We start from the raw sequence: 72089 nt of genomic DNA on the forward strand, positions 1-72089 counted from the left end.
CAACAACAAAAGGATATCAAGGAGATACAAATTGGAAAGGAAGAAGTCAAAATATCACTTTTGCAGATGATATGATAGTATATAAGTGACCCTAAAAATTCCATCAGAGAACTCCTAAACCTGATAAACAGCTTCAGTGAAGTAGCTGGATATAAAATTAACTCAAACAAGTCAATGGCCTTTCTCTACACAAAGGATAAACAGGCTGAGAAAGAAATTAGGGAAACAACACCCTTCACAATAGTCACAAATAATATAAAATACCTTGGTGTGACTCTAACGAAGGAAGTAAAAGATCTGTATGATAAGAACTTCAAGTCTCTGAAGAAAGAAATTAAAGATCTCAGAAGATGAAAAGATCTCCTATACTCATGTATTGGCAGGAGCAATATAGTAAAAATGGCTATCTTGCCAAAAGCAATCTACAGATTCAATGCAAACCCCATCAAAATTCCAACTCAATTCTTCAATGAATTAGAAAGGGCAATCTGCAAATTCATGTGGAATAACAAAAAACCTAGGATAGGAAAACTCTTCTCAAGGATAAAAGAACCTCTGGTGGAATCACCATGCCTGACCTAAAGCTGTACTACAGAGCAATTGTGATTAAAAAAAAACTGCATGGTACTGGTATAGAGACAGACGAGTAGACCAATGGAATAGAATTGAAGACCCAGAAATGAACCCACACACCTATGGTCACTTGATCTTTGATAAGGGAGCTAAAACCATCCAGTGGAAAAAAGCATTTTTCAACAAATGATGCTGACACAACTGGTAGTTAACATGTAGAAGAATGTGAATTGATCCATTCCTATCTCCTTCTACCAAGGTCAAATCTAAGTGGATTGAGGAACTCCATATAAAACCAGAGACAGTGAAACTTATAGAGGATAAAGTGGGGAAAAGCCTCGAAGATATGGGCACACGGGGAAAATTCCTGAATAGAACAGCAATGGCTTGTGCTGTAAGATCAAGAATCGACAAACGGGACATCATAAAATTGCAAAGATTCTGTAAGCCAAAAGACACTGTCAATAAGACAAAAAGGCCACCAACAGATTGGGAAAGGATCTTTACCTATCCTAAATCAGATAGGGGACTGATATACAACATATATAAATAACTCAAGAAGATGGACTCCAGAAAATCAAATAACCCCATTAAAAAATAGGGCTCAGAGCTAAACAAAGAATGCTCACCTGAGGAATACCGAATGGCTGAGAAGCACCTGAAAAAGTGTTCAGCATCCTTAATCATCAGGGAAATGCAAATCAAAACAACCCTGAGGTTCCACCTCACACCAGTCAGAATGGCTAAGACCAAAAATTCAGGTGACAGCAGATGCTGGTGAGGAAGTAGAGAAAGAGGAACACTCCTCCACTGTTGATGGTATTGCAAGCTTGTACATCCAGTCTGGAAATCAGTCTGGCGGTTCCTCAGAAAACTGGACATAGTACTACTGGAGGATCCTGCAATACCTCTCCTGGGCATATATGCAGAAAATGTTCCAGGACATATGCTCCACTATGTTCAAAGCAGCCTTATTTATAATAGCCAGAAGCTGGAAAGAATCCAGATGCCCCTCAACAGAGGAATGGATACAAAAAATGTGGAGCATTTACACAATGGAGTACTAGCCATCACGGCAAAGAGAGGCCCATTGGACTTGCAAACTTTATATGCCCCAGTACAGGGGAACGCCAGGGCCAAAAAGAGGGAGTGGGTAGGTAGGGGATTGGGGGGGTGGGTATGGGGGACCTTTGGGATAGCATTGAAAACGTAAATGAGGAAAATTCCTAATAATTAAAAAAAGAATGAATTTATGAAATTCCTAGGCAAATAAATGGACTTGGAGGGCATCATCCTGAGTGAGGTAACCCAATCACAAAAGAACTCACATGATATGTACCCTCTGATAAGTGGATATTAGTCCAGAAACTTAGAATACCCAAGATATAAGATACAATTTGCTAAACACATGAAACTCCTGAAGAACGAAGACCAAAGTGTGGACACTTTGCCCCTTCTTAGAATTGGGAAAAAAAAACACCCATAGAAGGAGTTACAGAGACAAAGTTTGGAGCTGAGACGAAAGGATGGACGATGTAGAGACTGCCATATCCAGGGATCCACCCCATAATCAGCTTCCAAACGCTGACACCATTGCATACACTAGCAAGATTTTATCGAAAGGACCCAGATGTAGCTGTCTCTTGTGAGACTATGCTGGAGCCTACCAAACAGAAGTGGATTCTCACAGTCAGCTATTGGATGGATCACAGGGCCCCCAATGGAGGAGCTAGAGAAAGTACCCAAGGAGCTGGGGGATCTGCAACCCTATAGGCAGAACAACATTATGAACTAACCAGTACCCCGGAGCTCTTGTCTCTAGCTGCATATGTATCAGAAGATGGCCTAGTTGGCCATCACTGGAAAGAGAGGCCCATTGGACTTGCAAACTTTAGATGCCCCAGTACAGGGGAATGCCAGGGCCAAGAAGTGGGAGTGGGTGGGTGGGGGAGGGAGGGTGTGGGGGCCTGTTTGGATAGCATTGGAAATGTAAATGAAGAAAATACCTAATAAAAAAAAGATTAAAAAAAAGAATATATGTATTACTCTTATCAGTTGATCTCTAATCAATATTGAAGATTCAAAAGAAGAGCTATTAAAGATGCCAAACTTTGCTTAAGTTCACTAAATACATCTTGAATAATCATAATTACAATCCTCATCATAATACTAATTTATTAAGAGTTGAAAATACAAATATTACATTTTATCATATTTAGAAACCAGAGTATCCATGGACATATACACAAACACAGCAGACACACATATATGCACACACTCATACATATAACAAACACATTTGTGTTATATGTGTGAATGTGTGCATATGTGTGTATGTATAAATAATTGATAAGTAGATATAGATATAATAGATCCAGAGATATAAACAATGCAACAATATAGATATGATATTAGTGTAGAAGGAAAATTATTGGGAGGAGAAGAAGGATTATTGAGAGTGGAAAAGGAAGAGGAGAGAAAGGAAAATGAGTAGGTTTAACATTATGTATTTTCATGAAAATATCAGAAAAAATCAACAAATATGATATAATATAGTAATAATCCTCAAATTTTAAATATAGTATATTTTGACTATATTATTTCCTCATCCCACTCTTCCCAAGCCCTCAACATCTCTACCCATCCAGTTTTATATTCTTCTCTGTTAGAAAACTAAACTAAAACATAAAAGTGGACACACACTCACACACACACACACACACACACACTCACACACACACACACACTCACACACACATACACACAGATAGCCAAACAAACAAATATATGGAGTTCATTTTGGGTTAACCAACTACTCCTGAGTATTAGGCTTGTCCTGAAGTGTGGTTGACGAGCCTACTATCACGCCTTTGGAGAAAACACCCTTTTCCCTTTCACAGCCATTATTTGAAAAAAGCTTCTTGGGTAGCGGTGGTTCTTTGCATCTTCTTTCCCCCCTCCAGGCTGAGTTCTTGTCTGGCTTGAACATGTTCAAGTCATGTTAATCTGTCACAGAACCGTGAGTTCTTCAGTCCATTTCTCTGGTGTGTCTAGAGAACACTCAATCCTCAAAGCTGTGTACTACCCCTGATTCTTACAAATTTCCCTTTTTTTCTTCCACATAACTCCCTTAGCTTTGAGAGCATCATTTGATAAAGACATCCCATTTAGAAATAAATATCCCCAAGTCTTTCAATGAGCTACTTTTTTATTGAATTAGGATCATCTCTATGTGATGAAACCCATAACTGACACTCTTACTGAAGCCAAGAACAAAAGACTAGGTAGGTAATGGGACCCAGGAAAATGCTCTTACTATTAACTCTACTAAATGACTGCTAATGGCACATTTCTATATCCAAAGATCAATTCAATGTTCAACTCTCATCACCAAAGCTTCTTGAAATAGATAGTATGTAACACTGAGACACACAACTAGACAATGTGCACTAATGAAATTTTTAATAAAAGTTGTTAAATTCCTAGCTAGACTTAAAAAGCAAAACTTGTATTTTCATATACTGTATAAGAGTTTAGATGATGCATCTTCTGGGAGATACAAAGGTATAGGATTTTGACCCAATTTTATCATCGACTAGTGCAATAACTTTACAATATAACTTAATTTCAGTTATCCTCATTTCCTTCATTAATACAGTAAAAATAAATAGAGAAATATTTACTACAACAAATGTCTAATTAAATGAAAACAGGCATAGTAAGTATAAAGTCTAGTTTGTAGTTCATATGACATACATTACAGTTAATTAAAGCAAATATTATAGCCAGGTATTCTAAATTAACAAAATATTATTTAATTGGCTTTGAGTTACAAAATTTTCAGTTATAAAAATATCTCCAGGAGAAAAGTATTTAGAAAATTTTTAAATTTTTATATTTTAATTAAAATACAGTTGAAACAATTATCTCCTTCCCTTTCCTAAATCTCCTCCCTTAAGTCCCCATGTCATTCCTGGATTCTCAAAATTATAACCTCATTTTATTATTATTGTTGCTTGTATTAGTAACATAAATACAAAAATATTCATAAATATTTTAATACAACAAAATCTGCTGAGTCTAGGGTGTTATTTTTGGTGTTTATATGAACTTGATTTAAAAAGTGACCACTTTATATTGTCTTTAGTTCTTTGTCTAGTGGCTGAACTCCTCAAAATTCCCCCTTTTTATATTAGCAGGTCTACTGATTCTATGTTGCTCAGGTCTTGTTTAAGAAGCCATTTCTAAGAAAGACTGTTTCAAGCAGATCTCCTAGTATTCTGTCTCTTACAAACTTTCCACCCTCCTTTCCTTATGTTCCTTGAGCCATAGATGCAGGGCCTGGGATGTAGATGTATCCCATGGGACTGAGCTCCCCAGGATCCATTGGTCTCTGTCTTTTTTTTTTCCTTTTCCTTATTAGATATTTTCTTTATTTACATTTCAAATGGTATCCCCTTTTCTAGTTTCCCCTCCAAATATCCCATATACCCACCTCCTACTCCGTAACCTACCCATTCCCATTACCAGTCCTGGCATTTTCGGCATATACCCAGAAGATGCTCCATCATGTCATAAGGGCACATACTCCACTGTGTTCATAGCAGCCTTATTTATAATAGCCAGAAGCTGGAAAGTACCCAGGTGTCCCTCAACAGAGGGATGGTTACAGAAAATTTGGTACATTTACACAACGGAGTACTACTCAGCTATTAAAGACAATGAACTTTTGAAATTCTTAGACAAATGGATGGATCTGTAGGATATCATCTTGAGTGAGGTAACCCAACCACAAAAGAACACACATGATATGCACTCACTGATAAGTGGATATTAACCCAGAAGCCCAGAATCCTTCTTAGAAGGGGGAAAAAATACCCATGGAAGGAGTTACAGAGACAAAGTAGAGACTAAAGGAAGAGCCATCCAGAGACTGTCCCACTTGGGGATCCATCCCATAAACAACCACCAAACCCAGACACTATGGCAGATGCCAACAAGAGCCTGCTGATATTGGTCTCTGTCTTGAGTCCAGCTGTGGTTTTCTGTTACGGTCTATATTTGCTGTAAAGAGAAACTTCCTTGATGATGTGTAATATCCACACTTATCTTCGGGAATAAGGACAAGATTTAGATAAAAATTGTGCTGATCTAGCAAACTGGCAGTAGTAAAATCTTTTCTGGGATTCATGATTTCACTAGTCTCGCTGCAGTGGCTGGCTAGGTTTCTAATAACAAGCATGATTGTCCTCCTATTAAGAGAACCTTATCTCAAATTATATAGCTTTTGGTTATCAGCAACATTTGAGTGCCATGTATGCACCTGTATGTATATCTATCTTGTCATGCTGGTTATTGTTATGTTTATGCATATTATAGTGGCTAATGTTTCCCTACATTTACAAATTACATAGTATTTTCAGGTACTGTGGAATACAGACTGTAGCAAGAAGGCTTTCATATTAGAGCCACATTGAGTTATTGAGTCCTGTGACCTATGTTCTCCATGTCTTCAGCAACAGTGGCTGGCTTTCGACCTGAGAGGACAACAGCAATAGTCTATGATTTGAGAAATCAGACTACCATGGCAAACCACTGGAAATGAGGTTTCTTGTGTCTGCTGCTCAGGACTTTCTTGGACTGTCGTTCTTGGGAGAAGCTTTATATTTATAACTTTTTAATTATGTACACAAATAAATTGTTAGTACTGAGTAACTGCACATATTTTTGTCTGAAAACTGATCAGTTTAATAAAAACTAAGAGTCACCTCTTTTCTTTTAATTAGGTATTTATTTCATTTACATTTCCAATGCTATACCAAAAGTCCCCCACCCACTCCGCCACACACTCACTCACACTTCTTGGCCCTGGCATTCCCCTGTACTGAAGCATATAAAGTTTGCAAGACCAATGTGCCTTTCTTTTCACTGATGGCCGACTAGGCCATCTTCTGATACATATGCAGCTAGAGACACGATCTCCAGGGGTACTGGTTAGTTCATATTGTTGTTCCACCTATAGGGTTGCAGATTCCCCCAGCTCCTTGGATACTTTCTCTAGCTCCCCCATTGGGGGCCCTATGATCCATCCAATAGCTGACTGTGAAACTCAACAAGAATGACAACCAAAGTGTGGACACTTTGACCCTTCTTAGATCCTGAGTGAGGTAACACATTCACAAAGGAACTTACATGATATGTACTCACTGATAAGTGGATATTAGCCCCAAACCTAGGATACCCAAGATATAAGATACAATTTGCTAAACACATGAAACTCAAGAAGAATGAAGACTGAAGTGTGGACACTATGCCCCTCCTTAGAAGTGGGAACAAAACACCCATGGAAGGAGTTACAGAGACAAAGTTTGGAGCTGAGATGAAAGGATGGACCATGTAGAGACTGCCATATCCAGGGATCCACCCCATAATCAGCATCCAAACGCTGACACCATTGCATATACTAGCAAGATTTTATCGAAAGGGCTCAGATGTAGCTGTCTCTTGTGAGACTATGCCGGGGCCTAGCAAACACAGAAGTGGATGCTCACATTCAGCTAATGAATGGATCACAGGGCTCCCAATGGAGGAGTTAGAGAAAGAACCCAAGGAGCTAAAGGGATCTGCAACCCTATAGGTGGAACAACATTATGAACTAACCAGTACCCCGGAGCTCTTGACTCTAGCTACATATGTATCAAAAGATGGCCTAGTCGGCCATCACTGGAAAGAGAGGCCCATTGGACACGCAAACTTTATATGCCCCAGTACAGGGGAACGCCAGGGCCAAAAAGGGGGAGTGGGTGGGTAGGGGAGTGTGGGTGGGTGGGTACGGGGGACTTTTGGTATAGCATTGGAAATGTAAATGAGCTGAATACCTAATAAAAAATGAAAAAAAAAGAATTGGGGACAAAACACCCATGGAAGGAGTTACAGAGACAAAGTTTGGAGCTGAGGTGAAAGGATGGACAATCTAGAGACTGCCATATTCGGGGATTCATCCCATAATCAGCTGCCAAACGCTGACACCAATACCTCTCCTGGGCATATATTCAGAAGAGGTCCCAACCAGTAAGAAGGACACATGCTCCACTATGTTCATAGCAGCCTTATTTATAATAGCCAAAAGCTGGAAAGAACCCAGATGCCCCTCAACAGAGGAATGGATACAGAAAAGCTGGTACATTTACACAATGGAGTACTACTCAGCTATTAAAAAGAATGAATTTATGAAATTCCTAAGCAAATGGATGGACCTGGAGGGCATCATCCGGAGTGAGGTAACACAATCACAAAGGAACTCACACACTATGTACTCACTGATAAGTGGATATTAGCCCAAAACTTAGGATACCCAAGATATAAGATACAATTTGCTAAATGCATGAAACTCAAGAAGAATGAAGACCAAAGTGTTGACACTGTGCCCCTTCTTAGAATTGGGAACAAAACACCCATGGAAGGAGTTACAAAGACACAGTTTGGATCTGAGACAAAAGGATGGACCATCTAGAGACTGCCATATCCAGGGATCCATCCCATAATCAGCCTCCAAATGCTGACACCATTGCGTACACTAGCAAGATTTTGCTGAAAGGACCCAGATATAGCTGTCTCTTGTGAGACTATGCCAGGGCCTAGCAAACACAGAAGTGGATGCTCAGAGTCACCTTCTCTTAAAGGGTGTTTTTCTTTCAAAGATATTTCAACAGGTGTCAGATGAGCAATGCTTAAATAATGTAATCTATTTTATGTATCTAAACTCCTGTGGTTCTAATTCATTCTGGTAGCTCACTTGAGTCTTGGGGCTATAGTTTAGACCTAGCCCACACTTTGCTTTGGTCAAATTTATGATCCCATTTTCAAAGTTTTCCACCCATCTGTATCTCGAGGGTGCTATTTGAAACTGTGATTTTGTTGATCTTTAAAGTGCTTCTTCTGTATTCTCTTCTAAAAATTATCCTCTTTAGTTGTAGTTCAAAGCTCCTTGAGAGTCCTGCTGCCATCTGGTCTTTAGCAATCTCTACCCCGTAGTGTTTCATTAAATAGCATTTTGGTGCCAGCAGTGATGCTGTGAATAGGAATTCTGTACTTTACTGATAGATATTTGTTAGAACTAATAGTTGATGCTGAACAGGCACATTGATCCAGGATGCAGACATCTTACTTTTACAAATGTTAAAGATATCTGACATTACCATCACTTAATAGACTTTTATTTGTAACTCCATGAGAAGGCAACTTAAAGGACACCCCTTCCAAATGGGGAAAAGACTTTTATGCTTGTGTGTGGATTGGAATGTTTGAATGATAAATGTGATTTATATGGAAAAAAACTATTATAAAATTTCTATGTTTCCCAAAGCTTAAGGAATAGCTTCTACAATTTTAACTTTTATCCATAGATATTAAGATAATAGAAATAAAAATCAAATGGAGTGGTTTAAGAGATGGAATAGCAATTAAAAATACTGCCTACTCTTGCAAAAGATGCTGATTTGGTCCTCAGCATCTACAAGGCAGGATTCACTATATATAACTGCAACCCTTGAGATCTAACATCTTCTGCTACCCTTCAGGGCATCAGATGGCACAAGGTGACACACATATAGACAAATAGTTATTAAAAAATATACATGGGAATTTGACTATTTTTCTGGAAATAATTTTTATATATTACATTTCTACAGTTTCACATTTAGGAAAATATGAATGAGCTTTTACGCTTTAATAACCAAAGAGTACACATCGAGAGACCCATGGCTTCAACCTCATATGTAGCAGAGGATGGCCTAGTCGGCCATCGATGGGAGAAGAGGCCCTTGTTCCTGTGAAGGCTGGATGCCCCAGTATAGGAGAATGCCAGAGAGAGGAGGCCAGAGTGGATGGGTGGGTAGGGGAACACCCTCCTAGAAGCAGGGGGAGGTGGATGGGATAGTGGGGTTCTGGAGGAAAAACTTGGAAAGGGGGTAACATTTGAAATGTAAATAAAGAAAATCTTCAATAAAAGAAAAGAAAGAATAAGACAAAGTTGAGTGGATCATGTATTTTAAATGAGTGTCCCTGTATCTCATATATTTAAAAAATGTTGCCCCAGATAGTGACACTCTTAGATAGTGAAGTTAAGAGATGCACCCTTGCTAGAGGAAGTAAGTCACTGTAGGCAGGCTTTGAGAGTTTAAAAACTTCTGCCATTTCACTTTCTATCCTTGCTTAGGCTTGCTGTTCAGTATGTGGACTCAGCCTCCTGTTCCAGGTACCATGACATCCTGTTGCCTCTATCCTGCCATCATGGACTTTTACACCAAAAGAGCTCTAAGCCAAGGTAAACTGTTTTGTTTTTTCTATACATTGTCTTGGTCATTGTGTTTGCCACAGAAATAGAAAGGAAGCTAGTACAGATCATCAACAATCTCACTGCAAAATATTTCCTTTAGAGATAAGTTGAAACCCAAAACTGCTTGGTCAGCATTAAACTTAGTATTGTCACAGCCATGACAATATATTTCGTCGGCAATCAAAGTAAGTAAAAGTCTTCCTAGAAAAGTATTCTGAAATACCATGATAGAAAGAAACAATAAGAAAGAATTAAGGTAACTTCGATAATGAGTGACAACAACAAATGATTCTATACATTCTTTTCTTTTACAGTTGTGAAAGTTAAGGATGGCATTGACTATACAACTTCATGACATGAGTAAATGAAAACTAAACCATTCTAGGAAATCAGTGTGAAGACTTCTTAAACAAGTAAAATTAGAACAATCATATAGGCCCAATATAACCCTCCTGGACATATACCCAAATGACTGTATCTTACACAGAGATACTTGCATACCCATGTTTAATAAATACTGATGAATGGAATCAAATTGAATACCCAAATAAAAATCTACACCCTTATGAACACCTAATCAACTCCCAAAAGAAACAAGACAAAAATATTCACTGAAATCTTCAGCAAATGGTCTTGCTCAAACTGGATGGCAGCATGTAAAAAATGCAAATAAATCCATGATTATCACCCTGCAAAAATACAGAACATCAAATACATTAATGACTTCAACATAAGACCACATCTCCTGTATGTGAATGAAATGATTATAGCAAATGAACTTGGAAAAGGCGAGGATAGCAAAGGAACAAAAACCAAAAATTAAAATAAATGAAACTTTTTTAATGCCAAAACATTTCTGTTCAGCAAAAGACAACACCATTAACGCAAAACAGCAACATATGGAATGAGAAAAGATATTGACCAAATATATGACTTATAAAGGATTAGTATTTAAAATATATTAAGAACAACTACAAGAAGAAAAATGTTCTGGACATCAAGAGAACAATCCAATATTTTTATTTTTTCAGATTAGATGAAACACAACTGGCTAAGAAACTTTCTACAATTTTTTGATATGCTGAGCCATTGGGGTAAGATAAATTAAAACTACTAGGTGTTTTCATATTATCTCAGAATAGCCAAGATCAATAAATAAAATGTCAGAATAAGTATACAAGACTGTGTAGTAAAAGAAACACTTATTCATTATTGGTCTGAATGTAAACTTAGACAGCAACTGTGGAAATCAGTATAGGCAGTCCTCAAAAGGCTGAAATGGATCTGGCACACAATCCAACCATACTTCTCTTGCATTTATACCCAAAAGACTTGGCATCTTACTGAAAAATAAGTTCTCATTCATAGTTATTGCTGCTCTATTCATAAAAGCCAAAATTTGAAACTAACCTAAATATCATCAACTAATGAATGAATAATAAGAATAAGGTACATTTACACAGTGAAATATTGTCCAGATAGATACTAAGAAAAACAAAATTATGAGATTTCCAGTTAAGAGGGTAGAGCTAAAAACACTTATCTTAAATGAGGTAACCCAGAAGCAAAAAAGACAAATCTTTTCCCTGGTATGTAGATTTAGTCTGTACACTTTAGATATATGTGTTTAAATCATAAAATTTAGATAGCTAGTAAGTGACTGTAATACCTGAAAACCTGTTTCAGTCTGGTATAATTTCACTTATCTTTAAAGTCTATGTTTTTTAACTTTACTTGTATTTAAAGTCCTGAAGAAAATTAGGTACTTGTGATATATATATAATCAATAATATTTGGATATATATGTGTGTGTGTGTTAACGTCTGTGCTAACTTCTTGAAAGGAATACTACACAAGAATTAATGTACAATTATAAATGGCTACTACATTTATATCATATATGTAGGCACTTAACCTCTGGAGTCACCACATACAAATAGATTCAACAAATGGGATTGTGTAATCCTTCTTACAAAAACAAACAAGCAAACAAACAAACAAACAAAAATACTCCCTTCATCATTGTCTGAATGTTTGTACAGCATCTAAATCATCTATGTCTCTGTGGTCATTTGAATATATTTGGGCCAGGGAATGGCACTATTTGGAGGCGTTGTCTTATTAAAGTAGGTATGGCATTGTTGGAGGAAGTGTATCACTGTGGGCATAGGCTTTAAGACCATCTTCCTAGAAGCCTTGAAGCCATTTTTCTCCTATTAGCTTTTAGATAAAGATGTAGAATTCTCAGCTCCTCCTTTACCATGTCTGCCTGGATGCTGCCATGTTCCTACCTTGATGATAAAGGACTGAACCTCTGAACCTGTAAGCCAGGCCCAATTAAAGGTTGTCCTTATAAGAATTGCCTTGTTCATGGTATCTCTTCACAGCATTAAAACCTAAGATATTCTCCCTTCCCATCATTAGGATAAAACACATGAGAAAAATATGCATCTGAAAAGGGACTTCATATCATGATTTTATGAAGACTAGGATTGGCTTAAACCTTGACTTATTCTACTCTGAATGATCAAAAATTATTTTATTTGAAAAATATAATCACCTAACATGTAAAATTGATAATAATAGAAATTTCAGCCTTTGTAGTAGAATGAAACACAGACTAGCTAAGTTTTTATTTTGTTTCTTATTTGCTTTATCAGTGCCAGTGCTGGAAAGACCTTTAGAGACACCTAAGCTGTATACATCCAACATCTGTTCAAATGAGTACAACCTCATTGTGCTGGTATTTTTTATATCCAGATTCCCAAGCCATCTTTTATTTCAGTTTCATAACTTTTGAATGTGAATATTCACAATACTAACTTCATGGATTTTTGTCTTTCTGAGTTAGCTAAGTTAATTTAGACAGGGCAGCTAAGCCTTGCATCTGGTATATAGTGAGTATCTGAGAGGTAAAAGCTATTACACTCATCTCATTTTCCCCTCAGACCATTGAAACTAGCCATCAGGGTAAGGTAGTAACGAATATTTATTACTACCCAGGAACCTCAGAATCATTTCCCTGTCACTTATTACTGAATAATCATCTGAGGTTCTCTCTTGTGAAGATATTATTACCTGGAATTTTATATAAGAACCATTTGTTCATGAAAAAGAAAAGCCATTGTAATATAGAACTGGAGAGTAAAAGAATAATAAATTATGTGTTAATATCAAGATAGTGGTTCATGGAAAAGGGACCAGAGACCTACAACCAGGGACTCAATAAATATGTGTCACCAACAGTGAAGTCCTTGTTTGTTCACTACAAATTTGTATATGAGAAGAGCAAGGCCAAGCTAAGACATGAAAGCAGCTGCCTCAGATGTAGACGTTCTATCTGAGAAGCAAGGATTTATTAACATAGCAGAAGGAATTTAACATAATAGAAATTTATTTCAAATAATTTACATCTCCTAAAAGCCAATAGGTTGATAAAAACAAATTCAATTTTCTTAATGACTTGGGTTTGGCAAGTGTCCTAGATAGGGTTCTCGTGTGCTGTTGTAGACATCATGAACACAGTGTGTGGACTGTCTTAGTTACTTTTCTATTGCTGTGAAAAGACACTGTGAGCACAGCAATTAGTAAAAGAAAGCATTTAATTTGAAAGCTCACCCTTTCAAATATGAGAACCACAATTATCATGGTAGGGAACACGTCATCAGGCAGGCAAGCAGTCTTTGAGAGATTAAATATTACCCATAATCAGGAGACAGAAGTAAACATATATGTGCACGCACGTGCGCGCGCACACACACACACACACACACACACACACACACACACACAGAGAGAGAGAGAGAGAGAGAGAGAGAGAGAGAGAGAGAGAGAGAGAGAGAGAAATAGACAGAAAGGAAGACAGTGACAGAGAGAGATACACAGAGAGAGGTACAGGGACCTACAGAATCAGAGGCAGAAAAATACACAGAGAAATTACACAAAGACAAAGACTCGGAAAACTGACTTCAGTGACACATTTCCTCCAAAAGGCCACACTTTATAGTCATTTTCAAATAGTTCTGCTAACTAGGGACCAATATTCAAATATATAAGCCTATGGGAGCCAATCTTTTTCAAGACACTGCAGGGTTGGGAGATTAATTTATTTGGCTGACATTTTCAGGTTACCCTTCATTATTGAAGGAAGTTAGAGTGAGATCTGAAACAGAAGTCTGAAGAAAGGGACCAACACAGAGACCCTGAAGAAATACTACTTACTAGTTTGCTATTGATGGCTGGCTCAACCTGATTTCTTATTCACCCTACAACCATGTCTCTACGATGTGTGCTACTACCAGTGGGTTGGTCCTGGCCAGAACCATTACTGATCAAAAAAATACCACACAAACATGCTTATAAGCCAATTTGGTGGCGACATTTTCTCAATTGAGGTTCCATCTTCCCAGATAACTAGTATTCCACTGACAAAAGACTAACCAAGACAGCATGGAAAGTCAGCTCAAGTCTATATCCCAAGTGATTTTGGTTTCTGGAAACATTTATTTATGAACCCATGAAATATGACAACTTAGAAAAAAGGTAGTTTTACAAATCAGAAGGTAAGCAAATAGTTTTCATAATTTTCCTTAATTCTAGTATGATGGTGTAAAGTTAATAAATCTCAAGCAAAAAAGCTACTCCAACATTGAGTAAGATATTCAAAATGAATACTCAAGAAGTAGGTCCAAAATGTCTCTATAATTATACAGATCTGTGAAACTTTTGTCTGGGACTATTTTCCTACAATCTGTAGCCAGAGCTCTGCTATCAACAAAGAAAGGGATAAAGTAGGATACTAGGGGTCTGATAGAGTACTGAAATGTGAGACAGATGTTATGGGATCCATTTGCCACATATCCTAGCAACAAAATTTACATATACATCAATGCAACCAGAGTTGATAGCCACCATTTGCAAGTATCCAGTTCAGAGGACACATGGAGACAGATGACGTCAGAAATGACAAGAAAAACACTGCAGAACCTAAAACATGACAAATTTGGAGTAAAACCACAAGTGAAATCTACATCTTAGCCACTCCTAAGACATTGGTAAATGATAATGTCTTGCTAACTTGACCTATTAGAGAGCAAATTTTGATCAATAATTTGTTTTCTCTCTTATGCCAAAAAAAGAACCACAGCCTAAAAATAAAACCAAGTAGAAAACTTTTAAGGAGACATCATCATTTAACATGTAGAATTATGAACCTATATTTTATAGTTGTAGCCTTGTCAAGTTCCTGAAGGGAGTAAAAACCCAATCAAAACAGTAACTCCAAAATGGGAAATGTGGAAAGAAAGAAGAAAATGAGCTACAAACATACAAGGAGATCAAAACCTTTTCTGAATAACCCCAGGTAATCAGATTAAATGACAGCTTTAAAGATTTTAATATAAATATATTCTAATAACAATAGAAATCAAACTAAAATGAGAAGTAACATGATAACAATGATAGCATAAATAGTACTCAACTAAAGAGTTTAGAACTTCTTTTAATAAAGGATCAACTGAAAATTGTGGAAATAAAATACACAAGATATAGAATACCATGGTCTTGGGGTATCTAGAAGGAAGATATCCAAGCACCACTTCACTGAGTAAATATGTGATGGAGAAAAGAGAAAGATAGTGAATATGTGGTGGAGAAGGAAAAGAAAGCAAAACCACCTGATCAATGCACTGAGAAGAAAGGTAGAACTGGAGACTCAATGGCAGTGAGGAATCAGCATATATGAGGAACCTATACAACCACCTGAGATCATGGTGATATCCAGCTGCTGCCAAGAGCCATGTCTGAGTCCATGGTCCTACTGTGCCTGTACTGATGTCTGTGTCCATGTTATCACAGAAGACCATCTGGATGACAGTGGTCTAGGCTCCTGAATGAGACTATATTGATGGCTGGAAGCCATACTGAGATCATGTTGATGGCTGAAGGTCATATTGACACAAAAGACCAAACTGATATGAGTGGCCACCTGAGGCTATGGTAACATCTGGACCAAGACTACTGCTAAGGGGCATATCTGAATCTGTGGTAATGCTGCCAAAGGGGTCTGTGTTGATTTCCAAGGCTTGCCTTACAACCAAAGACCACATAGATGCCCTTGTTCTGTACTGCCTGTGAGGCCATGTTAATGTCTGAGCACAATGCTAAGCTGGCCTTACCCTCTTGCTGTGCAGCATGGGAGAGCTGGTACTGGTGATGTTGGTACAAGAGAACAGACCCTGGTGGAGTTAGTGTAGGAGAACTGGCCTCATCCTTCACTAGAACTGTCCCTAGTGGAGGAGGCATGGATGAGTTTGCTCCTAGGACTTGAGCACAGGAGAGACATCCCTGACCCTCATCTGCCATGTGGTAGTGATGTGGATGAAGGAGACATGACCACACTTTCTCTTATCACCTGTGGTAGGTAGGTGAGCTGTCCCCAAGGGCAGGAGAGCAGGTGAGCTGGCCCGATCATAAATCTTTAGTGTGATGAGAAAATGATGCCCTGCCTCACAGCCCCAACATCTGTAGAACTCACACTTAGAAGGACAGGCTGCATACAACACTGAGCAGCAACTCAGGGCTATCTCTGGTAGCATCCGCATGGGCATAGGAAAGCTGTAGGTCAGCTTCCACACAGGCCCAGATCTAGGGCTCTAAGTTGACTCACCCCAACGTGCACCCCATCCATGAACTGCTGGAATATGTGAAGGGGTTTGTCCTGCATATTCAAACCTGCAAGTTCTCCATGAAACAAGGCAACAACAGGATATCCAAGAGAAGTCCTAGTGAGGATCCAATATTGATAGTGTAGCAAAAGCCAGTAACCTCAAACGAGAGCAATGATTCAATGCAATGAACACTTGCAAGTAACATGCTATGGGCAAAAAATAAAAAATAAATAAATAAAAATAAAAAAGTATACTGTGTGACATACCTCAGCTTCCATAGAGAGATTTTTCTTTTCTTTTGGAGGTGGAATGGTTTCAAGGGCAGAGGGCATTATGAAGCTATGGGGAGACAAATGGGATTACAATACATGATGCAAAATTCACCAAAAAAAATAATCAAAGTTTAAAAAGAGAGAAAGAAATAGAGGGAGGGAGGGAGGGAGAAAGAGAGAGGAGATAGAGAAGAGAGAGAGAGAGAGAGAGAGAGAGAGAGAGAGAGAGAGAGAGAGAGAGAGAGATGGATGTCGCCTTTACTCATGGTCCCAACAACAGATAACAGATTCTGGAAGCCAAAAATTAGACCCAAGAACTTGAAATTAAGCAATAGAAATTAATGAATTTAAAGAAGAGCTAGTAAAGAGTTAAATGAATATGAGACTGAGAAATGGAAAAGAAAGTATCAATTATAACATGATATGAGTAGTAAAAGTTCTAGAAGAGAAAGGGAGAGTGAATTCTCCAAGAAACATATGCAAGTACACATGCAAGTAGTAGATTAAGATATATCTAGTTAATTTAAAGGAAATACATTTATTAATAAATTCAAAAAACTCTACCAACTTCCAGTTGATTCTTTAAATATTATTTTGTGTGTATGAGTGCTACTCTGCACATGTGTCTGTGCACCACATGTCAGCCTGATATGCTCAGATAGGGTCTAGAAGAAGGTATTCAGTCTCCTGGAACTGAGGTAGGAGATAGTTGTGAGCTAATATGTGGGTACTAGAAATTGAACCCAGATCCTATGAAAAATCATCTTTCTAGTTGTTTCAAGTCAAATAGATTCGCACCAAGAAAAAATAATCGAGTCACCAAAAATCAAAGACCAAAGAGTATTTTTAAAAATATCAAGAGAAAACTGAGTCCCCTTAAGCAAAAGTTCATAAACAAAGTAAATACTGATTCTATTAAACCCTAGATGGCCATAGGTGGTAGATTGACATTTCTATGTATTGAAATCCAGAAATAAAGAAATAATTATGTTATATATCAAATGTGAAATGCATTTGAAGTATTTGTTTACCAATAACACAGGAAGAAAGAGAAAATACTATTTCCACACCTATCTTACAAATTAAATCATAAAATAATTGCTTCAGGCTAATAGGGAGCAAGATCTGATGTCAAATCCCAAAGAAGAAATGCAGGTGAGTATAAATATTAAATGTGGGAAATTAATATTATAAGATATGTATAGGAAGCAAAGGTTATTATACAGCATGTGTGTAATTATAACATTTATTGATACAGTATGGCAATTAAATTGCAAAGAAATACAAGAAGAAAAAGTAAAAAGAAGAAAACATAAACGGTTTGGAAACAAGGAAAAAGAGAAGAATAGAGACAGATGGTGAGAAGAATGGAAAAAGAAGTAAGGAAAAATATAAAAGGAAAAAAAAAAGGGAGCCTGAAGCAATAAATACCTTAAAAATATCTGGCAACACTATGTTAAATAACAAAAAACTATATAATAATTTTTGTAGATGACTAAGTTTTGTTTTTCTACTAAAAATAATTAAATGAAAATGTGTTAATCAATGGAATAGAATTGAAGACCGATAAATAAAATCACACCAGTATGGACTTATCTGATCTTTGACAAAGAAGCCAAAAAAACAGAAAAAAGAAGCCATCTTCATGGCCTAATTGGCCATCATTGGGAAGAGAGACCCCTTGATCTTGAAAACTTTATATGCCCCAGTATAGGAGAACACCAGGGCCAAGAAGTGCGAGTGGGTGGGTAGGGGATTGCAGGGGGCAGTGGGGGTATAAGGGACTTTCAGGATAGCATTTGAAATATAAATGAAGAAATTATCTAATAAAAAATTGGAAAAAGCAAAAAAAAGAAGCCATCTTCAATAAATGGTACAGGTCTAACTGACAGTCTGTATGTAGAAAAATGAAAATTAATCTATTTTTGTCACCTTGCATAAAACTCAATTCCAAGTGGATCAAGGACCTCAACATAAAACCAGATACACTGAATCTAATAAAAGAGAAAGTGGGAAAGAGCCTTGAACTTATTGGCACGGGCAGGCAGAACACCAATGGCTCAGGCTCTAAGATCAAAAATTGACAAATGGAACATCAAGAAAAGCTTCTGTAAGGCAAAGGACATAGTCAATATGAAAAATCAGCAACCTACAGATTGGAAAAAAATTCTTCACAAATTCTACATCCAATAGAGGGCTAATATCCAAAATACATAAAGAATTCAAGAAGCTAACCTCCATAAATCCAAATAATACAACCAAAAATAAGGGGTATAGAACTAAACAGAGAATTCACAACAGAGGAATCTCAAATGGACAAGAAACACTTAAAGAAATGTTCAAAGTCCTTAGTGATCATGGAAATGCAAATCAAAACAACCTTGAGATTCCACCTTACACCAATCAGAATGGCTAAAATCAAAAATTCAGTTTACAGCACAGGTTGGTGAGACTGGAAGAACACTCCTTCATTGCTGGTGAGTTCGCAAACTGGTAGAACCACTATGGAAATCAATCTGGCAGTTTCTCTGAAAATTAGAAACAAATCTACCTGAAGACCCAACTATACTACCCCCTGTAATTCTTTCCATAGTACTCTTAAATAAGTTGTATGACTGTCAGAGAAGCAGGTAGGCTTTTTGCAGATCTTTACCTCTCCTGCTTCTGCTCCAGTCCCAATCCCCACCATCTCATACTCAGCTCAGTAGCTCAGCTCCTGCTGTGGTTTCTCTTTTCTCTCTTTACCCCATTCCAGACCCAAACTTTCTGTCTCACCTCCAATCTTCTGCAAAAGAACAACTATTGCAGCCTACCCTGCCTCCTTCATTTGTGTGCTGTGGATTCTAAAGATCTTCTCCTAATCCCCATCCCAGGAGTCATTGCTTTATTTCAGCCTGAGACTCCAGCAGGTAGTGCCTACTAAGCCAAAGGCCAATCCTTCCAGGGAAGCAGATAGGATGCCTGAATATTTCTCCTTTCCTGCTGTTTCTCTAGATTCAATTCCCCAGGTTCGTCATAGAACTAGAGCAGACCTCCTGGGTGGAGTGAACACTTTTCACTATCTATTCCAACCAGACTAAATAATATGATGCTAGTGAAACAATCTGCTCTCCCCACCTCCTGTGAAACCATTCATTTCCCTAGCCTATCTTCTTTTCTAATAGCATAGGTTATCTTCTTACCCAGAATCACATTTTGCTGGGAACTCCATGATCACTCCTATCAGGGCCACAAAAATTTACTAGTGGCCAACACACAGCCTTAACACTCTCTGAAAATCCAGAGAGGAAACAAAAACCAAGGAAGAAAGTAGCTACTCAACAAATACTAACCTAGAAATTAGATCCTAGACCTATACTCATCACAATCTCCAATACCTGTGTAAAAACACAATCAATAACAATGAATGAAATATGTTTTCATTGGATCCCAGCAATGCTACCACAGCAGACTTTGAATATTAAAACACAGCTGAGGTACATAAACAGACTTAAAATAGACTGGATGTAGAAGATAGAGGTCCTTAGATTAAAAATGAGTGAATCCCATTAAAGAAAAGCAGGAAAACATAAATAAATAGTTGGAATGCACACTGTATTCAAGTCAGTTAAGTATAATATTGAAATTCTGAGTAAATAGAAATCATCTAAATAATATATAGAAAAATCACGTGAGAACACTGAAAGGTATAGCAAAGAAATGGAGACCTGTTTGACATTATAATTATCCATGGTAAAACAATTTAAGGAGACATATGTCTATATTGTATACATTAAATAGAAAAGAAGAAAGAATCCTGAAAAAATAAGTATCAGGAATATACAGGCTAGAATTAGATGAGCTAAGGTGCTTCAACACTAGTCTCCATCCTCTTCAATCCACCCTGGACACAGGTATGAACTGTAATGTCATTGGCCTTTGTTTTACAGTGGTGTCCATCTAAAGAAAACTCCAAAGCACTGAAGAAGATAGAGAAATATGAAATTGTCCGCTCTGTTCTGGTCTCCCTTTTCCTGGTTTCCCCCACCCCCTATTCCCATCCCCTGCTTCTCTAAGGGTGCTCTCCATCTATCCCACCCATTCCCACCTCACTACCCTGGCTTTCCCCTACACTGCCTTCTCCTCCTGTTGATTCCAGATAATGCCATTCTCTGCTACATATGCAGCTGGAGCCATGGTACCCTCCATGTGTACTTTTTGATTGGTGGTTTAGTCCCTGGGAGGTTGGGGGGGGTCTGGTTGGTTGATATTGTTGTTCTTCCTATAGGGTTGCAAATCCCATCAGATCCTTCAGTCCTTTCTCTAACTCTTCCATTAGGGACCTCATACTAAGTCTAACGGTTGGCTGTAAGCATCTGCCTCTGTATTTGTTAGGCTCTGGCAGAACCTCTCAGGAGTCGGTAATCTCCTGTCAGCAAGCACTTATTGGAACCAGCAGTAGTGTCTGTTCTGGTCTTCTCTAAAGGCCTTGACCATGCTACTTTGTAATTTTTTTCTATGTAATTTCTAGCAGCTAAACCCAGTTTCCCAGAAGAATAAGCTTCATAGGTAAGCCCTAAACTTATAGAATCACACTTAAGATTTTTTTTTCAACTTGCCCATATCTTTAATAAGAAATTTTGTACAAAATTGTACTAAAAAATGATCTGCATTCAGCATACTGTATTTTTCTTGACAGAGTTTAAACTGAGTCCTGAGATTAAATGTTGGATAAAATTCAAATATTTACCCACATTGCATTCACCAGTTGAATGAAATCATTGAATATAGGGCATCCAAATAAGCATATCAGCATAATAAGGATGAAAATTCAGCTGCAGCTCTCACTGAATATATGTTATAGACATGGGCAGAGACATGTATTTCTTCTTTATATATTTCATAAACAGGAAAGTAGAATTCTTACAATAGAATTTCACGAACAAGTTAAAATGCATGGACAAATGACACATTTATCATTCTATACAATTAGGTACAAACAATGAATTTAAGAACAGCAAAAGGAATACTGAATATTTAAAATTAGAAACACATAACTCAATTAAAATCACATTAAAAACAATAATAGAAATAAGCATGGGTCTCTTACTACATGAATCACAGTTTCAGTGTCTTTGAAAGCAGGAGGAACATACAAAGATTTAAAATTCTATCTATATTGATATTGTCTTTATTTAAAATGTGAAACAAATGAAGAAAGTATTTTTAAAACGTCTAAAGTGATTGATTGATTGATAGGCATGTGTCTTTAATTAATATCTATATAAGCATATGAAAATAATATTTTATTATTTAAACAGTATAAAGAAAAGATAACTGGTAAGAAGGCTCAGTTGTAATAGGAACAACAATGAGGACCAGAACCTGAATATCAGGAGTTCATGTAGATGCCAGGTAGGCATACCATAATGCCTGTAATGTTAGGGCTTAGAAGCTGGAGACAAGATCCCCAAAGCATGTTGACTGGCTGTAAGTGTGAGCTCTGGGTTAAACCAGAGGCTCTGCCTCAATGAATATAAGGCAGAGTGATATTGAAAGTCTATCAGCATCAGTCTCATGCCTCCAATGCACATAAGCACATCTGTGCCCATACATGCATGCAAAGTGTGCATAGAATATCACATATCACATATTCATGAAAAATGAAAGTAAGTTTAGACCTCTGATGTAAGTAAAATTGGTTGAGATACTTTCTCTCCTGTCTCTAAAATATTCTAAAGTAATGGTGTCACAGAACTTGTGGGAGTAGCCAACCATTACCTGATTTCGCTCAAGGCCCATTCTATAAGATTGAACCCATACCAGATAGTTGTTGAATAACTAAGAAAGTAGTCTTGATAATCCAAAGATTCAGGATAAAACCAAATATAATTTTTATAAATAAATAAATAAATAAATAAATAAATAAATACAAATAAAATGATTCCTAGCAACATTTTACTATATTCATAGATCAGTACCCTGCCAAGTCATCATCAGACAAGTTTCCTCAGACAGTATTTGGGAGCATATACCAAGACACACAGATAAACATATGGAAAGATAGTCTAAATATAATGTCTTCATCAAATCCCTGTCCTCACAGCTCAGGAAATTTCATAGAAGAGGAGGTGGGAAGATTATAAGAGTTAGATGGGATGGAGGACACCAGGAAAACAGCACCCTGAGTCAACTATACAGTGCATAAGCTCACAGATACTTAACAAGCAAGCACATGGCATATATGGGTAGATACAGGGTTCTCTGAATATATATTATATCTAATATCTTAGTATTTTATAAGAATCCTAACTATGGTAAAGAGTGGTTTTCTGATTCTTTTACCTGTTTTGGGGACTCTTTTCCTCCTTTTAGATTATTGTGTCCAAAGTTGATAGGAATTATTGGCTTGCTCTTGTTATATTTTATCTGGTCATGTTTGGTTGTTATCTCTTAGAAGCATGTCTTATTCTAAAGAGAAGCAGAAAGTGAATGGATCACGATAGGGAAGATAGGAAGAAATAAAGAGAGGGGAAGGAAGGGATATATAATCAGGATATACTGTATGGGAAAATAATCAATTTTCAGTAAAATAAATAAGATTGCAATCCTAAGATTAGAGTATATAATGTAACCCCCAAGCACAAATGGTATTTGAATCTACTTATTGCCCCAAAGACACCACTTATGAACAAATTCATAATGGGTGGCACATAAAGAGCAGAATATTAGTAAAGATCTGAATATCTACTGTAATGAGTCTTAACAATAGATATGCCTGTCCATTCAACAGACAAAGTATAAAAGTCACTATCATTCATTTAATAACTATCCTATTTCAACTGTATATATAATCATCCAGATATAATTGTATGGCAGAAAATATGGGAATTGACCCAAACTTTTACTTTAGTTGAGGATGGTCATAAGATTCATAAACTAATTAATCAGAAAGTATTTATTACTAGAAGTTATAATAATGAGTTATTTTTGAAGAGATAAACAATTCTAACTGGGATTTGCTTTATACAGACTAGTGAATTACAGAATTGTTGAAAGTGCTGAGCTCTAAATAAGCTGAACAAAACAACTGAACACATGTCTTAACAGATGCCCACCTTAATTATTTTTATGAGCAGTTATTCTGATGCCCAATTTTTATACTCAGTTTTAGTTTACATATGTACACAAGAGAGAAAGATAAATGAGGTAGAGTTCAATATTAACCATATTTAGCAATACCTTTGGGCATAACACAGTCACCAGTTCAGGCTCAAATTGTTCCTGGGAAAACTGGAAGGAATGATTGCGGCTTTTAAGCATGTCATTTTGTATTCAGTGCTAGGATGAGAGCTGATAAGGTTCATCAGGTTATGACCCTAATTCATGGAAAAAAATCTCTGAAAAGGAGGAACAAAAAAAAAAAATCATCACTACCACCAACATCAGAAACATGAAGCAGACCAGTGGGAAAAGGACACCTCACATTAAGTAAATGGAGAAAATACCTCTACTAGGAATACACTCTGAACTTAAGGACCATTTACAATGTCCCTCCATTGTAGCCAAGTATAACCAAGTGATAGAACTTGGCAAATTACATCCTCATAAATTACAAATCTATGTATCTTATATATTATGAATTTATCAAATTGGATCCTAGCATGGGTAATCACAACAGCTATGGATATCTATGTCCTTTGTTGAACCATATCCCATTTAATAAGAAATAGAACCATTGATTCTAATAGTGTGCTTTCCCAGCAGTGAGATTCTGTAAGAATAAATGAGCATCTTTCTGAGTTCTGTGGACTGTATCTTGGGTATTATGTACTTTGGAGGAGGGGGGCTAATATCCACTTATTAGTGAGTAGATACCATGCATGTCCTTTGGGTCCGAGTTATCTCATCCAGGATGGTATTTTCTAGTTCCATCCATGAGGCCCCCAACAACATACAGTAGAGGACTCTCACATCTGTGTTCATTCAGAGATGATGCACCTAACCCTCAAGAGACTGGAGGTCCTGGGGAGTATAGAGGTCAGATGGGGTTTGGGGTGGGTATATCCACGTGGAGACAGGGGGGTGGGGATGAGGCGTGGGACATGGAACAGTTAGAGGGTAGATGGAGGGGGAGTAAAATGTGGAGTGTAAAAAATTAAATAAATAATAAAAAAAAACAGAAAAAAAAAGAATAAGCAAGTATCATCAAAAGTATGATAATGTAAAAATGGCATGTGATCTTACCAAATCCAAAGCAGATTGCACTGAGTCTTTGGCTCCATTAAAACACCTCTTAATTATGAATCACAAATTCTGTTATATCTTTTGCAAAATATTTTCACGGGAAACATGTAGCAACTAAGCATAATTTTCACGCCTTACTGGAAAAAGCATTCTCATAAACAGGCAAGTACAGCCAAGAGAAGACTCATCCCTGTGTTATAGAAACATGGATTTTGGTTCTAAAGATAGTTATTGAAAGGTAGACATTATATTTATGGAATGGCATTTCAAATGCTGCTTGTTGACTTTCATTATCTTTATAACCAATATTTGGGTTAAATAACAAAGATCTCAGAACTTTGGAGCTCTCCTTTTCCTTTCCTAGCACAGCAATAGTGGCTTGCATCCAAAAGAGTAGATTAGAATACTCTATATTTGCACATAGTATAAAGTGTTATGTTAGATGACTACTTTTGTGTAGCTTCTGTTCTTGACATCATGACATCTGTGCTTTGTGTACCTCTTCTTCACGCACCTTTTAACATTTTTTTTATTTTATTGCATAGCTTTTAAGTTCAAGATATGAAATTAGCATGGAATTCTCAAAGAAAAATACGACACTGGCTTAAAAATATTAAGTTTGCAAGATGACAAATATGGGGCTATTTTCATTTTTCTACGTACAGACAGCCAGTTACTACCAGCACTATTTAATATTTATCATCTTGCACAAAGCTCAAATACAAGTGGACCAAGGACCTCAACATAAAACCATATACACTGAATCTAATAGAAGAGAAAGTAGGAAAGAACCTTAAACTCATTGGCATAGGGGGAAATTTCCTAAACAGAACTCAAATGGCTTAATGATAAGCAGATTTTGATTCATTTAAAACTACTATTATTGTGGCAAGAATCCATAGCACAGTATTTATTCTCATAATCATTAAAAATATACATATAAGTGGTGTTAACTTTACTGTTTTGTTTTAATTTTTTGTGAAACATTTTGCCTAGCAAGTTTTCATCTTAAAAAAACTGAAACTTTTTAGCCTTTAAACTTTTATCTCCTTCCTGCCTCTATTACATTACTTAAGAATAAATTTCCAGCTCATAGGAATCTTAAAAATATAATATGAGAATCTTTATTTCCCCTTTGATATACTAGGGAATAAATTGCAAACTATTTCCTGAAAATAAAAATATTTTCCTGCATAACCACAGCACAGGCCTTTATGCCAGGAAATTAACATGGAAATATCACCACTATCAAATCCTTAGGCCCTGCTTATGTTCTCCAGTTCTCCTAAAGATGTCTGTAACAGGACCGCTGTATCTTAGAATAGGAAACAAAACACCCATGGAAGGAGTTACAAAGACAAAATTTGGAAGGATGGACCATCTAGTGACTGCCATATGCAGGGATCCATCCCATAATCAGCTTCTAAATGCTGACACCATTACATACACTAGAAAGATTTCGCTGAAAGGACCCAGTTATAGCTCTCTCTTGTGAGACTATGCCGGGGCCTAGCAAACACAGAAGTGGATGATCACAGTCAGCTATTGGATGGGTCACACGGCCCCTTATGGAGGAGCTAGAGAAATTACCCAAGGAGCTATAGGGAACTGCAACCCTATAGGTGGAACAACAATATGAACTAACCAGTACCCGAGAGCTCTTGTCTTTAGCTGCATACGTATCAAAAGATGGCCTAGTCGGCCATCACTGCAAAGAGAGGCCCATTGGACTTGCAAACTTTATATGCCCCAGTACAGGGGAACGCCAGGGCCAAAAAGGGGGAGAGGGTGAGTAGGGGATTGGGGGGTGGGTATGGGGGACCTTTGGGATAGCATTGAAAATGTAAATGAGGAAAATACCTAATTAAAAAAAAAAACAAAAAAAATTAAAAACAAACCAACAAACAAACAAAAAAAAAACAAAAAAGGATATTGATTCTCCACTTTTAACAAGGTTTTTGAAGAAAGTACAGACACTCAAATCCCAGCACTTTAGGTTATGACTCAGTGTGTCTGGATTGTAGTTTGAGATTTTTCACAAGCAGCCACGGGTGTAAAAATGATGATCACACTATCCAGTTACAAGTGGAAAGCAGCTGCCATGATTAAAGAGAAAAAGCGTTGATCCAGTTAAAAGCGTTCCACTTACTAGTTTTAGGACCTTGGACAAATCACGTCACCACTCTCATCTTTAAGGCTTTCATCTGTAAAATGGGGATAATAATTCCTGGCTCATAATATTACTGAGCTGCTACCAGAAAGTGGTGTAGATATATGCACTGCAGAAATATCAAGCAATGTTGTAGTAGAAAAATTAATGAGCAAATTTCTATTCTACAGAAGGAGTCAAATAATATTCTATCCCTAAATAATGGCTGTAAAATGGCTTTCTGTAGCAGGCTTTAAGAGATTCAATGTTTTGGAGTATGCCATTCCACGATCTTGGATGATACACTTGTACAGTTCTTAGAGTACGAACATACAGCTTTAGAAACTAGCAGACAAATTATCAGAAACAATATTCAAATTCTGTCAGTTTAAAATAAATCAAGTATTGTCAGTAAAATTAAAATTGATCAGTGGTATCCAATAGTGGGGGTGATGGGGGGAAAATTACATAACACTTTGAACGGTACAAAACATCTTGACTCTCAGAAAATCTGGCCAAAATCAGCTCTCTGATTATTGTAAGCAAACAGATTGTGCAAGCATTGCTAGAGAGTCGAGTGAAGGTTGATGGAGGTCATTGACTTTTGAGACTAAACATTAGTTTAGAATCAGAGACCACAGGCCAAATTCCAAACCTAACTTGAAAACTGAAACACATTTCTTATCTCTGAATTCCAGATTGCAAATAGAGAAAGGGTACTAATGATAGTCTGAGCTTCCTCCGGTTAAATGATTAACACAACAAAAATTTGATAACTGTTAGGTAAGACTTCTCACAAGTGAAGTATCCAGCTAAGTTGTCTTCTGTCTCTTCATAGGCAAGTTAACACTTAAGATGGTGACTTAGATTAGTGAAAACGTACCCTGAAATAAGCCACTAGGCACATTTATACTGCAAAATTAAATAAATTAATGAAATCACTCTAGCTTATATGGGTTAGACTTTGTGTCAGCACCTGAAATGCAGAGTACTGCTAGTATGCCAAAAGCATTTTGGTGAGCATGTAAGGATTTTGCACAGCATAAAAATTGACCTTCTAAACCCACAAATGGTTCTTTTCATCAGATTGTCCCCAAAACGTTGCCATTCTTACTTAATAGACCTTATTGCCCCTCTCTGTAAGTATACTATCCATTATTCAACCATTTGCAAAAGGGAAATAGTTAAAAACACAGTTGTTCCTGAGCTGGACATGGACAGGAACATTTCCTGTCATTTTTTTTCCATAAGCATCCATTATTCCAGTGCCATTGTATGAATGATGCTTTCGTATTCTACCTCACCACTAATTTAAAAACTGCATTTTAGGGAACAACCTCCCACAAGCAGCAAAGCAGGGGGTCTTTTTATTCTCCAGAGAAAAGTATATTATCATAACATATAGCATAGCCTGAGAACAAACATCTTTTTAGAAGTCAGTTTCTTTAGATATGAGAAAAAAAATACAGTTGAATTTTTGTGTGTGCATTTTTCAAATTCATTTAAGAAAATGAAAAAATTTCCCAGTATAGCTAATGACCTTAAATGCTTGCTTTGCAGGCTTCTTTTTAGGCTACCCTGGTACAACATAAAAAAGAAGTGTTTTTATTTTTTCTTTTTATATTTTTTATAAAATTTTATGATTTTTATTTGTATTTCCTCAGCTTCTTAAAGTTCAATTAAAAAAAAAAACCTTCCAATACAAATAGAAAAGTCTTTCCTCCTATCATACTAATTTGATTAAAATAATGTCAAATAATGGCCAAATTCTCATTTGATTGTTCATATTAAAAATTATGGCCTGGAATGTGAACTATCAATTCTATAGACTGGGCCATCAAAACATTCAAGAACTCTTTTAATTCTACAGTGATGTTTTTGGTACTCAGTCCATATACTTTTCAATGGTCTTTAACATATTCCCACTTGTCAGGCTTCCAGAAGAGTTTGGAATCTTCCAGATGAGTTTTCTTTTAAGTACATCAACAAACAGGTTGTTAAAGTATTTTTCTAAGTATTCACATGAAAGTAGAAAACACTACTACTGTTCATTCCTTTGCCATTTAAAAAGACCATGAAGTTCCCAATCTCCTCTTTCTGTCTATGAGGAAATGACAGTAAGAGAGATGTCTTCAAGAGAAACATACAGAATAGAAAAAGTTCCATGCTATCACTGTAGATAAACTAAACTAAGGTGAAACAAAGCATGTTATTAGTGGCCTTTGTTTTTTCACAATAGTCAGTTGATTTCTTAAGCACTGCAAAATAATTTAGAGAAAAGAAAAAAAAACAATATCAAATGATTTGGATGGAGTCTGCTCAATGTATTGCTTAGCAAGGAGCATTTTTCATGATGATTGAAAACTTTTGTGGCACAATGTAAAAGAATTGTAAAGAATGAAGCCCATGGTTTGATTGATGTGAGCTGCACAAAACTTTCTAGCATGTTGCTCCTACATTTGCATACACTGTTTTGGCATTTTGGAGTAATTATCACTGTGAAACTTTCACAAGTATACCTTATTTCCACAGGTAATTAAGGTGACCTAGTTATGCCTGCATAACGATTAGTCTGTGAATAGTGCAGACCCTAGGGAGACTAGCAGGTCAGTAAAAGCAATCAGTGTAACTGATGGGAAGAGAAAGAATGCTATACATGATGTTTCCTTTACACCACTCTATGGCTATTTTAAAAATGCATCGTTTCATCAATATTATTCTGAGAACATAAAAATCATTCCTTCTGCACTATTCATAGTGTCTTTTAGGTTTCCTTTTAAACTTTAGGTGTTATGCTCCTAATCCTTGGCAACAAAAATATAATTGAGATTAGTTTTTATTTCCTAAAATAAGCATTTGACAAAAGAAACAAAGATTTTTGCTTATTTTCAAAGGCATGGGTGAAGAATTTTCCCATTGTAGATCATTAACAGGGCCTTGGCCAATTTTCTTTTGTCTGTGGACAACTATCCCTTAGCAAGGCCTTACTAACACTTTGGCACACTAGAATGTCACCAGTCCCTCATGCCACCCTCTTCCCCAAGACAGATATGAGAACAAAGCCTCTTCTCTTCTGCCAACATAAAGTCAATACTCTGGCAGCTGAGAGCTCTCACTGAAAGAACTGGAGATGCTGGTGGCGAGCACCAACCCACAATTTACAGCTTCTATCGTCCTTACACACAACCTTGGAATCTGTTGCAGAAAATCAATGCATCAGATGCACCACACCAGAAACATAATCTGGCTCAATAAAGAAGGTCACAAGCACATTTATTTCAAACATGCATTCGGGTAATTAGAGGACATAGATTCAGATGGGAAAAAAAACCTGAACTAAAAGCAAAATGATATATAGCATAAATGAAAGAATCTGAAGTTTATTTAAAGCCTGGTACTGCTCTATCTCGTATCACTAGGACGAGGAAGAGCTGGATAATGCAGTTCACATTTTACTTACAAATGAGTTTTCATTTCATCTTCTGGGAAACACTAACAAATCAAACTCAGCTTCTTAAAGTGATATTGTCTCTGTTCTTAGACATTAAAATCCATATAGCTAAAACCACAGCATATAAAATGAAAATATGTACTATTAAGTATGCAAAGCATCCGCTTTCTCTCTTGACTCATTGCTTGATTGAAGCATGAGTTATCAAATAACAGGGATGATACTTTGATAAAAGCACTGCTTGTTTGAGAGTGACTGCCATGTGCATTTTTTCTGGAGTCCCTAATAAGTGACACACTTATGTCATTACATTTGAGGTGAAGCAGAACCTCCTGTCATATTCAATTCACATGGGCAGTCCCCAGTGGCAAGCATCTGATTAACTAGCAAAGCCATTGTTGTTAACATCTGTACTATTGCAAAGAATGCATGTATTCAGTCTATTTGTCAGTCAAATGTGTTAAAATCACTATAGGTCACTGATATCCAAAAGTTACTGCTACACAAATAAATTAATTATAAAATAGTTACATGTAAATGAAGCAGTGTATTTATAATCTACATTGCCTAATCAGATCATTTTCAACTTACCATCAATAAACCCATTTTGATAATATACACATGAACACAGTAAATTTAATGATGGTTTCGTGTCTTCTTTTGTAGAAGAAAAATTTTAATAATAAAGGTGAATAAGTATTTCAAGAAAATCTCCAATAGTAAAAGAAGCTCAATGTAGAAATAAAATTGCAACAAGCTATATGTACTCATGAGAATAAAGTTTTAAAGATTCAATATTATCAGACCTTAGGGGCTCATGCATTTATTTATTCACTTTACATTCTGATTGCAGGGCCTCATCTGCTCTTCCCCCAGTACACTCCACATGCCCTCCTCTCAGGTCCTCTTCTCTTCTCCTCAGAGAGGGGGAGTTCCCTACATTGGTACTACTCTGCCCTGGCACACCAAGTCACAGCAGAACTAAGTGCATCCTTTCTCACTGAGGCCAGACAAGGCAGTCAGCTGGGAAAAGGGATCCAAAGGCAGGCAACAGAGTCTGAGACAGCCCCTACTTCAGTTGTCAGGGAACCCACATGAAAACTAAGCTGCACATCTGCTACATCTGTGTGGGGGTTCTAGGTCCAGCCCATGCATGATCTTTGTTTGGGGGTCAGTCTCTGTGAGTCTTCATGGGCCTCACAGAGCTAGGTGGCTCTTTAGGTCTTCTTGTGCTGTCTTTGACCTCTCCAGCTTCCTCAATCTTTGCCCCTACTCTTACACAAAACTCCCAAGCTCTATTTCTATTTTAACTAGCCTAAAATTTCTCAAATAAGTCTTCCAGAAAAATGTATTATCATAAGTTCTATTGTTCTAAATGGAAAATATTCCCAATCTTGTAACCACAGACCTGTGAGTCTCTATGACTTATTGAGGATCTGACGTGGTATGCATGTTAATTATTTGGACATATTTTAATCAAATAATCTTCTAAGACACATGTTTATAAATCCCTAAAGTGATTAACTTATCTGATTTGGCAAATCTTTGTCAATTTTTTAGCTGATAACCATGTAAAATGAAGATATTGTCAAAAGTAGCAAGATACCTCTGGGTGAATAAATGACATCAAATGAAAATCCAAAATGAACTAAAATTGAATGTATATTTTATGCTATAAAATATAATTTTCAATTAATTTTAGTAGTTAATTATTTTTATTTAATTTGTTAATTTAATAATACTAGTAATTAGTAATTAGTAAATTGATTTATTCAACTTTTAAGTTCATGTATAGGAAAATATACTTCAAACTTTACTCACCCATCACTCAGTGTTAGTATCACTTCTATAGGGCTTGCTGCCCTATTCTAATCCACCCGTCACTGGCAGTACCTTCCACTATCTTCTGAAACAGAATGTTGTTATAAAATTTAACTAAAACATTTATAATACTTTATTTGTTTTATGTACTTTTATTATATAGGGTTTTCATGCATAAACCAGAATAAACACATTTATAAAAATAATCTGCTTAAGAGTAAACATGGCTTGAAGTATAACTTGAAGTCTTGTGAAGGTGTGGGAATAACACTTTAGAGGAAATTAAATAAAAACATTTGAAGACACTAAGGGAAAAATAACTAGGTCATGCGGTGCTATTGAAATGATACTTACAGTAGTTTTAATGTCTTAATCCAAAATGTGCTATCAAAACAATGGGTATAACTACCTAGATTGACATTAAGAAACAAAATTCACCACCTGTATATATCATCCTGGTGGTGTAAAGACAGAAAAAAAGTTATAACAATAAATGACATTATTTAATATTTCCAAAAACTTATATACAGTAGTATCTTTTAAATGAGTGAATAAAAAATGAATTATGTTGTAATATTTAAGTATTTGTTCTAAAGTGAGAAAACAGTACTAGCAAACAGTACTAGCAGCAAATGGATGCCATCCTAGTCAATGACTGTTACACTTTATTGTGAACTTAAAGTTTCTGATTAAATGTACAGGATGCCATTCATAACCATTCAGTCTCTCAAAAGGACAGACTAATTACCAACTGTTAATATTAAGAATAAATACATTTGGGACAGAAAAATAGGACTTTAATTTACAGCAATAATTCTGGGATGGAGTTCTTCCAGCAGAAAACTGTCAAAGCTGCTTAGAGCGTGATGACAACCATGAAAGTAAAATAAATACAGTTATAACTTCCCAGCGGATGTTGAGATGTTTTGCCAAGAAAAGTAATATATTTAGTATATTTTCCAAGTCATAATATATGATATTTACTTTATGTTTGTTTGAGAGTTTACAGTTGTGCTATATTTTCAGCTAGGAAATTGTTACATTTTTGGACAATTGAACAATACCAACACTCAACATAATATGCTTTCTTTGTTGAATATTAATAATAAAGCATATTTATTCAAACTACAGATAGCAAGACCAAATACAATCCATAGCACACAAACATGAATGTGTTTTAGTTTTCTTTTGGGATGAATAATCTTAACTAATACAACCTCCACTACACATCCACTCACCCATCCCCAACAATGCTGTGCTTCACATAGCTGAGACATTGGACTCCCAATTGTCCAGACATCTGCTTCTGCAAAGACATGCCTACAGATTAGTAAAATATGAGGGTTTGCCTCCATTGACACAAAACTAATGTGCCTCCTTCTCTACATTCCCTGCCGTTCAGAGCCCTTAATGGGTTCCCAGCACAAATGTCATTTTCTAAGATATGATGTCCCTCTTTCTGTCAGGACAGGGTTCTGCTTCTCTTCCTTTATCTGTGGAAATGCAGAGTCACAGTATGACTATAAGACAAGGTTCCTATCTATGAAGGACAGAAAGCTTTCTGTAACTTGATCCCATGTAGCTACAGTAAAGGGAAGCACCTTCTACTGATTTGGAATCTCACTTTAGGGAGTCTTGACTTTATGTTTCATCAATACCATATGTCAGCATTTACAGTTTTCATGTGGTGAAATCATATTTAATTGTGAATTTTAAAAAAAAAAAATTAAGAGATATTGTGGTTTTAGCTTAGTTTTGTTTTTAAACAATTACCTGCTTAAAACGGCAAGGATATTGTATTAGTATCTTTTAGGCTCAATCCCTGAAAGATAGTAATTTAAGAAAGGGATAGTTTACTTCATATAGTGTGACATTGGGAGCAGAGCATTCTCGCCCATTCGGGCAGCAGAGTAAAGATGCTTGTTCACATTGACAGATAAAGAAGAGGTGAATGGGCAGTAGCAGTATTCACTGTTCTGTCCCTGTTTATTCATCCTGGGTTCTCTACCCACTGCATGGTACCGCCCAGTGGCAGGGTGGGCTCTTCCTCCTTTCTAAATTCCTTAAAAGCTATACAAAAAAGCTGTGTCTAAATTAATCCTCACATTTATTCACATTTGTTTCTGCACATCTTATTTTGCAATCCCACACTTTTCTATACTGTCCAGAGAAGCACGCACCCCTCCAAATTGCTTCATGTGGTTCAGGTGCTGGTTCCCCGTCACCAGCCTGTGAAGAACAGAAGGAGGCAAAATTTGAGATGGAGTAAAGCCAGGAAAATGGCACAATTTCAAATAGATATTATAAAACAAAATATTTTATTAATAAAAGCCCCGAAAGACACAAGTTAGTAATTGTTTAAAGACCATTTCACGTAAGATAATTCTCTGGAATAAGTGGAGGAAAAAGAAATCAATCCTACTCTGTCCATCAGTTTTGATTGAGAAAATTTAAAAGCTATAATAACATTTTCTACCTGTAGAAAAGCAGTCAGTATATGCCTTATATTTTTATTAAATAAAATAATAATAATTAAACTGGCAGAGAGAAGATAAGTACTTAAAATTCATTGTGAAATCTTATACATTTTTACTTTAAAGAAAAGTTCAATTGGACTTGAAATATCTAGTATTTAGTAGCTTGCTTTTAGTTATTTTGCTTTACTAATAGTAATATTTGCTTAACAAGCACTTAAAGTTAGACTGGAAATTAAGTAATCTTGATAAGTCAAATGGTTCCCCAAAATGGAATTCGATGAGTAATAGATTAACTATTGACCTGTGTATGATACCGTACAATCAAAAGATCATGAAAGAATTCTCAGAGACATAGGCATGACCTGTGTGACAGTTTCCACTTCACACATTTCTGGTAAGGACTGAGAGGCCAAATGAGAAATGTGCCCAGGACACCTAATCCCTCATTAACCATTAGCCATTAGGTTTTTTTCATAACCTTAGAATTAATTTTCATGTATATCATTTCATCTGTTTTTTTTTCTTAATACACTGTTAAATACTGTGGTCAGATATTATCTCTTCTTGGTGGTTTAAGTAGCCTCAAGTGAAATCAGATTTTCAATTCTAGTGACATTTAATGGTGTTTTCTGAACTTTATAGTTCCTTAAAGATTTTGAAATGCATTAATAAGTGAGGCTGTTAGATAGTCTTCTACCAAGCACCTTGAGCATAGGCATAAAGAGTAATATAGCGATCATGTAGACAGTCAAAGAATAAGCATGGGACATCTCTCTTCCATTTATTTAAAATGGTATCATTTTGAGAAAGGATTGCAATATGTGCTTTGGAAATTCGTCAACAGACCACAATGGAAGGAGTCACCAGATGCTTAGAACAAAGCAACACCATAGCAGAGTCGCCTACTCAGCACTGCAGGAATCCTTTGGAGAATTAGGCCAGAATATTATAATATTCTAAAACAATATTAGAAAGTGCAGCACATGGTCTCTTTGTCAGATATTACAATCACTTGACAGGTAGAATGCCCTTTGCATAACAGGTAGTTAGTACATACTCAATAAATCAGTGCGTATTCTATCCTTAGTGTGTTGTTTACTATAAACCATTGATTTGATCTGTTTACAGGTATGAATGAATTATTGTGTAAATCAATGAACTAGTAAATGACCTTCTGTAGATATCCAAATAAGCATTCTAAATGTTAGAGAGAAAATACCATAAACCAAGTCATTGTTGCCTGGAAGGACTTCTATTTGCAGATGTACATTATTGGGAAAAGTTGTTTAGCTAGCTTTATTTAACGGTAATATTGCTTGTAGACATTTTATAATCAATTTCTATTTTTTTTATTTTTATTAGATATTTTCTTTATTTACATTTCAAATGTTACCCCTTTCCTAGTTTACCCCCACCCCAAGTCCCCTCTCCCCTCCCACCTCCCCCTGCTCCCCAACCCACCCACTCCCATTCCTGGTCCTGGCATTCTCCTATTTTGGGGCATAGAGCTTTCACAGGACCAAGGGCCCCTCCTCCCATTGATGACTGACTAGGACATCCTCTGCTACATATACAGCTAGAGCCACAAGTTCCACCATGTGTTTTCTTTGTTTGGTGGTACAGATCCGAGGAGCTCTGGGGATGCTAGTTAGATCATATTGATGTTCCTTCTAAGGGGCTTCAGACCCCTTCAACTCCCTGGATATTTTCCCTATCTCCTTCTTTGTGGACCGTGTGCTCCATCCAATGGATGACTGTGAGCATCCACTTCAGTATTTGCCAGGCATGGGCAGATCCTCACAGGAGACACCTATATCAGGCTTCTGTCAGCAGGCTCTTGTTAGCATCTGCCTAGGGTCTGGGTTTGGTGGTTGTTTATGGGATGGATCCCCAAGTGGGGCAGTCTCTGGATGGTCATTCCTTCAATCTCTGCCCCGAACTTTGTCTCTGTAACTCCTTCCATAGGTATCTTGCTCCCTATTCTAAAAAGGATGCTGAGCTTCTGGGCTAATATCCACTTATCAGTGAGTGCATATCATGTGTGTTCTTTTGTGCCTGGGTTACCTCACTCAAGATGATATCCTCAAGATCCATCCATTTGTCTAAGAATTTCATATATTTATTGTTTTTAATACCTGTGTAGTACTCCATTGTGTAAATGTACCACATTTTCTGTATCCATTCCTCTGTTGAGGGACATCTGGGTTCTTTCCAGCTTCTGGCTATTATAAATAAAGCTGCTATGAATATAGCAGAGAAAGTGTCCTTATTATATGTTGGAACATCTTCTGGATATATGTCCAGTAGTGGTATTGCTGGATCTTCCAGAAGAACTATGTCCAATTTTCTAAGGAACTGCCAGACTGATATCCAGAGTGGTTGTAAAAGCTTGTAGTCCCACCAGCAATGGAGCAGTGTTCCTTTTTCTCTACATCCTTTCCAAAAATCTGCTGTCATCTGAGTTTTTGAACTAGTGTGAGGTGGAATCTCAGGGGTATTTTGATTTACATTTCTCTAATGATTAAGGATGTTGAAAAAAAATTTTAGGTGCTTCTCAGTCATTTGATATTCCTCAGTTGATAATTCTTTGTTTAGACCTGTACCCCATTCTGTTGATTGCCTTTTGGTCATATTGACAGTGTTCTTAGCCTTACAGAAGCTTTGAAATTTTATGAGGTCCCATTTGTTGATTCTAGATCTTACAGCACAAGCCATTGGTGTTCTGTTCAGGAATCTTTCCCCTGAGCCCATATCTTCGAGGATCTTCCCCACTTTCTCTTCTATAAGTTTCAGTGTCTCTAGTTTTATTTGGAGTTCTTGGATCCACTTAGATTTGAGCTTTGTACAAAGAGATAAGAATGGATCAATTTGCATTCTTCTACATGCTAACCACCAGTTGACGGAGCACTATTTGTTGAAGATGCTGTCGTTTTTCCACTGGATGGTTTTAGCTCCTTTGTAAAAGATCAAGTGACCATAGATGTGTGGGTTTATTTCTGGTTCTTCAGTTCTGTTCCATTGATCTACTTCTCTGTCACTGTACCAGTACCATGCAGTTTTTATTACAATGGCTAAATGGTACCGCTTGAGGTTGGGGATTGTGATTTCAGAGGTTCTTTTATTGTTGAGAATAGTTTTTGCTATCCTCGGATGTTTGTTATTCCAGATTGCCCTTTCTAACTCTGTGAAGAATTGAGTTGTAATTTTGATGGGGATTGTATTGAATCTGTAGATTGCTTTTGGCAAGATAGCCATTTTTACTATATTGTTTCCGCCAATCCATGAGCATGGGAGATCTTTCCATCTTCTGAGATCTTCATTGATTTCTTTCTTCAGAGACTTGAAGTTCTTATCGTACAGATCTTTCACTTCCTTAGTTAGAGTCACACCCAGGTATTTTATATTATTTGTGACTATTTTGAGGGGTGTTATTTCCATAATTTCTTTCTCAGCCTGTTTATCCTTTGTGTAGAGAAAGGCCACTGATTTGTTGAAGTTAATTTTATATCCAGCTACTTCATTGAATCTGTTTATCAGGCTTAGAAGTTCTCTGGTGGAATTTTGGGGGCCACTAATATATACTATCATATATTCTGCAAATAAATATAAAATGTATAAATAATGTAATCTTTAAATATATAATATAAATAATTAATTTACTAACCATTATAAGACATGTAGCTTGTAATAATTTAGCTACTCTCAGTTCTGAACAGCTTAACAGAAGATAGCAGAGAGGAAGCTAAGGCACATTTCCTGAAGGACTGGTAATGTGGTAGATTTCTCTCCTGTAAGATGAAGTGAATGTTTACATGTTTTTATATTATTGTAAGACACTAAACAAATCAATATATATTAATAATAGGAACATATTTTTCATGAAAAATGTAAAAAGAAGATTTTATTCCAAGAAAATTGTACAAAGAAAATCAGAAGAGAACAAATGAATTTTTTTAATGTAAGCTATTCATACATAGGCACCCTTGTCCAAACCACATAACTGGACACATTGAAACAACATAGAGTATGCATCGATCATACTTTTTTCCTCTTTGCATTAACCATATCCTTTAATTAAAACTTCTGTCATCCATGAATAATAATAACACTAACTCAACAGAAACTTCATGCTGACTTGACTGCAACAAAATTAGAAATTTCACCTTCTTTATCTTGATTAATTAATAAACAAGTAAAAAGAACCAAGGTGATAATTGCTGTGTTTAAAAATTACATGACTATTCCCTAAAGGATGTTGTCTAGCATGACATTCTTCTAGATTTCTCTAAAGCCGGACTTGTATAAACAAATTGGATTAGAAAATTTCTATCCTTCTGGATTCACTGCAAGCATTGTAATATGAAGTTCTCATAAGTAATTCATTAATGAAAAGTATAATTATTTATCATCAAACATTTACTGAGTGCCTACCATGGAAAGAGTAATAAAGAAACTGATTCCATTTTTTGACACTTGCCCATGGACAGCTGCTATGTCTCATCTTTCCCTATTCCCACCAGATACACATCTAGACTGGTAAAAACCTACACATTCCTAACTCTGGATCTGTTAGTGAAAATCAAAAGCTCAGAAAACCATTTTGTGCAATAGGACCCTTATCTGAGCCAGCCTTTAGAAGGAATGCAAACCTCTAGCCAACCTTTGTTCCCAAACTATTCTGAACATGCTTGAGATGTCTTCCCTACTGTTCCAAGCAGCCTTTTTTATGCCAAGACTTTCCACACTCTACTGTCTACCTTATCAGTCTTGGTATCTGACCCAAATTGTAGGAAGATCATCAGTCTCAACTAACTGGGACCCCAGGGAGCTCAGCAACATACACGGACTGGTCTGAGGCTCCCAACATATAGATAGCAGAGGACTGCCTAGCCTCAGTGAGAGAAGAAGCACTGAATCCTCGAGAGACTTGAGACCCCAGGGAAAAGGAAGGGCCTGGGAGGACCCATCCTCCCTCATCCTTCCCTCCCACTCCTTCCCTCTCACCCCCTCCCTGTTATGGGGAAGAAAGAATGGGATGAGGAACTGTGGGGTGGGGGACTGATAGGAGGTCAATAGCTGGAATGTAAAAATATAATAAAGTAAGATAAAATAAAATAAACAATTAATTTTTAGCTTCAGGGCGACCAGAACAAGGATGGTTTTGAGAGGAAAGCTGCTGAAATTCAGACACAGCAATAGGGAGCTTCTCCAGTGGCTATGCTCCATACAACTGGGCTCATTGAAAAGATGTTGGCTTGACTGAAAATGTAGACTAGGGAAGCTGACAACATAAGAGGAAGAGCAAGAACCAGAAGACTTACTGAGGGATGATACCCATTGGCAAGATCTGGAAACCCAGGAAGTGAAGAAGCAGAAGCCTTCTGCAAAGGCTAGGCTTACAACAGGGGCTCAGTGTCAGGCACATGTGCCAAAAATCAAAGGATCCTTCTCTGTTCTTTACTCTTTCCTAATCACTTGCATACCTCATACTACCAAACATTAAAAACATTAAATTAAACATTAAGATATTCGTGTCTACATGACATAAGCCACAGGACTGGAAAAGATACAGTGAGTTTCTATGAAAGACAAACCTAACATGGTAATAATACATTTTTTAATAACATGCAGTACTTTTTAAATTGCAAATGGAATAAGATATGTCAACTGATAAGAACTTTTTTCACATAAACAAGTTGACAGGAACATGATAGTTGTAGATCAAATACAGTTTCACAGTTTAGTTAACTACTGGGTGCATGGATGTCTCATCTATATTCATTCTGTTTTGTTTTTCTATTTTAATTCAGATTAATTATTTTTAGTATTTATTTTTAATTTTTGATATTATTATAATTACATCATTTTCCCATTTATTTTTCTCTCTCTGAACTCTCCCAAGCACCCCCTATTCCTTATTCTTTCAAATTCATGGCCTCATTTTTCTTTAATTATTGTTACATACATAGTGTTGCATATAAATACACAACTATGCTCCATTTGTATTATGGTACTCAAATATATATGCTTTCAAGACTGACCAATGGGTATTATATAACCAGTTATGTGGGGGGCGGGGCTTTTTCCTTGGGAAGATTATTTCTCCTGCTCTCTCCATAGCTGTACTCTTCTGTTGTAGATTCCTCCATCCATGTTAACATGACTAGTCCTGTCATCCTTAAACTCATGTTTAAGCAATGATTTTATGATTTTTGTGGATGTATAGATTATAGCATTGCTAGGAGACATCATCTCATAGCACACTCCAGAGATCTAGCTCTTACAATCTTTCTGGTCCTTGTTCTGCAGTGATCCCTGAGTTTTTAGGTTAAGGAGTGTATCCATAAGGACTAGGCTCCACAACTCTTCATTTTTAATGTAATGAATAAAAAATATTTTGAAAGTAAGAACAATATTGTATAAAGCACAATATACATATAAAACCTTATAATTCAGAATTCATATTTTGAGGTCTTAAAATGATTTCTCTTCACAAGTACTGTAGTCTAGCCTCATGGCACCCAGATTCCCTGCCTTCACACAAAGAAAAGCCTCAAAGACACAATAACACATGGGTCTTATAAAGAACTTAACTATGTTATCTTTCTCCTAAATTAAATATTTCATAGCCAAAAGACTTCAAAACTAGCCAAGATGCATAAGACATACTTGTTTCTACTTCTTTGCTCAATTTCACATGCTAGCAAACCTGTGCATATCAGCATAGGAGGTGGGGCAGCAGTGGAGGCATTGGTCTGGATCTGGTTGCTACTCAGTTCTGTACTAGCACCCACCTGCTTCAAAGCAAGCCAGTCCAAGAGATAGTGAAGTAGGAGCGACAGATGCTCAGCATGCCAGTTTTGTGAGGTGCTAAAAATACCACACTGGCAATGATACTGCAGAGAATGAAAAGCTACACAGGAGCTGCTATTAGTGTCCACTGCTATGTCACACTGCTGCAAATGTGTGCCTTAGATAGACACACATAGGTTTATCTTTTCTGGAAAAAGCAGAGTTCCCTCCCTCATGTATATACTTTTTCAGTCTCACCATTAAGACCTGGGATGATGAGTGACGTTTCCATCTGTCTGTAAAGGTTCAGTGTTTAACACCATCTTGGAAATAAAAAATAAAGACAATTTCACGTTCTTATTCAACTGGAAATAGACAAGGTTATTTCATGTGGTGAGATCATGGTATAGCAATCTTGGGTGAGGCACCAGTTAGCTATCAGTTACCAGCTTAAGTTTAATGAGTGGGCCTGGGTAAGAGCTCTGATCAGGACTGGGGTAGGGACAAGTCTTAACAGGAGCATTAACACAGAATACCCAATTGTAGCCAATAGCATTAAAGGAGAGTCTGAGACAAGCTTTCTTTTTTATCAAGAACTTTAAAAGTAGCACAAGATAAAAGTAAAGGCAATAAACCTGTTGAAGCAGTGTTTCAGCGATTATTTATAGAACTAGGAGCTGGGGGGCCCCACAAGAGCAACAGAGCAAACAGTTGATGGACGACTTTGGTACTAAGACTTACCCTGAATCTCCTTGGAACATTCACTAAAATGAAGTACAATAAACCTTAAACGCAAACAACTCAAAACCCAGACAGAGGAAAAAAATGTTTGGTAAGAAAACTTCACAGGCTGTGACCTTCCTCTAAGATCACTCAAAGCATACACACTACAGCAGGAAATAAATGATAGACAGTACATTGGCAGGCAAGTCCCAGAGGTCTCAGCAATGTAATACCATGCAGTTTATAAAGGCATGGATATTTGTCACCACAGACTGCATGAAGGACACATACTGTGAAAACTTTATTAATGTGTTCCATTACTATGGAGTATGTGACTTGTTCGCCCACATCCATTATGTGGAGCTGCCTGGCATTCTTCACCTTGCTTAATAAAGGCTGCAGTCAACTATGCAAATACTTCGTTATTACAGTATGCACCTACATACTACAACTCCCTTATAAATTTTCTCCTACATTAAAACTGTTTAAGTGTAATCTCCACCTTTCCCATCATGGGAGTATCCTCATCTGGGAGGAATGAGGCATATGTTTACAAGAATTTAGGAGGAATCTTTCTACCCAAAGGCCCAGAGTATTCAGAAATAAGCATTGGGGGAGGGGTGCAGTTATATAATATGTATTGAGTATGTATTATCAGAGTCTAAACAATAAAGCTATTCTTGATCATAAGTGAATTTTTAACAATCTCATCACGATTTTAAAAGAGCTATTCCATTACACTCTTGAAAGCACATAAAAACCTTGACAACAAAAGTTCTCTAACAGTAAAACTGAGACAAATGATGGCAGTAAGTACTTTTGAAGAACTGTATTGAATCTTTGGTAACACAGTACATATTTTTTTTAAATAAATATATTTAAATTTATGGTAAATAACTAGAAATTCTATAAAACATTGTTAGTTTAATTGAAAATATCATAACACTAAGTCATTTATTTAGTTTGATTTGTGTGGTCATATTTCAAGAGATGATTTTAAGTTGCTTATACTATATGACCATTACAAAAGTATCTACAATAAATTTAAAAGAAATAGGAGAAATCAAATAGAAACAATACAATAAAATACAGATGCAACTAGGGCACAAAATTCACAAGAGAAAAGGATTACAACTTTTATTCTCAGCATTCTAGTAGCTAATCCCAAATGTCAAATCTAATCTGTATTTATACAATCTCTAATTCAGTGAACAGAAAATTTCCTATAAGTATCCTTTATCTTAATATTGAGGAAAAAAACCTTTTTGTTATATTATTCTGTTATCACTTTTTTATGAACTACATCATTTTTACCATGTTTAAAGCAATGTAAGTCAGCAATGGCTGGGGGTGGTGGTGCATGCCTTTAATCTCAGCACTTAGGAGGCAGAGGCAGGCAGATTTCTGAGTTCGAGGCTAGCCTGATCTACAGAGTGAGTTCCAGGACAGCCAGGGCTACACAGAGAAACCCTGTCTCAGGAAAAAAAAAAAAAAAGTCAGCAATGAGTTGTTTGGGGATCTTTCTAGTAATGTCGTTTAATGTGACCTAACTACATAATATGTAAATGAAGTTCATTAGAAGCTATTTCGTGTTTAACATTATAAAATCTTAGCACCATAGACTCTAACTCTCTGAATATATCTAAAAGACATGTCTAGATTCCAGATTGAATAAAAAATGTACTTTAGTCTCTCTATTAAAATTTACATGAAATTCAGAATTTATTTTTAAATTTACCTGGTGTTAAAGATAACCATGGTTAATATCCTAAAGCTCAAATAAAGAAGAGCTTCCCCTGCCTGCAAGTGTGGACAAAGAAAACTCAGGACTAACCAGACAAATAACATATATTAGATGGCCTGGCTTATTTGCAATCCTGGATTTGAATCTTCAGAGATAAGCCCATAACCTAGAGAAACTCTCAAAGGAAGGAAAGCAGAAAAGGACCATTGTCTGAGGCTGGAGGAAGTGCATCACGAGAGGGGAATATTCAAAGACTTCTGCATTTTTTCAAAGACAATAGTCAAAGACTTCTGCATTTTTTCCTAAACCAATATAACTTCTAATTGCATTCTAAATGTTCATCTACATAGCCAAAGACAAATGACGATCCCATCCTCAGCAAAGGAGTTTCTTCATTGTTGTTTTTACTTGTTTGTTCTTGGGACTGTAAAAAAGTATAGTGTTTCTTTCTTCCATTCACTCTCTCCAAATATGCTAATATACCCTTCCTCACTCTTTCAAATTGATGGCCTCTGTTTTCATTAATTGTTATTGTACACATATATGTATTTATATGTACATATATATTTCTAAATATAACTTGTTCAGGTCATATAATGTTACCTGTATATGTGTTTTCAGGACTAACCATTTGGCACTGAACAAAATGTAGCTTCCTCTGCAGCTGATGGAGACCATTACAATGCTCCAAGTTCCATCCATTTGCCCGCAAAATTCATGATGTCTCTGTTTTTAATAGCTTTATAGTATTTTATTATGTAAATATACCATATTTTCTTTATCGATTCTTCAGCTGAGAGACATCTAGGTTGTTTCTGGCTGTTAAGAATAAAGCTGCTATGAACATAGTGGAGCAAGTATCCTTATGAGATGCTGGAACATCTTTTCGGTATATGTCCAGGATTGGTATATCTGACTCTTAAGGTAGAACTATTTCTAGTTTTAAGATGCACCACCAAACAGCTGACTCAAACATATAAAGACTCCCACAGCCAAACAGTGAATGGGGGGGGGGCTCATATGGAAGAATAAGAGGAATGGGATAGGAACTCAACAGGAAGACCATCAGAATCAACTAACCTGGACCGTTGGTTCTCTCAGAGTTTGAACCACCAAAGAACTTATATGGGTTGTACCTAGGCCTCCACACTCAAATGTAGCAGATGTTCAGCTTGGCTTTCATGTGTGTCCCAACCAACTTGAACTGGGGCTATCCCCAAAACTGTTGCCTGTATGTGGGATGTGTTCTGCTAGCTGGGCCACCTTGTCTAACCTCAGTGGAAGAGGTGGCTCCTAGCCTTGCAGAAACTTGAAATGCTAGGGTGGGAAGGATACCCAGATAGACCCCACCAGCTCAGAGAAGAAGGGAGAGGGGTATGGGGGAAGGATTGTGGGAGGGGATGAGCAAGAGGAGAGTAAATGAGAGGGATATAAAGTGAATAAGTAAAAATAAGTAAAATTAAATTCTAAAAATAGAAAAAGGGAGATATTAGAACACAGATGCTGTAAAAGGGGGGAAGGGAAAACAGTGGTGAGACTTTACTTATGGAGGAGACAGAAAGAGTAATAGAGTGAGAGGGAACAAGAAAAATCAATATCACTAACAAAAAATGCAATAAAGAAACAATATTTTGTAAGCTTATATATAATTATATAAACATAAATATTATGTACATATTGACAGAGTGTTAATGACCCCCCCCCAAACTAACCATAGACTAATAAAAAACACCAGTGCCAAGTCATGGGAAACCTTGCTTTACTTGTCAGTCAGAGATGTCCAAGAGACCAAGAGACTACCAAAACAACATAGACTTTTGTTATTTCTCAGAATTTAAAGATAAAACCCTATTGCTGAAGGCACCACATGAATCAAACAGGACTTGGAGGAACTAGATGGAACTGCCTCAAAAGCCTCTTCCTTGAGGCCTACTGGCATTTGTAGTATAAGAAGGTGCTATCCCAGCTGCCAAGGGAGAGAGCCATCAGTAAGCCTACCAAGCTGTAAAGTCTGTGAACCATAATAATGACTAGCCCAGCAAGACATCCCCCGGGATGAAATTGTGGCAATTTTATCTTGGGGATATTAATAGCCTCCTAATTGGACTTACAGCCAGCTCAATAGGATAGAATTCACACCTGGTCCTGGAAACCTAGCCAACTACCTTGGGCTTGAGAAGTCAAAGACATCTGCATTTTTTCCTAAACCAATATAATTTCTAATGGCATTCTAAATGTTCATCTACATAGCCAAAGACAAATGACGATCCCATCCTCATCAAAGGAGTTTCTTCATTGTTGTTTTTACTTGTTTGTTCTTGGGATTGTAAAAAATTATAGTGTTTCTTTCTTCCATTCACTCTCTCCAAATATGCTAATATACCCTTCCTCACTCTTTCAAATTGATGGCCTCTGTTTTCATTAATTGTTATTGTACACATATATGTATTTATATGTACATATATATTTCTAAATATAACTTGCTCAGGTCATATAATGTTACCTGTATATGTGTTTTCCGGACTAACCATTTGGCACTGAACAAAAAGAAGCTTCCTTTTGCAGCTGATGGAGACCATTACAAAGCTCCACAACTGGTCAAGTACAAAGAGTAAATAACAACTGGCATGCCCAATTCACACATCTATAATCCAACTCCTACACCTAAGGCTGATGCACTACTGAAGAAGAACACAATGAAAGATTATAAAACCCATAGGACCAGGAGATTTTCTGTAACATGGTGTCTTCTAGCCATGACTGGGAATTGGCACCCATGAAATCTCAACTGTATGCTTGTACATGCAAGACCTGAATAATTAAAACACTGGTTGACATGCAGATATGTATGGGGAATTTCACAAAGCTTCACCCCTAGAAGAGGAGCTGTGGACAATAAATGGCTCCTGGGGAAGGGCAAGTAAATTTTCTTCAGGGAAACACTCCTGGTATGTCATTCAGGGTCATGCAATTTTAAGCAGGAAGTCCTAAACACATGTTTATACAAGCAACAATAAATAATAAATAGGTTAAATGTGTGTGTGTGTGTGTGTGTGTGTGTGTGTGTGTGTGTGTGTGTGAAGAGTAATAATTATAGAAGAGTTCATTAATATGAGAAAGAGTGGAAAATGTATTGGGGAGATACTGGAGAAGGCGAGAAAAGCATAAATGGTGTAAATGTAGCACTAATGTATGTAATTCTCAAAAATTAATAAAATTAATTAGGAAATAATATACCAGCAATTTGAAAAAAATAAGGAAGGACATGAACAGTAAAAAAAAAAAAATGGCACAATAAAAAGATGAGGTAGATAAGAAACCAGACCATAGAATCAACTAACCTGGACTCATCAGGGTGTTACAGAGACTGAACCAAAAAAACCAGGAAGCCTGTATGCTTCTGACCTAGGTCCTCTGAATATGTTATTGTTATTGTAGCTTGATGTTCTTCTGGGACTGCCTCTGACTCTTTTGCCTGGTTTTGAATACTTCTTGCCCTGTTGGGTTGCTTGGTCAAATCTTAATATGAGGGGAGGTGCTTCATTTTATTGTGACTTGATATGCCATGTTTGGTTGATATCCCTGGGCCATCTAGTCTTTTCTGAAGGGAAACAAAAAGGTCAAATGGGTGGGGAAAGACACTGAGAGGTATGGAGGGAGGGAAAACTGTGGTCAGGTTGTAATATATGAGAGAAGAATATATATACTCTCATATTCCAATATCCTATATATATGTGTATATGTATAAAGATATAAAGAACTTAGGGAATATAGCAGGCTCTGTCTCAAAGTAGAAGGGGAGGTCCTATTCCTCTTTCCTCACACCTATGTTGTGGCACTCATATGCCTCCAAAATCATACATTTGCATGCACATACAGATAGAGAAATAAAGGAGACATTTTCAGTATCTTCAGTGTGATGTGAACAGGCAAAACACAATATACAGTTCCTTCAGTGAGAATGTCAGAGCTTCCAAGCCACTCCACATAACAACCTAGTGTGAAGCCCAGAACAATTTTCTCTACGCTTGTTATCCATAAGTATACCCAACTCACTCATGAACTTTCCTAGAATATTCTTAATTGGCTTACCCAGAAGCTCATCCTTTGTAAGTTAGCCAACCTAGTAGTAAGACATGTCCCAAAAGTAGACAAGTCAGTTTTCTAAAGTGGGATTCTCCACTGAAGATTTGCTCAGAACTTCTTTTTCTTTACATTTTAACCTTTTATTTTATTTTCATCTTCCAGAAGATTAGGAATTGGGTATAAGAGCAGTCATTAAATTTTTAAATGTCTTTTTCCTTACACTTAAGACAAATGTAATCATCGCACCCCCACATCTTCATGTCAAACATCTAATGTATGTTGTTATTTGCCATGTACCAGATGGCACAAATCTTATTTAGTATATACATAATGCCACAGTAGAAGTTACACTCTCATTCAATATTTGTCTCTGGCAAGTTATTGTTGTTCACAAGATATTAGCACAAAATTTTGTTACTAAAAATATCTATTTTGCCATAAATAAAAAAGCTGTCTTATAAATTTCACAGTAGCAGTATGAGTGAGTAAATAAAAGACAGGCTTCATTGATCCCATGTAGTTTTTCTCAGTCTTCTAAATCTCACTTTTAATTTGAGAAACTATCTTAGTAGTAGGGTACATCAAGGATTGAGGAAAGCTCTCAGATTCTGAAGATCAGGGTTTGTGTTTTCAGCCACAGTGTTACCACTATGCAGTTTGGTGATGTAAGCACTTTGAAATCCACTAATGTTTTCACCAATGAAATGGCTATTACAAAGATGTCAGTGTGAGAAGTGGCACCCTGTATACACCTTTACATCGGTAAAGAATCACTTTTATTCATATTTCCACATTTATGAAGAAAGTAATGAACATCAATTAGCTAATGTATTTTTCACTTGTTGCTTAAATCATTAAACTAGTATAAATTCATTTGAACAATAACTAAAGAAAAATCCATTTGTAAGGCATTGCTGTTCACTGGATAAAACACCTTTGGGAACTTGTGAGAATTATTAGATATTTTCCAAATGAATAGAGAAATCTAAAGTACTTAGCTTTTACTACTTCACAAGAAATCATACTTGTCAACTCACTAAATTATTGCGCTGGGATTCAGTAAATTGTATCCCTATTTCTGCAGTTTTCTTGTTATGACATTGGAAAGTCATTATACCTTTCTGTGTCAGAGACATCATTTACTTTTGTTGATATATAAAGCTTTCTCTGACCACTCTTAACTAGAATTGTATTTGCTATTGTTTGGTTTCTGGCCTGGGGTGCATATTTTACATATCAAAGCAGATCTGGGCTCCAGGTTCTCCAGTCCCTACCTGGCATACTCTGACCCAATTTTGAACTTTCTAGTTCAGGGAATGGGCTGCCCTTACCCCAGAGGCTCTTCCTATATATCTTTCTTATATAATCCAGACATTTTTGTTCTCTCTCTTCTCTTTCTCCTTTTCTCTTGCTGCGTACATGTTTTTCTCTCTTTCTCTTTTTCTTCTCCCCCACTCTCACCCTCATGGCAACACCCATGTGGCTCAATCCTTGAGGCCAAGTGACCTCATCCAAGGGCAAATCCCAATAAACCTACCTTTAATATAATCTAATCTTGTTTGAATTGGCTCATTTCACTGGCAACAGAGAAATAACCTATCAGCTATTACAATGCAAATAGTAATAATATATTTTCAATAGAATTTCTAAGTGCTGTAGAGAAATTTTAATCCAGCAATGTGGCTGCTTTGGCAAGAAATCACATCCAAAGTTAGGATCAGGCTGGAATGAGGACATGCCCTGGATATCAGTATGATCTGGGGGAATACAGACACACCCTTTGTGGACACCTTACCTTTAAAACCTAACAATAAAAGGAAGGTTAGTTTGTAGTAGAAAGAAGCTATGTTTGGATGTGGCTTCTAATTAGAGGGCAAAGTGATGAATAAAAGAAATATTTGCAGAATAAATCAGAGATAGTATATGCCTAACTCTTAGGAAAACAAACAAGAAAGAGAGGCTACATAAGAGCAGGGGGAAGGGGGGCTGGTGTGTGGTGTATACATGGAAGTTTTGCCAGAACAGTTTTACAGAGATAGGCTGCAGATAATACAAGCTAGACACAGTAAAGATAGAACAAGTCAGAGAAAGAGAAAGAACCAGAAGATTAGAACATATTGCCAAAGTTCGTATGAGGCCAAGCAGAACAATTCAGTCAGAAGCCAAGAGAAGCCAGAATAAAGCAATCAGCTTAGAAGATTAGAATGGAGGCTAGATGCTTCCAGGCCTAAGTCTAGAAATAGTTAGAACTGAGAAAGAAAGACTCTGAATTCAGCCCAAACCATGTATTCACACAGCTTTGGTACAAAGCTTTGCTACACTTTGCTACAAAACATGTCTTATAAAGTAGATTTTGGATTTTTAAAAACTGTAACTTTATTGAAGAAAATATTGCGTGGATGTATTTTGAAGGGTTAATTATTTGATTTTCATTTAAGACAAAGTGATTAAAATAAGTTAATATGTAAACGTGGCATATATCAAAACTTCCTCCAACAAATCAATAAAGAAATCTGAAGTGGAAACAAGGTTCTTTGGAAAATCAGTTGGGTGGTGTTTTGCTGGGACAAGCACATGAAGAAACATTTCCTTAAAGCAGCCACAGGTGTGAAAGGCTAAGGCAGACTCATGAAGGATTGTTTTGCTGAAGCAGACACAGGAGAGAGGATGTTCTGCTAAATCTAGCACATGAAAGGACACATGATGAAAGATTCTTTGCTAATGGCAGGCATGTATTGGTCTGCCCTACATTTTGTAGTTGAGCTGCATTTGTTGGGAAGAAAAAGAGAAAAACACCCCCCAAAATTTCTGGTCGTGTATTGCAGTTTGTTGCCACTTCATTGGACTGTTGGATGCTGAGGCAAGACCATGTTGATGCAAGGTACATGAAAGACATGTGATGTTTGGAGGGTACAAATAGGACTCCATGGAATGATGGATACATAGCTTGGTTTGCTAGTTGTGCAACCCTTGTGTGTCTTGTGTCTTTATTGATCTTTACTTCCCTGAAAAGAGACACAGTTGAGAACTTCTCCTGGTGTTCCTCCTGCTCCCTCCTGCTGGCTCAAGCCTAGCCTGAGTCCTGATGTCTCTGCTAGGTAGTGCTACCACTGTTGTTAACCCAACTCTACCAAACTGTACTGTTAATGTATCTGTGAGGTATTTGCAAGAGGATCTAACTGCTGCTGCCTGCTAACCTGTGAGCTAACCTACTGATTTCTAGACAACACAGACAGGAATTGCTTCAAAGAACCTTTCTAAACAGGTCTACTTCCCCCTTATCCTTTGTTTCTCACTACCTCTGGTGGCTGGTGTGTTACAAGGAACATTAAAGCATTTAAGAACCATCATTAAAAATAGGATTTAAAAAAAATTAAAGTTATAGAAATCCAATATTCCCCTATAGAAAATGCACATAGTAATTGAGTAGTCAGAAAATAGTGATAACAAGAAAAACACTATCTATTGCTACAAACAAATAAATCACCTTCTGTCAAATTTCAATATTTCCCTACTAAATTTTCAGATAAGTCATAAGATTTATAATATTTAAGGGAAAATTAGACAGTAAACATTGAGAGTATTAAAACATACATAATTATACCATGAATAATATTACATTATATTATATTTCCTATCAATTCTGAATTCATAATATATTTCTTTCTACTGATAACAACATAAGATGGCCCTGTGTTCCATCTTATAGATGACTGTGAGCATCCACTTCTGTATTTGCCAGGCACTGAGACAGAGACAACTATAACAGGGTCCCTTCAGCAAGATCTTTCTTGCACATGCAATAGTGTCTGGGTTTGGTGGCTGATTATGGGATGGATCGCCGGGTAGGGTAATCTCTGGATAGTCCATCCTTTCGTCTTAGCTCCAAACTTTGTCTTTGTAAATCCTTTCAATGGAGAAGCTAGAGAAAGCACCCAAGGAGCTGAAGGAGTCTGCAACCCTATAGGTGGAACAACAATATGAACTAATCAGTAACCCCAGAGCACATGTCTCTAGCTGCATATGTAGCAGAAGATGGCCTAGTCGGCCATCACTGGGAAGAGAGGCCCCTTGGTATTGCAAACTTTATATGCCCCTGTACAAGGGAATGCCTGGGCCAAGAAGTGGGAGTGGGTGGGTAGGGAAGCAGGGCGGGGGGAAGGTATAGGGAACTTTCGGGATAGCATTTGAAATGTATATAAAGAAAATATCTTTAAGAAAGAAAGAAAGAAAGAAAGAAAGAAAGAAAGAAAGAGAGAGAGAGAGAGAGAGAGAGAGAGAGAGAGAGAGAGAGTGAAATAAAGAAGAGAAGAGAAAAGAAGAGAAAAGAAGACATAAGATGGGAGGCTTAGTTCACAAAACAGTTAAATGTCTAACTGAATAATGCTTCACCTTATTCTCAAAATTTCTTTTAGGTCAGTGACTGATGTTTATTTTTAATAACTGCAACAACTACTTTCTAAAAGTTTGATTTACTGAAACAGCAAGCTATTATTAAACTTTTACAGAATGCATTTTCAGTATATATAAACCATTGCGACCATTATCAGTGTCCTCACATAATCCTGTATCTGCTCCAGTGTTATTAACTACCAATATCACCTAAGATTCCAACAACCATCAAACCAGCCTCATGGGTTGTATGGTCCTTGATTTTTATTTCTGTGACTAAGTGATGAGAAAGACACTACAAAATGGAGTGCCACTACAATCTCGGCAGGTAATAAGAAAAAACTATTCTTCTGGTGTTTCATATGCTCTGTGAGTTGTATGATCGTCATTCTGAGCTTTGGGGCTAATACCCACTTATCATTGAGTACATGCCATGTGTGTTCTTTTGTAAGTGGATTATCTCACTTAGGATGATATTTTCAAGTTCCATCCATTTGCCTGGGAATTTCATGCAGTTATTGTTTTTTAATAGTAGTACTCCATTGTGTAAATGTACCACATTTTCTGTATCCATTCCTTTGTTGAGGGATACTTGTGTTGTTTCCAGTTTCTGGATAATATAAATAAGACTGCTATGAGCATAGTGGAGCATGTGTCCTTGTTATATGTTGGAGCATCTTTTGAGAATATACCCAGGGAGTGATACAGCTGGATCTTCTGGTAGTACTATGTCCAATTTTCTGAGGAACTACCAGACTGATTTCCAGAGTGGTTGTACCAGCTTGCAATCCCACCAGCAATGGAGCAGTGTTCCTCTTTCTCCACATCCTCACCAGTATCTGCTGACATCTGAGTTTTTGATTTTAGCCATTCTGACTGCTGTGATGTAGAATCTCAGGGTTGTTTTGATTTGCATTTCTCTGATGAATAAGAATGTTGAACATTTCTTTAGGTGCTTCTTGGACATTCAAATTTTTCAGATGAGAATTCTCTGTTTAGCTCTGTATCCACTTTTAATAGGGTTATTTGGTTCTCTGGAGTTGAACTTCTTGAGTTCTTTGTATATTTTGGATACTAGTCCTCTATCAATATAAGGTTGGTAAAGATAATTTCCCAATCTGTGGGTTGCCCTCTTGTTCTATTAACAATGTCCTTTGCCTTACAGAAGCTTTTCAGTTTTATGAGTTCCCATTTGTTAATTGCTGATCTTAGAGCATGAGCCACTGGTATTCTGTTCAGGAAAATTTCCCCTCTTCCAATTTGTTCAAAGTTCTCAAAGTGTGGATGCTTTGGTCCTACTGAAAGGGGTGAAGAAAATCATCTCGGGAAGTAGGGGAGAAGGATCTTGGAGTGTAAGAGGAGAGGGAAGGAAAAGGGGGAGCAGCTCATATATAGGAGGAGATGGGGAGAAGTACAGAGGATGAGGAATTTAAAAGGAGGTATGTAGCAGTGGTGGAGGAGGAATTTGGAGTGCCAACTAGAATGTTTCAGATGCAAGGGAACCAAGAAGCTTCCAGGACCCAAGAGAGCAGACATTAGCCCAAATAACCAACAAAGGAGAGATAGAGCCTGAAGAGATCATATCCAGTGGATAGATATGGCCCCCAGTTGAGGGATGGAGCTATTCATTCACCACAAAATTTTAATCCAGAATTCCTCTTGTCTACAAGAAACGAAGGGGCAAAGAGTGGAGCAGAGTCTGATAGAAAGGCCACTAAGAAACTGCTCCACCTAGGAATCCATCTGATCTGCAGACACCAAACACAGACTGTGGGGCATTGGGCTATACACAGACAATCTGGTCTCCAGTCAAACTGAGATGTTGAACCCCAGGACCTAGTGGTGATAATTCACCTACATGAGACAAAAGGAGTTCTTTCATGTCTCCTGGTAATCTGGCTCCTGTCAAAGTTACCGCCCCTCAGCCCCCACAAGAGAAGCATGGTTAGTAGTCAGTAGGCAATGTCCCAAGCTTCTGACCTTCAGGCTAGACTCCTCCAAGTTACCTAGGAACAGTATAGACCGTAAGAGGGCAACTTGACCCCACCTTCCTCTCTTACTCTTACTCCCTTTACTCTCCTCTCTCCTCTCCTCTCTCCTCCTACTCTCTTTCTTGCAATGCTAGAGTGGATATATTGTGTAAAGCCCAATTGTCCACAATGGGAAGGTCCAGAAGATATGCCCTTCACCAGTTCTATAAGACGCAAATTGGTGAGAGGGGCACCAGCACATTTGAAGGATTTTGTTCTTTCCCTTTTCCTTGTGCCAGATCTTAGCATTGGAGATGCTTCTGCTCAATTAGATGAATTAAATTCACTGGGTTTAGTTGAATTCTGAGGTAACAAGGGCCAGGAGGCAGCATTGAATCGCCTGAGACAAGGTGATCCTAGTTATTATAATGGACAGCGTAGACAAAAGAATGTTTATAATAACATACCCAGTAATGATCAGCACAGGAGAGGTGAAATTTATAATGGCATGACTCGCTTGGACCTTTGGTACTGGCTAATCAATCATGGTGTTTCCAGGAATGAAATACATAGGAAGACTACTGCATATTTGTTTGATTTGTATAAGCAGAAAAATTCTCAAACAAATGAAAGAAAGGCTACATTAGATCGTGGTAAACAGCAATCTCGGCCAGTGAATCAATTTCCAGACTTGAGCCAGTTTGCAGATCCGGAACCCCTTGAATGAAGGGGTGGCCAGGTTCTGCTGAGGACAGATCCTGATAAGACAACCAAAGGTTTTGCTGTTACCCATTCTCCAGTTCTTCCCCAGAGGGACCTACAGCCTTTTACAAGGGTAACTGTAAACGGGGAAAAGGAAATAATCAGACTTTTCGGGGTCTGCTGGATACTGGTTCTGAGTTGACACTGATCCCAGGAGATCCCAAGAAACATTGTGGCCCTCCAGTTAAAGTAGGGGCTTATGAAGGGTAGGTGATTAATGGAGTTTTGACTGATGTCTGACTCACAGTAGGTCCAGTAGGTCCCCGGACACATCCTGTGGTGATTTCCCCAGTTCCAGAATGTATAATTGGGATAGATATACTCAGAAATTGGCAGAATTCTCATATTGGTTCCCTGAACTTTAGAGTGAGGGCTATTATGGTTGGAAAGGCTAAATGCAAGCCTTTAGAGTTGCCTCTGCCAAAGAAAATAGTGAATCAAAAACAGTATAGTATTCCTGGAGGCATTGCAGAAATTATTGCCACTATCAAGGACTTACCACCACATCTCCGTTTAACTCTCCTATCAGGCCAGTGCAGAAAAGAGATGGATCATGGAGAATGACAGTTGATTATCGAAAACTAAATCAGGTAGTAACTCCAATTGCAGCTGCTGTACCAGATGTAGTTTCGTTACTTGAGCAAATTAACACATTTCCTGGCACCTGGTATGCGGCTATTGATCTGGCAAATGCCTTCTTCTCAGTAGCTGTCCATAAGGACCACCAGAAGCAATTTGCTTTCAGTTGGCAAGGCCAACAGTATACCTTCACAGTTTTGCCTCAAGGATATATTAACTCTCCTGCCCTGTGTCATAATTTAGTTAGAAGGGATCTTGATCGTTTGGATCTTCCACAAAATATCACATTGTTGCACTATATTGATGACATTATGCTGATTGGACCAAGTGAGCAGGAAGTAGCAACCACCTTGGAAATCATTGGTAACACATATGCATATCAGAGGATGGGAAATAAATCCAACCAAAATTCAAGGACCATCTACCTCAGTGAAATTCTTAGGAGTCCAGTGGTGTGGGGCATGCAGAGATATTCCTTCTAAGGTGAAAGATAAGTTATTGCACCTGGCCCCTCCTACAACCAATAAAGAAGCACAACGCTTAGTGGGTCTATTTGAATTCTGGAGACAACACATCCCTCACTTGGGTGTGTTACTTAGGCCTATTTACCAAGTGACTCAGAAAGCTGCTAGCTTTGTGTGGGTCCTGGAACAGGAGAAGGCCCTTCGACAGGTCCAGGCTGCTGTGCAGGCTGCTCTACCACTTGGACCATATGACCCAGCAGACCCGATGGTACTTGAGGTGTCTGTGGCTGATAGAGATGCTGTTTGGAGCCTCTGGCAGTCCCCTGTAGGTGAATCACATAAAAGACCTTTGGGATTTTGGAGCAAAGCTCTACCATCATCTGCAGACAACTATTCTCCCTTTGAAAAAAAGCTCTTGGCCTACTATTGGGCCTTAGTGGAAACTGAACGTTTGACAATAGGACACCAAGTTACTATGAGACCTGAATTACCCATCATGAGCTGGGCACTATCAGACCCTGCAAGTCATAAAGTGGGATGTGCACAGCAGCAGTCTATTATCAAATGGAAGTAGTATATATGTGATCGGGCCAGAGCAGGTCCTGAAGGCACAAGCAAGTTACATGAAGAAGTTGCTCAAATGCCTATGGTTTCTATTCCTGTTACAATGCCATCTGCTGCCAAGGATGTGCCTATAGTCTCATGGGGTGTTCCCTATGATCGACTGACCGAAGAGGAGAAGACTAGGGCCTGGTTTACTGATGGCTCTGCACATTATACACACACCACCCAGAAGTGGACAGCTGCAGCATTACAACCCCTTTCTGGGACAACCCTGAAAGACACAGGTGAAGGTAAATCTTTACAGTGGGCAGAACTTTGGGCAGTACAATGGTATTACAGTTTGTTTGCAAGAAGAAATGGCCAGATGTACGATTATTCACTGACTCATGGGCTGTAGCCAATGGTTTGGCTGGATGGTCAGGGACTTGGAAATGTCACAATTGGAAAATTGGAGAGAAAGACATCTGGGGAAGAAGTATGTGGATAGATCTCTCCAAATGGGCAAAGGATGTGAAGATATTTGTGTCCCATGTAAATGCTCACCAAAAGGTGACTTCAGCCAAGGAGGAGTTCAGTAATCAAGTGGATAAGATGACCCATTCTGTGGACAGTCAGCCTCTCTCCCCAGCCATCCTGTCATTGCTCAATGGGCACATGAACAAAGTGGCCATGGTGGTCGAGATGGAGGTTATGCTTGGGCTCAGCAACACGGGCTTCCACTCACCAAGGCTGACCTGGCTACAGCTGCTGCTGAATGCCAGATCTACCAACAGCAGAAACCAACACTGAGCCCCAGATATGGCACCATTCCTCGAGGTGACCAGCCAGCAACCTGGTGGCAGGTTGACTACATTGGACCACTTCCTTCGTAGAAAGGACAGCGTTTTGTTCTTACTGGAGTAGATACTTATTCTGGTTATGGATTTGCCTTTCCTGCACGTAATGCCTCTGCTAAAACCACCATTCATGGACTGACAGAATGCCTTATCTATTGTCATGGTATTCCACACAGTATTGCTTCTGATCAAGGAACTCATTTCACAGCCAGAGAAGTACGACAGTGGGCCCACGATCATGGAATTCACTGGTCTTACTACGTTCTCCATCATCCTGAAGCAGCTGGTCTGATAGAAAGATGGAATGGCCTTTTGAAGACGCAGTTACAGTGCCAATTAGGTGGTAACAGCTTGGAAGGCTGGGGCAGAGTTCTTCAGAAGGCAGTATATGCTTTGAATCAGCGCTCAATATATGGTACAGTTTCACCTATAGCCAGGGTCCATGGGTCCAGGAATCAAGGGGTGGAAAAGGGAATAGTTCCACTTACTATCACTCCTAGTGACCCTCTAGGGAAATTTTTGCTTCCTGTCCCCATAACTCTAGGTTATGCTGGCTTAGAAGTTTTGGCTCCAGAGAGGGAAGTGCTCCTACCAGGAGCTACAACAAACATTCCATTGAACTGGAAGCTCAGACTTCCCTCTGGTCATTTTGGGCTTCTAATGCCCTTAAACCAAGAGGCTAAAAAAGGAATAACAGTGTTAGGAGGGGTGATAGATCCAGATTACCATGGGGAAATTGGATTACCTCTTCACAATGGTGATAAGCAAGATTATGTCTGGAGTGTAGGAGATCCCTTAGGGCGTCTCTTAGTACTACCATGTCCTGTGATTAAAGTCAATGGGAAACTACAACAGCCTAATCCAAGCAGGATGACAAAGAAAACAGACCCATCAGGAATGAAGGTATGGGTCAATCCTCCAGGAAAAGAGCCAAGACCTGGTGAGGTGCTGGCTGAAGGTGAAGGAAATACAGAATGGGTAGTAGAGGAAGGTAGTTATAAATACCAATTAAGGCCACGTAACCAGTTGCAGAAATGAAGATTATAAAGTAATATGAATGCCCCATTGTATATTTACAAATGCGTTTGTGATTGTATGAGGGATAGTTATATCATGTTAGGGGTATTCACAAAATTGTTATTGTTTCATGTGAACATGAGATATTTTTTGTGTCAAGCTGACAAGGGGTGGATTGTAGTGGCTATTCCTGGTTGTCAACTTGACTATATTTGGAATGAACTACAATCCAGAATTGGAAGGCTCACTGGTGACCCTTATCTGGAGGCTTGGAGATCGAAGTTTCTGATCTGGATCTTGGTATGGAGATCTTGAGCCATAGTGGCTATGGATTCCAGATTAAATCTCCGAGTTCAAGGAACACACCTTTAATCTGGGCTACACCTTTCATCTGGGATTAAAGGTGTGGTGGGACACACCTTTAATCTGGGCTACACCTTCTGCTGGAGACAATATAAGGACATTGGAAGAAGGGAATCTGGCTCTTGCTCCTTCGCCTGCTTGCCTTGTGAGACTGAGTAACTGCTAGATCCTTGTAACTACTAGATCCTTGGACTTCTATGCACAGCTGCGACTGAAACATTGTTGGGAATTGGGCTGCCAACTGTAAGTCCTCAATACAGTCTTTTACTATATAGAGACTATCCATAAGTTCTGTGACTCTAGAGAACCCTGACTAATACAATGGGACAAAAGGAGTTCTGTCATGTCTCCTGGTAATCTGGCTTCTGTCAAAGTTACCGCCCCTCAGCCCCCACAAGAGAAGCATGGTTAGCTCTCAGAGACTAAACCACCAACCAAGAATCATGGCACCCATGACTCCAGCTGGAAATGTAACAGAGGATTGCCTTATCTGGTATTAATGGGAGGTGAGCCCCTTGGTCCTGAAAAGGCTTGATAACCCAGCACAGGGAAATGTTAGGGCACTGAAGTGGGAGTGGGTGGGTGGGTGGGGAAACACCCTCATAGACACAGGGGCAAGGGGGAGGTGATAGGGGGGTTGTGGAGGAGAAACTGAGAAAGCAGATTACATTTGAAATGTAAATATATAAAGTAACCAATTTTTAAAAATAAAGATTAAAAACAAAAACAAAAATCTGTTTTCTTTCTCATCAAATACTGAAAGCAATACGTCTTTGCAATGGAGCTTTAAAAAGGGGTCCAAAATTAAACATGGGGAATAAAGGTTTAAGAAATAGCTTACTGTATAATCCAATTCAAATCAAAACATATCAATATTGAAATATTTACTTACAAAGAATTCTCTTTAAATTGGCAGGGACTTCAGGACTCTCATATGAACACAGTTCATTAGCAAACCTCACTTGTTCATCACAAAAAGGCCAAAGGTGAGGAAAATTGGATATAATGCCTTCAATTCGAACCAGCCTCCAAAGACACACTCATGATTCTCTAATCACTTTGGAGCATGTTAAAAAGGGTGCTGGATAAATGATAAGGATTTTAATCAAGGTTTAGTCTCTGACAGAGCAGAATAATATATTTGATGGATAAGAACCTAAATCTCTCCTGACCAGTCCTTGATTCCCACCACATCTTGCATTCATGTGACAGTGAGAGGGAATTAAGTCCAGGGTCTGAGCACTTCATCAGAAGGCTCCTCCAAGTTTTCCATGTTGCTTTACATCACCTAGGGATCAACACCCATAGAAATAATAGAATCCATATATACCATGTTGTTGTCCAGCTCTACTAAAGTAGCATTTTATCTTCCATTCTCCAGGGCGTAATTCATACTCACCTTCAAAAATATGAATATTGGATTCTCCAGCAAGATCTAGTTCAGGGTTTTAAGTCAGGTGTAAGCAGCACACACACACACCAAACCAAAGAAGTACACTTCAAAGTTCATATATACTTCTATAAAACTACAATTCAAAATCAATTTACCTGTTCAAACTAGTGAAAAACATTTTCAGTGATCATGATATTGAACTGATGACCTGAAGTCATTTTCTTAAAGAAGAGAAAGAATGTTTTTTAAATTAATGTCCCTTTCTCTAGATAGTTCAGGACTATAGAAATATTGTAACTTGGTAATTTACACAAAAACAGAATTAATTTTGTGTAAAATTTAGCTTCAATAAAGAAATTATTGTTTCATATAATCATAGGTGTTCTGTTTTAACTCATTTTTTTAAAAAAAAATTGAGCTATGATAAATATTCTAAACTAAGTAGCCAACACTAAAAATAGAAGTGTTAAATATATTTACTTATAATGTATACCTAGTGGAGGTCACTAAGTGAATGCAGAAATTTCATCTTTGAAAATTGAGTGAGAATTCTCATCTTTAAGAAATTTAATCAGTGCATCTTAGGGCAGTTTCTATGAAACCTAGACGCAAAACTCAAACAAAATTTAATAAGGTTCATAAATTCTTTGAAATCTAAACAAGATTTCCCGTGCATATATGTTGCTGCACTTTGTTCCCTTATCACCACCCCTATGTTTGAAGGAAAAATAATAAAATTAAAAAGCAAAAAACTTTAAGAAGTCCTTCTACTGTTAGAGTTCCTTTTGTCATGTCTCCTTTCATTTCTTTTCTAATTTCCAGGCTTCTCTATGGCACAATGCCTGTGTTAATTCTACACAGTCTCCATGTCCTTGCCTTCCAACTTATTCTCTCATAGACGTGAATCTTCTTTGTCTATGGCACTGTAGAATTGCTCTCTGGTAAAACCAATGTCAGTCTGTTCTGTAGTAACCATTGCTGTAGTATATATTTTTAGAAGTTCTCTTAATTATTCACAGCAGTTGTAGAGCTTATGAAACCTGTTCACTTCCTAATTTCCTTAGCACTTGTTGGTCCTCTTCCCCAATTGGTTCTTGATCAATCATTAAAGATACCAACAACCAATGACTGATGACAGGACAGGACACTTAGATTTGCTTGGGAGAATGCAGACAGAATTGGGAGAACTGGAGAAGAAGAAGGGAGTGAGTTTTCAGTTTGAATGGCCAATGGCCACTTTATCCAATTATGCCTGGGGGGAAAGGCAAAGTTTAGCATTTGAGTTATCAAAGACATTTTAAGAGTATCTAGTGAGAACGAGTGTGTGTGTGTGTGTGTGTGTGTGTGTGTGTGTGTGTGTGTGTGTTGTTGTTGTTGTTGTTGTTGTTGTTGTTGTTGTTTTTTATCTATGGATCCAAGGAAATATGGGTGGAGCCTGGTTGCAGAGCCCATTCCTTAGCTTAAGGTGGGGTTAGCAAAAGCTACACACTATAGATGACATGAAACATGGAAGGCAAGAATCTACTATTAATTTAGGAATTCTCAGATGGATTACACACACATAGTGATTCAAGTCTAGGTACAATTGTCTTCTCAGCAAGCAGAGCAAATCACCTGACTTCACCACACCAAACACGAACAAAATAACACAAGAAGAGCATCAGCTCAGCAATGCTAGGGGCTCCTGCTGTGCAAAAGAACCACAGGCCAGCTGCTCCAAGGCAATGACAGATACACAGTAAAAGCTGCCTGCTTCCTCCAAACAGATAAGCAAAGGATAGATTTTTAAAATTTGATTTAATTTTTTTAAGGATGGAAGGGAATATAGATTTTGCCCACGCCACATGGGGATTTCTGCCTTCTGTACAGAACTGATACAAAGAGCTCAAGATGAGAGGGATATAGCCAGGTAGTATAGTATATACAACAATGTTAAGCATCACAGTAGGGAGAAGTTAGGGAAATTCAATGAAAATGTTTTAAAGAAGATTTGAAAAAGTCTTGCCAGGACAATTTCTCAGGAACTTTGAACATGATCTACAAATGGAATTTTTGGGATTTCTTTGCTTTGTAGGACAAAAATAGGGCCTAGAAATTGGGTTATGCAGTAAATAAACAAAGGTAATAAAATATTGAGGTATTCAATCTTTAAAAAAATAGATCAAAGGCAGGGCCTAGGTCACCTACCTTATGTGAGATAGTAGAAATTTAAACCTTAAGAATTATATTAGCCAGGCAGTGGTCATGCATGCCTTTAATCTCAGCACTTGGGAGGCAGAGGCAGGCAGATTTCTGAGTTTGAGGCCAGCCTGGTCTACAGAGTGAGTTCCAGGACAGATAGGACTATACAGAAAAACCTTGTCTCAAAAAAAAAATATATATATAAGGAGAGAGCCTGGAAGCAGGCTTATACAATAAATAATGTAAAACTGACCTCATGAAAGTTGGGTCAGTAAACAGCAAAAGCACTATCTAATCAGTTAATATTTGTTTAGATTGCTTTATTTGCCTTGATTTTTTTATTTATCAAAATGTGAATGGTTTTGAGTTTTGTGGTTATATTAAAATTCCTCGACCAAGACTTGTTAATTTTGAAGAAAGGCTCTATATTTGCAATGATAGAAAAGAAAAGGCTTTGGACACCACCCAGAGTCATATGTGTCATATATGACAGGGGAGACCCCATGAAGAACTAGAAAAAAATTAAGAGAACCTGGAGGGTATCATCCTGAGTGAAGTAACCCAATCACAAAGGAACTTGCACAATATGTACTCACTGATAAGTGGATATTAGCCCAGAAACTTAGGATACCCAAGATATAAGATACAACTTGCCAAACACATGAAATTCAAGAACGAAGACCAAAGTGTGGGCACTCTACCCTTTCTTAGAAATGGGAAAAAACACCCATAGAAGGAGTTACAGAGACAAAATTTGGAGCTGTGACGAAAGGATGGACCATCTAGTGATTGCCATATGCAGGGATCCATCCCATAATCAGCTTCCAAATGCTGACACCATTGCATACACTAGCAAGATTTTGCTGAAAGGACCCAGATATAGCTCTCTCTTGTGAGACTGCCGGGGCCTAGCAAACACAGAAGTGGATGATCACAGTCAGCTATTGGATGGGTCACACGGCCCCTTATGGAGGAGCTAAAGAAATTACCCAAGGAGCTAAAGGGAACTGCAACCCTATAGGTGGAACAACAATATGAACTAACCAGTACCCGAGAGCTCTTGTCTTTAGCTGCATATGTATCAAAAGATGGCCTAGTCGGTCATCACTGCAAAGAGAGACCCATTGGACTTGCAAACTTTATATGCCCCAGTACAGGGGAACACCATTGCCATAAAGGGGCATTGGGTGGTTAGGGGATTGGGGGGGTGGGTATGGGGGACCTTTGGGATAGCATTGAAAATGTAAATGAGGAAAATACCTAAAAAAAAAAAAGAGAATCAAAAAAAGAAAACAGGTAAATATTCACAGCACCATTCTTCATATGCATGGATGTAGACTTATTACAATTGGTTATTTATAATCTTTAACTCCTGAAAAGACAGCTGTCCTCGCCTGCTCAAACAAGGAATAGAATTTCATCCTTAACTGAGCTGTGCACCCTGTAATATATATATATATATATATATATTACATTTATATGAATGTATGACTTTGGTGAGATTTATCCTCAGAGATGCTAAACTGACCTACTTAGCCTACTGCTTCCAATTGCTCCTCAAAACAGCTTCTAGGATTGCCACTGATCCCAGGTCATCTTGCCTCATCCAACCTTTAGACAGGTCCTGTCAGAACTTCAGTCAAGCTCTGAACTTTCCAAATATGCAGATATTTTATAATAGATGCTAAAGCTAGCATTCTTAAGTATTACCAGGTTTTGTTGTAATTTTTTCTACCCCTCCCACCCTTTAGAGAATATCTCATTGCCCATATTCAGCAGGAAGTAACTATGGCCAGTCATCAGCCCAATTCCCTGGGTTTGGTTGTCTAGTAATGGTTATTTTACAAATTATAGATAAGTTATCATTTTAAGGGACAATTAAAAATAATTTTACACCAGGAGAAAATAGGTGGAATGAATTTCTAAATTTTATCCTCAAATAAAACATTGTATAGTCATAATCTTTGTTTGCTTGTTTGTATGTTTGGGTATTTTTGTTTTCTTTTTTTGTTTTGTTTTTTGAGACAGAGTTTCTCTGTATAGCGCTGGCTGTCCTGGAACTCACTTTGTAGACCAGACTGGCCTTGAACTCAGAAATCCACCTGCCTCTGCCTCCCTAGTGCTGGGATTAAACATGTGTGCCACCACGCTCGGCATATAGCCAAAGGTTAATTGATAGAAATCTTTATAATTTATACAAATTGATGTTATACTTTCTTATATTGGTACAGAATTTATAGAATGATATAGATTTAAGGTTTTCATTGGTGTGAATTTCTTATGTTGATACAAAATTTGAACATTGTTACTCTTTGGTAGGCATTGTGCTATGTAACTCATCTAAGAATACAAGGTTTATAACCACCATTACAATATCTTTAGGATGACTAAGTAACACCAGTTAAGGGCCAAATAGCAAACTCATAATTATATTAGATTCTGAATTAATTTTAATAAAGTACTTTCAATTTACACAAATAGAAATGGATAAAAGTAGCTAAGGTTTAACAGTTCAAGATACTTTACTTAGATAGTCTTCAGAAATATCAGAATGTGCCATTTAATGTTATTTAATTGTTTGACAATGAGACATATCTACTCCGGACAATTTCCCCATCTACTTCAAATCAAAGTTGAACATTTTTACCTTCAGGCAAGGCTGCTTACTATGGCAATGTAGCCTTGGGACAGAGACTGCCTATTTCTTCTACAGACAAGAGACTGTCCAGGAAAAGGACACATTATGTAAAATAGTTGTCCGATAGCTCTGCCAACACAGGGTAAACAGTCTTTTATAATACTGCGTTGAAAAGCTCTATCAGATGATCCTGGGTCAATAGGCTAAAGACAGATGTTTCATGTTTATAAGAAATTAGGGGACTGCTCAGGTAGTCAGCTGTCTCTACAATTGTTTAAGTTTCAGAAGCTCTGTTTGGTGCTACCTATATACACAGGTAATGTTTAAGTAGGATTTTTGACTTGGTTGAAGACTACTTATACTCTCATAATCAAACTCAAGCTGTTTAATATTGAGAAAGCATTTACAGAATAGAAGTTAAAATCTAAACATAATTCAGGGGTAGAATTATAACTCCTTAAGATAAGAATGATGGTAGAGGGAGCCATCTTGGTTCTGGGACTCTGCAGAAAGTAGTCTGCACAGGTGAGAGTGTGGACTACAGAAGCTAACAGCTTCTGGTACAGGCGAGAGCCACAGAGCTTCTGAGGCAGCACCATTTTCAGGCTCCAGACATCCGGCCACCTTCCCAGTCAAAAGACAGGTGTCCACCCGGACTGGGAGGCCTTTGCCTCAGGATGCGAGGGAGCCATCTTGGTTCCGGGGCTCCTCCGCAGAAAGTAGTCTGCACAGGTGAGAGTGTGGACTACTGAAGCTAACAGCTTCTACAACAGGCCAAAGCAACACAGCTTCTGGGAAAGGTCCTGTTTTGGGCCTTCATCTTCGGCCAGGAGGAAGTCCAAATGCCATATAATTGTGCACCTTCCCTGTAAGAGCAGAGCTTGCCTGCAGAGAATGCTCTGACAACTGAAACTCAGAGGAGAGATCTAGTCTCCCAGGTCTACTGATAGAGGATAACAGAATCACCAAAAGGAACAATCTCTAAACAGAGACACTATAACAACTAACTCCAGAGATTACCAGATGGTGAAAAGTAAATGTAAGAATCTTACTAACAGAAACCAAGACCACTCACCATCATCAGAACCCAGCACTCCCACTTCGCCCAGTCCAGGGCACCCCAACACACCGGAAAAGCTAGACAAGGATTTAAAAGCATATCTCATGATGATGGTAGAGGACATCAAGAAGGACTTTAATAACTCACTTAAAGAAATATAGGAGTATACTGCTAAACAGGTAGAAGACATTAAAAAGGAAGCACAAAAATCCCTTAAAGAATTGCAGGAAATCACAACCAAACAGGTGATGGAATTGAATAAAACCTTCCAAGACCTAAAAAGGGAAGTAGACACAATAAAGAAAACCCAAAGTGAGGCAATACTGGAGATAGAAACCCTAGGAAAGAAATATGGAACCATAGATCAGCAACAGAATACAAGAGATGGAAGAGAGAATCTCAGGTGCAGAAGATTCCATAGAGAACATTGGCACAACAACCAAAGAAAATGGAAAATGCAAAAAGATCCTAACTCAAAACATCCAGGAAATCCAGGACACAATGAGAAGACCAAACCTACGCATAATAGGAGTGGATGAGAATGAAGATTTTCAACTCAAAGGACCAGCAAACATCTTCAACAAAATTATTGAAGAAAACTTCCCAAATCTAAAGAAAGAGATGCCCATGAACATACAAGAAGCCTACAGAACTCCAAATAGACTGGACCAGAAAAGAAATTCCTCCCAACACAGAACAACAAATGAATGAAATAAAGATAGAATACTAAAAGCAGTAAGGGAAAAAGGTCAAGTAACATAAAAAGCCAAGCCTATCAGAATTAAACCAGATTTTTTACCAGAAACTATGAAAGCCAGAAGAGCCTGGACAGATGTTATACAGACACTGAAAGAACACAAATTCCAGCCCAGGCTTCTATACCCAGCCAAACTCTCAATTACCATAGATGGAAAAACCAAAGTATTCCATGACAAAACCAAATTCACACATTATCTTTCCACAAATCCAGACCTTCAAAGGATAAAAACAGAAAAAAACAATACAAGGATGGAAACCATACCCCAGAAAAAGCAAGAACGTAATCCCTCAACAAACCTAAAAGAAGACAGCCACAAGAACAGAATGCCAACTTTAACAAAAAATAACAGGAAGCAACAATTACTTTTCCTTAATTTCTCTTAATATCAATGGACTCAACTCCCCAATAAAAAGACATAGACTAACAAACTGGCTACATAAACAAGACCCAAAATTTTGCTGCTTACAGGAAACTCATCTCAGAGAAAAAGATAGACACTACCTCAGAATGAAAGGCTGGAAAACAATTTTCCAAGCAAATGGTAGGAAGAAACAAGCTGGAGTAGCCATTCTAATATCTAATAAAATCGACTTCCAACCCAAAGTCATCAAAAAAGACAAGTAGTGGCACTTCATACCCATCAAAGGTAAAATCCTCCAAGAGGAACTATCAATTCTGAATATCTATGCTCCAAATACAAGGGCAGCCACATTCACTAAAGAAACATTAGTAAAGCTCAAAGCACACATTGCACCTCACACAATAATAGTGGGAGACTTCAACACACCACTTTCACCAATGGACAGATCACGGAAACAGAAACTAAACAGGGACACAATGAAACTAACAGAAGTGATGAAACAAATGGACTTAACAAAATCAGAAATGAAACGGGAGACATAACAACAGATCCTGAAGAAATCCAAAACACCATCAGATCCTTCTACAAAAGGCTATACTCAACAAAACTAGAGAACCTGGATGAAATGGACAAGTTTCTAGACAGATACCAGGTACCAAAGTTAAATCGAGATCAGGTTAATGATCTAAACAGTCCTATAACCCCTAAAGAAATAGAAGTAGTCATTAATAGTCTCCCAACCCAAAAAAAGCCCAGGACCAGATGGATTTAGTGCAGAGTTTTATCAGACCTTCAAAGAAGATCTAATCCCAATTCTTCACAAACTATTCCAGAAAATAGAAACAGAAGGTACTCTACCCAACTCATTCTATGAAGCCACAATTACTCTGATACCTAAACCACAAAAAGACCCAACAAAGATGGAGAACTTCAGACCAATTTCCCTTATGAATATTGATGCAAAAATCCACAATAAAGTTCTCACTAACCGAATCCAAGAACACATCAAAACAATCATCCATCCTGACCAAGTAGGTTTCATCCCAGGGATGTAGGGATGGTTCAATATATGGAAATCCATCAATGAAATCCAGTATATAAACAAACTCAAAGACAAAAACCACATGATCATCTCATTAGATGCAGAAAAAGCAATTGACAAAATCCAACACCCATTCATGATAAAAGTCTTGGAAAGATCAGGAATTCAAGGCCCATACCTAAACATGATAAAAGCAATCTACAGCAAACCAGGAGCCAACATCAAAATAAATGGTGAGAAGCTAGAAGCAATCCCACTAAAATCAGGGACTAGACAAGGCTGTCCACTCTCTCTCTCCCTAGTCAACATTGTACTTGAAGTCCTAGCCAGAGCAATTAGACACAAAAGGAGATCAAGGGGATACAAATTGGAAAGGAAGAAGTCAAAATATCATTTTTTTGCAGATGATATGATAGTATATATAAGTGACCCTAAAAATTCCACCAAAGAACTCCTAACCCTAATAAACAGCTTCAATGAAGTAGCTGGATATAAAATTAACTCAAGTCAATGGCCTTTCTGTACACAAAGGATAAACAGGCTGAGAAAGAAATTAGGGAAACAAAACCCTTCTCAATAGTCACAAATAATATAAAGTACCTTGGCGTGACTCTAACTAAGGAAGTGAAATATCTGTACGATAAAAACTTCAAGTCTCTGAAGAAAGAAATTAAGAAGATCTCAGAAGATGGAAAGATCTCCTATGCTCATGGATTGGCAGGATCAATATAGTAAAAATGGCTATATTGCCAAAAGCAATCTACAGATTCAATACAATCCCCATCAAAATTCCAACTCAGTTCTTCAAGGAATTAGAAAGGACAATCGGCAGATTCATCTGGAATAACAAAAAACCTAGGATAGCAAAAAGTCTTCTCAAGGATAAAAGAACCTCTGGTGGAATCACCATGCCTGACCTAAAGCTGTACTACAGAGCAATTGTGGTAAAAAAACTGCATGGTACTGGTATAGTGACAGACAGTAAGACCAATGGAACAGGATTGAAGACCCAGAGATGAATCCACACATCTATGGTCACTTGATCTTTGACAAGGGAGCTAAAACCATCCAGTGTAAAAAAGACAGCATTTTCAACAAATGGTGCTGGCACAACTGGTGGTTATCATGTAGAAGAATGCAAATTGATCCATTTCTATCTCCGTGTACTAAGGTCAAATCTAAGTGGATTAAGGAACTCTACATAAAACCGGAGACACTGAAACTTATAGAGGAGAAAGTGGGGAAAAGCCTCGAAGATATGGGTACAGGGGGAAAATTCCTGAATAGAACAGCAATGGCTTGTGCTGTAAGATCAAGAATAAATAAATGGGACCTCATAAAATTGCAAAGCTTCTGCAATCAAAAGACGCCGTTAATAAGACAAAAAGACCACCAACAGATTGGGAAAGAATCTTTACCTATCCTAAATCAGATAGGGAACTAATATACAATATATATAAAGAACTCAAGAAGGTGACTCCAGAAAATCAAATAACCCCATTAAAAATGGGGCTCAGAGCTAAACAAAGAATCCTCACCTGAGGAATACCGAATGGCAGAGAAGCACCTGAAAAAATGTTCAACATCCTTAATCATCAGGGAAATGCAAATCAAACAACCCTGAGATTCCACCTCACACCAGTCAGAATGGCTAAGATCAAAAATTCAGGTGACAGCAGATGCTGGCGAGGATGTAGAGAAAGGAATGTTCCTCCATTGTTGGTGGGATTGCAAGCTTGTACAACCATTCTGGAAATCAGTCTGGCAGTTCCTCAGAAAACTGGATATAGTACTACCAGAGGATCCTGCAATACCTCTCCTGGGCATATATCCAGAAGATGTTCCAACCGGTAAGAAGGACACATGCTCCACTATGTTCATAGCAGCCTTATTTATAATAACCAGAAGCTGGAAAGAACCCAGATGTTCCTCAGCAGAGGAATGGATACAAAAAATGTGGTACATTTACACAATGGAGTACTACTCAGCTATTAAAAAGAATGAATTTATGAAATTCCTAGGCAAATGAATGGACATGGAGGGCATCATCCTGAGTGAGGTAACCCAATCAGAAAGGAACTCACACAATATGTATTCACTGATAAGTGGATATTATCCCAGAAACTTAGGATACCCAAGGTGTAAGATACAATTTGCTAAAAGCATGAAACTCACGAATAACGAATACCAAAGTGTGGACACTTTGCCCTTTCTTAGAATTGTGAACAAAACACCCATGGAAGGAGTTACAGAGACAAAATTTGGAAGTATGACGAAAGGATGGGCCATCTAGAGACTGCCATATCCAGGGATCCATCCCATAATCAGCATCCAAACGCTGACACCATTGCATACACTAACAAGATTTTGCTCATAGGACCCAGATATAGTTGTCTCTTGTGAGATTATGCCGGGGCCTAGCAAACACAGAAGTAAATGCTCATAGTCAGCTATTGGTTGGATCACAGGGCCCCCAATGGAGGAGCTGGAGAAAGTACCCAAGGAGCTAAAGGGAACTGCAACCCTATAGGTGGAACAACAATGTGAAGTAACCAGTACCCAGGAGCTCTTGTCTCTAGCTGCATATGTATCAAAAGATGGCCTAGTCGGCCATCATTGAAAAGAGAGGCCCATTGGACTTGCAAACTTTATATGCCCCAGTACAAGGGAACGCCAGGGCCAAAAAGGGGGAGTGGGTGGGTAGGGTAGTGGGGGGTGGGTATGGGGGACTTTTGGGATAGCATTGGAAATGTAAATGAGGAAGATACCTAATAAAAAAAATAAAAAAGAATGATGGTAGAATACTTTATCTAATTAAAATATATGATGGACTAGATATTAATTGTATATCATACATTGTAATTTGCATGATTATTATGGTTTTGTTCTGCTTATATCTGGGAGAAGAGGATTTTTGTTTAACTTGTTTATTTTTGTTTTGTTTATTGGATAGAAAAGGTGAAATGTAGGGTTTGGTTCTGAGCTAAGTTTCTGTTCCCCAAATAGTTCTTGATCTATCAATAAAGATACCAGATGCCAATTTCTGATGACAGGGAAGGACACTTAGAGTTGAGAGAGGGGACCTAGACAAAATCAGAAGAACTGGGGGAGAATAAGGAGGGAGTAGATGCAGGAGATAAAAACCAACCAGCCATGTGAGTTTTCAGTTTGAATGGCCAATGGCCACACTATCTTATTATGCCTGAGGTTAAAGGGGAGGTTTAGCAGTACCCAGTTATTGAGTTAGCAAAGCATTTTAAGATTAACTGGTACGTGTTTGTATTGTTTTTTTATCAATGGGTCCAAGGAAATCTTGGTGGGGGCTAGTACTGTGGCCCATTCCCGGAGCTTATGGCAGGGTAGCAAAAGCTATACAGTACAAGCACTG

This window comes from Mus musculus, chromosome 1 (assembly GCF_000001635.26).
Source record: "Mus musculus strain C57BL/6J chromosome 1, GRCm38.p6 C57BL/6J".
Taxonomy (NCBI): Eukaryota; Metazoa; Chordata; class Mammalia; order Rodentia; family Muridae; genus Mus; species Mus musculus.